Consider the following 72,089-nt stretch of genomic DNA (forward strand, 5'->3'; position numbering starts at 1 on the left):
CACCGGCGCGATGTGCTTCTGCGCAGGTTTTTTTTGCTTGTGGTTCCACTATAGGAATTCTACCGCTGTCGTCTGCTTCAGAAAGCAGGAAGGGTCACATGAACCAATCACGGTAGACCTCTTTGCTCCGTACGCTGGCGTACGAGAGAGCATTTACGAGCGTGCTGTAGAAATCGAAGCTTTCCCTCCAGAAAGACAGCAAGGAATATAGAGTCCTGTACGCCGAACCTGCTCGACGTCCGGCAGGGAAAGGCATTGAAAAGAGATGCTAGAACGAGTGTTGAGAGTGGAGAGTTGCAAGCGGATCGCGAAAAATAGCTATTATAATGCCATGAAGGTCAAACATATATGAAATTAGTCACGTTTTACTTTATAATCACAGCATTTAAGCATTTTTGAAATTTTAAATCTGGGAACGCCGGGCGTACGGGCGTACTATAACGCTACGCCACTGAAAAGTAGTCAACTTAATCAAGTCGCGTGCACTGAACTCCCGTATTTTCAAAACAATGTGCAAGGAGATGGGATCCGCACACACTCAACTGTTTATGCACACCGAGGTGCGGTGGTTATCGCGAGGATGCGTACTGACTTGCGTTTTTGAACTGAAAAATGAGGTTTCCTTTCAAAATTAAAATCCGATCTGGTGACGTATTTTGAGAATGAACAGTGGCTTTGCCAACTAGCTTACTTGATGGATATATTCAACAAATTTAACGATCTCAAAATTTAACTCCAAGGCTTCAAGAAAAAAGAAAAATAAAGCCCATGAGAAAGTGAAGGGATTTTATAAGAAGGTATTACTTTGGATTTACTGCGTTAATGAAGGAAATATTGCAGTTTTTCCAACTGTGTTGGAATATTGCGGACAAAATGATGTTAGTATTGCTGGTGAACGTCTGGAAATAATCAAATTCCACCTAGAAAATCTCAGGTTATAGTTTTTCAAATACTTTCCAGAAATTGAGAAAGACAATAACACACAAGATTGGATTACAAATCCGTTTTCCACCACCGCCATCAATTCCTCTGATCTTCCTGTAAAATTAAAAGTAAGTCTGCTGGAAATGTCCAGTGATAGATCACTGGAAATAAAATTCGAAAACTTGTCTATTTGCGAGTTCTGGTGTTATGCACGCAAAGAGTATATTGAACTTAGTGACACTGCCATCACATGCCTTCTTTCCTTCCCCTTTACTTATTTGTGTGAGCAGGGTTTTTCTGCATTGACAGCCATCAAAACGAAACACAGAAATTGCCTGAATCCAGAATCACGTCTGATACTCCCACTAACGATGATTCAACCACGAATCAAGGAGCTGGTGTGCAGAAAACAAGCTCAGCCCAGGGAGTCGTAACGTACCCAATTTGCGTTACACGGTACGTTCCATTTTGTAGGAGGAAGAGTATGGTTCAGCTCCTGGTACCCATGTGACGTAACGAAATGCAATATCTTATAGATTGACGTTACAAGGAACGTAACAAAATGTATTATGGTAGCTATTAACGTTATAAAGGAACGGAACGAAATGAGCACATTGGAACATAACGTAATATGCAATATGGTATATACTACCGTTACAAGGAACGTAGTAACGAAATGCAATATGGTATACCTATACTAGCGTTACAAAAACGTAACGAAATGCAACATGGTAGTAAATAACGGTACATAGGAACGTAATGAATGCAATCCTCCGTAACGGAATGAAGTGAAAGGCAATATGGTTAACTAACGTTACATAGGAATGTAGCAAAATGTAAACCACTGTAGCGGAACGGAACAAAATGCAGTTGGGTACATACCATCTGCATAAGGAACGTAAATAAATTCAGTATGGTAGATGTTAACGTTACAAGGAAAGAACAATTCACAAATGTTAGCTAGTAACGTTATAGGCGCGTGACGAATATAATCTATTTAACATCAAGGAAGAAAAAGGAATAGCCAAAATCTCTTACGCGTACCTTTCATTGGAACATTTCGAAAAATAACCTAGTATATCGTATGGGATTAATGTGAAATAGCCGTTAAAAATATGGTTGTTTGTAAAAAAATTAATTTCAACCAGGGTTGTTAAAGGGTCAGGAATTTTAAATCAATTCAATTCTGGTTCAGCAGGGAATATTAGCAAGCATAAATGGATCTGGACTGTAAAGAGCCTTCTTTCCGGATCAATTTTAAGACGGTCTAAGTTCCATATTGAAACGAAAGAATACGCAACTTGGACCGAATTTAAACTGTGCGATAAAAAAGGTTCCGGTCTTGTTTCGGAACCCAATAGAACCCATTAGAATTTATGGGTTCGTGGACGTTTAACAACCCTGATTTGATATTAAATTACATTTTTGGCTCGAAATTGAATAAAGTTTCCAACTAGTGTAGAAATGAGTAGCAATAGGCGTGCGCACGGGGTGCAAGTGGGGGGGGGGCAAGTGCCCCCCCTAATCATGGACATCTGTCTATATTTTAGACGCAGAGAAATATGGCATATGCATATTAACCCGATAATAGTGTTGCCCCCTCAAGAAACACCACTTGAATTCGAAATTATCGGGGTGTAAGGGGTGACCTTCCACGTAGTACACCCAAATGTCAACCTCACTTCCACGTTAGTGCACCCTGGACTGAGGACTAACGAGGCTCTGGTGACTGGCCCCATGGCCAGTATAATTTTGAGTGTCTTGTCCTGTTCTTTTGTCCTTATGTGTGCTGAGTGCCCCTTTACAGCCTCAGGTTTTAACGAAAGTCGGAACATTTTAAGCTTTTAAGATTTTACTTATGCAACGTTAGAGTTGTTCTTTGTAAAGATAAGGGGCTGGACCCCGTATAATGTGACGGGTGCAAAATGGCCTAAGTGCTGACGCACCCACAATTTTAACATCAAATCAAATCAAATTCGAAATTATCGCATTCCTGCATCCCCATTATAATAATTAATGTAAATTACTATGACAAATCAAATTATACGTGTGAAATATATACTTTTAGCTGACATTCGTTTTCTAAAGGGGAGAGGTGGCCATACTCGCCCCCTTCCAGATTTCCATGCCCCTATATTATTATACTTTAATCCAGAAATTTAGGGTAGAGGAATCATATCGCCGGTTATTAAACGATATTGTGCTCTTGAAGAAAATGAAGTATTTTGAAGCCGATGAAAGTTCACAAAGGAACAACGGCGGAAGAAGGTGCAGTGACACAACCATAGGGGGCAGGGGAGATTAGCCCTCAAACTTGTACAGAAATCAATTCTAGGAGGTAAGGAAGGCAAACATTGGACTATAGAAAGAAAGGTTGCAGAATCTAAGAGTAGCAAGACAAAAGGATACTCAAGATGGATTTAGTTTTCACGTCTTTCGTGCACTATTTCTTCCAGACGGCCAAGAGCACCTGCAAGGGGGCACAGAGGGGCAATTGCACCCTCTCGATTTCTATCTTTATACCAATTTAAATAAAGTTATATAAACTTGGACAGTTGCTGCTGATTACGGTGTAGGTTTTGCCCGTGTAAGGTAATAAATAGATTTATTATTAATTTTTGAAGCCGCACCGTTCATTTATAAACACACTGTATATGAGTCATTGTGAATTCGAGTCAATTTAAACATTTTGCGTTGTTGCGAGATTATCTATTAGGATAAAATTTGGACATAAATAATCTAAGTAGAAAAAATGCAACTTGTATATCAAAATTGCCATGTCCATCTGATCTCCGAAAGTAGTGTTTAGCACGTCACATTTCAAATATATGATTGATTGATTTGGTGTTTTGAGTCCACTTTATGCACAGTAAGGCTAATCGGGACTGGACCTACAGTTTGAAGTGGAATCCGAACCACTTGTGCCTCCACCGGGTATCGAACCCGGGATCCCTTGATTACTAGGCGACGACCCATCCACTGCGCCATCGGGGAGGCCATTTCAAGTATAGTCCATGATTGTATCTAGTATATGAACGAGATGTGTCCCTCCTCTCAAACAATACGTGGCTTGTCCCCAACGAACGAAGTGTGTCACTTATAAATTAAGTTTCCGAAAGCAGGCATTATGCATGAACAGAACAAAAAATACTCCTGAGAAATTACAAAAAGTATAAACCAGTTCGTGGTCGGGAGGTATTTACGGTCTTCCCCCCCCCCCAACCTATCCGCTTTAGGTTCCGGGTTCGAGTCCTGGTCTGCAAATATCTTTTTTAGGTGTCTCTTCATCAATTTCATCTATTTATCATCCATCTTCATAGTTTCGATTAATTATAAAAGTGACATAAAAGCAAAGCAAAATAAGAAGAAATAGAAATAATTGCAAAATGACTACAATGTCAGAACTACATTTGAAAAATAAAATGCGAGCAGAAGATTCATTTTCAAACAGGTATTTGGGTATAATTGTGTAGACAGACAGCATGCTCCCGAAAGTTGCCAATCCACGTGTAGCATGACCTTCGATACTGGAGTTGCACTTTTTCAGGAAAGTTTTCTCGACCCTCCTCAAGCGTCTTATCAAGAATGCCTCGGTGTTCGCAGCATTGCCAACTTATTTTCCGTCGGAAAAATCTTTTCCTCCTATTTAATCTGCGGTTGGCTCTACAATACATCATATTAAGCAAGATACAACAACTGAATTACGGCGAAGTAGGTTAGAAACCCTGCGTGCTCAAGAGCAGCTTCGATAAGGCACCTGAATTGTTTCGAGCTGAACCAGGAAATGGGCGATCTTTATTCCCGAAGGCCATTCCGTAAAACTAATGCCACAAGAAGTTTTCTGTGTGGATTTGAGAGCATGAAATTGTAGGTTGATGATAGTACTACAAGACGTCAAGTGGATTTGTTTTCTGTTTCGTTATTTTATATAGCTTTGCTACCTATATAGTTTGAATAACTAATCAATCATTTGATGAGCAGACAAACACGAAGAAGCCGATCCCGTGGCAAGTTAGTTAGCGTAATACACTGCGAAGTCTAATGTCGGATTAGAAAATATGGATGGGTCATTTGTCTTTATATCACTTCCATCACCTATCACATCCTTTATCATCGCGATTAACCGAAAGTGGTAGACGCGAAATAAAAATAGAACCTTTGCATGAATGTCCGAAAGAAAGGCAAGGGCACGACCCACCTGGAAAAGGAAAGTCAACCAAAAATTATATATATCGTGCAATTGCATTTTAGCTATAATAATATATGTTAATTATTGCATGAACATGATAACTTCAAATTAAAGCAATGGTTTTTGAGGAGACAACACTGTTATGTGGAAACATGCACCTTGTTTGTTCCCCCCCTGGAAAAAAAAACTACCTTGCTTGCCCCTCCCTGGAAAAAAAATCCTGCAGACGTCCATGAACCTTCGATATCGACTTCGGAGTATAAAGCTGCAACGTGCCACCACTCGTAACTCCAGGGTATGGAGATCCGAATTGGCAACACACCGCTCCTTGCTCCGGTTGGTCAGTTGGGAGCACCAGTTCTCACCCAGGGATCGGGATTAAGACGATCCACCCTTCCTCCAGGAAGGAAACCACCGAATTGCGACATGTGACAGTAAATAAAATTCCAAATACTTTATAATTAAAATGTCCAAAATCTTTAATCACGAATCGCGCGCGTACATACTGATTCGCACAAGTTAAAAGTTATAATTTCTTGGGTCATGTACGCTCGCAGGCAGTCATGAGCAATTTATTTAACACGAGAGTCCGCGCAACCGCCTTCACATTTAATAGCAAGACCTCAACTGCTACCTCAGTAAGTAAGTTTTTCTTGTGTTATATTATTTCGTGAGTATAAAACGTAGCATAGAAATTATAGAAGGGTCCGGTATTGTAAATTCTTGCCTTAATGAATAATAGGGGTGTGCGGGACAGAATTTTTTGAGCCGGGACGGGAATTTTTTTAAATCCCGACATTCGGGACGAAAAATTTGCAATTTGCCATGTTCGAAATTTCCCGAAGCTCTGTAAATCTTGAATTCTACACGTTATTTTCACTTTAAGTGATTATTTTTGCATTTCTAGAACAAAAACTTACAATTTCCGATAAGTTCCAGAAACTTACAATGCAGAAAACGTCGAGAATTAACGACTTTTTAAAGTGACCATTAGGTATTTCCCGACTGCTTGGGATCCCGAAAAGTAGGGAAGTCATATCCCGAAGTCGGGATCGGGACGGGAATTTTTTTTCCCGATCCTGGTCCTGACTTTTCGGGATCCCGCACATCAATAATGAATAACGTTGAGTCGTTTACTGTTGATTATGTTATTTGAAGTCATACATGCCGCTGCTGTGAAGAGATAGATGTTGGTTGGTGATGCTGTATTTCCTGTCGTCTTGAACAATTCTGGTCCCGAGCACGAAGAAAGTTCAAGTGACTGGCGCGTAAGCTTTGCACCTTTGCACAATAAAATGTTATTTTCCAAGATTGAAAAAAGTCCCTACGTTTTCCCTTATTTGGTAAAATTTGTCCGTACGCGGGTGAAATATAGTGAAAAGTCCCTATGCGTGCCGACAGGTATCGGGTTCGTTCTGTATGAAGCGCCCTCTCGCGGCTGACAACTCCCCCGACCACCGATAAGCTGCAGGAGCTCTCGTGACAACTGAGGATAAAGTAGCGATGTCTAATCTAAGATTAGATGTCAGAAATAAGGTGCCAGAAATATTTGTATTTGGGAGGACACCTTTTCCAGCATCCTTACAACAAGGTACGTGCTTATTTCAATTGTAATTGTAACTGTAATTGTGAAAAGTGGAAACATTACAAAGCAAGCGGTTTCTGTTACGGACTTCCATTAAGTCAATTTGCCGGGACCTGTTGCATGAAGGGGCCCCTCGGCGGCCGACGGTCTCACGGAAAACGACTGAAATAACCTCCCTGTATATTTTATGGGGACATCTTGTAGATTGAACATAAATTAAGGGTATGGGGAAATAACAGATATGTCAATTTTCTGACGAAAGCGAGATAGCGGTGTCATTTCTTGCCATGTTGATGCTGTGCTGGACTTTACAATATGTTTTCTTTCGTTTCTTACACAAGAAACTTCCACTAATCAAAGCGTATGATATTTGTACCTTTTCATTTAGATGTTCAGTAACGTTTTGCAATTAAAATTTCATTTTTCTGTGTTGGACGAGATTGACTTACCTGGTTTTTTACCCTGATTCTTCAAATATATGATTTGATTAATTATAAATCTTATGCTTACGTTACTAACAAATAAATTTCATATATGTAGTACCAGGATCCGAAAGTAGGCAATAAAATAAAAATTGCTCTTACTGTTACGAAGGCATTGAAATAATTTGATAAAATCTTAGTAAAAGAATTGCGTTACTTCGTTACTTCGAAACATTGTGCTGTGTGTCTCTATTGATACATGCTTAAATCAAATACTGTATATAGCTACTATGAAAGGAGTATTAATTCATATTCGAATAAGCATTAATGCTCAACGTTTAATTCAACACTGTTTACACGATGAATAACATATAATGATTTTTTCTGTCTTACAGTATACAGTTCGTTGAATTCTTCAGGAATTCAAACCACTCTTCGTGCCTGCCCTTTGCTTACCTTTAGAATATAAATCGAAGAAAATTGTTCTTAGGCATCACAACATTGGTTCAATTAAACATGTCTTTCTTTGAAACACGCCTTGTCTGAGTTATTTCTTTTTCATGTTTAGGAAATGCTAGTTGCATTATTTATATGTAGAAATCAGTCGTCAGACTTCTACATTGATCTATAGGCTTGTGTCAATCCATCGTAATTGGAATTCTCTATGTTATTTTTATCATTATTATTAGTTCGATACATCTCCCAATTATGTTTAATTATGTGAAGGAATAAACGAAGCACTGCAAGAAAGCTTACTAAGAGAGATATATATATAGGGCTATATATTTTGGACGGCCTATGTATATGGGCATATTGACATGTGATACTGCCAGTTTTGCAATGATACAGGGCTGAGGACGAGACTAGTTCAGTGACAACCTCCTTAAAGACACGAGACTATGCAATCTCCCTTGTAGTCCAAAGCAAAGAAACCACAGTGTTGCTCTAATCTTGTCGTATTAAACAATATTTACGTTAAATGACATGTAGAAAGAAAAAAAAACATTCCTCCTGGATATTCAGTGTTGAAATAATTGTTTTAATACCCTACAACTATATCACGGTGATTCCTCCCTTGTTCAACTTGTGGCGAGGCATCTGTGTCCACAATAAACTAAGAACATATTTCTGCTTCATTTTCATGAGCACAATATCAGCCACGAATACCAATAAGGAAATGAAATGACCTACAATGTGTAAGCTGTAACCTCCTACAAGATCACCCATCAAAAGAGGACGTAATGCATTTTCCCTTTTCTTCTGGCCATTTCTGCACAGGAAGCAAACTCCTGGATGAAGAAGAACAACCTCCTCCTCCCACTGCTTTCTTAGTCCTGAATCTCTTAGTTGACCTACAAATTGGTCCAAAAGTCCACCAAGAGATGACGCTTTAGGTAGCATAAATCCCCAGTAATATTCAGTAACGCTCTCTCTCATTACATGAAACTTACAAGCTGTTTTCTCAGAAAGAAATTCTACGATGCCCAGTGAACCTGAAGGTAACTGGTCAGCAAGAAGTGCTATTCTTTCATGCTCCACTTGAGCCGCCAGTCTCTTCTTGTCACTTAGGAAGTGCCTTTTGATTATTTTCTTAGTAAATGCATCAACAATTTCGTCTAATATAAGAACCCACTCGGGATCGAACACGCCCCATTTCAGTTCAGAATCTGCTAGGTGTTCCAGAGTGTCTACATGTGCCTCATAGAAAGGAACAGTGAGGAAAGACACAAGATTGCTATTTTAGGCTGTAATCATAGTAGCATTGGCACTAAGTGAACCCATATGATGAGACGCTTAATAGCAGGATCGTATGGTACACCAACACGCACTATGATATTGATAGATTTTTAGTAGAGAGTAAGTGTACTGGATATATGGGTTTCTTGCTTGGGATTTCTGAAGAACTTTATGTATAAAAGAAAATGTATACAAAAGAATAGAAGTGCTGGTTACATATCCTGCCGCAGAGTACCACACTTCTGCACTTAGAGGATCAAACACTGCACCTATGTAAGTGAGCTACACGTCTTGGTTCTGAGGTGAGGAAAACCAAGCTGGAGTAAGTAACGGCTGAATATATATGTCGAAATGCTTGGCGTTTAACTGGTCGATGTACGCAGAAGGTATTCCAAACTGGAATTCTCCGCTCTTGTACAATTTGTAGTAAGCAGTGGATGAATCATTCTCTGATATACCCATCCACTGGACACCCGCGGTTGTAAATTCGCAACTGAAGTTCTGCCTCTTGAAAAACTCAGCGAAAACTCTGTAATCTGATCCATCTTTATGACTTTCACCAACTATACTAGACGGACTGTACGGAAACATTATTATTTTTAGTGCTTTCCACTTACGGTAAAGGGCTCGTTGGTCAAACTATGTCATAAGTGAACTTACCGCCCTTCCAAATATTGATAATGTAGAACTTTTGTGGTTGTAAGATATCACTAGATCTCGGACTTTAGGTTTTTAACCTATTTTTTCCTCTGCAGGTACGAAAGAAATAATAAGTTATGTCAGCGTTACGTTAAAAAACGCAACAACTGATGAAATTTTATAGTACCTAAAAAAACTATTTTACTTGTTAGAACCTATTTTAGGTTTGTGCCCCTAAATCAAGTCTTTTCTTAGGTTTTTATATATTTTTAAAGGTTTTACAGGATTTTTATGTCACACAGAGGCATTTGCTTTGTTTGGTCACGAAAAAATTCAAAGACGAACGTGTTTGAAACGTATTCTGTCGATTTCACTTCCTCCAAGTCCATGGTGATCTTTGAAAGCTCTAAACAAAGCAAAATGTCTCGTGCCACTGTTACTTGTACAATCCAAAGTGGTCTGATCTTTGTGGTTTCACGCCTTGCAAACTAACGTTTCAGCATTGAAGTTTGCACCACTGACTATATTTTTGTTGAAATATTATATTCAGCATATAAGATGATCCTCACAGACAAAATTGCGGAGTTTGACTGTGGATAACATGAAAAAGATTTTTGAATATCTACGTATACGGCGAAGAGTGGATTTTAATAGCAAATTTGTAATGGTAAGTTCTGACATCGCCGAAGGGTTAGGCAACACACATAATGTTATACAAGATAGTGTGTATTTCAGGATATAGATGTCCCCTTTTCATTGCCGGTGACTATACCTAATCAGCATTTTTCAGGAATTTTGAACTATTTTAAGTTTCTTTAACCTTCTTCAATATTTTTCAAGCCTAACTTAAGAGTTTTAGGACCTATTTTAAAATTTTTAGAACCTAATTTAGGATTTTTAGGACCTATTTTAAGATTCTTAGAATCTATTTTAGGATTTTAGAGCCTATTTTAATAACCTAAAAACACACATTTTAGAACCTAAAAATCCGAGGTCTAGTTATCACCAAAAAATAAAGCCATCAAGTGATACTCCTAATACATGAAAAAGTACGTTGTCTTTTGTATTTGCACGGTGCGTATTGTAGCTTTATAAATAGAATGAAATGTTTCAGAAACATTTGCCGGTGATAGAAAGAATACACGACATCCGTCATCCATAGCCTGTAGAAACTGATCATACTGTTATGAATTGGTTTGAAGTTCTTGTTTGAAACGAAATTGGAATGTATTGATCTTCATCTGCATTTCTGTTCCCCTGATATATTGTATATGCACTGTGATAAATGAAGAGGCAGGTTTCGACTGGCAGTTTCTGTGATAATAGTTTTCCATTCAGCTTTCCAAGGCTTATCTCGTCGTTGTTCAAGTTGTTGAAATGAAAGCCTGTTACTTGTGATAATTTACTGCCAGTTATTAAAACGATTCTCATTAATACTTCACGGAAAATCCTGTAAGATAGAAAAGTTATTGTAATTTATAGAAATCAGTTACAATGAATTTCTTTGTTCCGCATTAAATTATATTGCCTTTCCATAAACATTTATCACCTTCTTGATGAACAGTTCTTTGTATTTTTGCACTTTTTCAAGATGGACAGATAACAAACAGAGGACACTTAATTTGCTATCTTTAATGACACCCCTCATCTATGTTTTCAAGCAATTTCAACAATTTAATAATGTGAGGTTTTTCCTGATGTCTCGTGGTAGGTGATGATTTGATTCATCTTCCTTTCTCTTCCTGCTAATTGCGAGGATGAGGATGAGGATGAGTGATGATATGTGAAATTTATGGTGGAAGAACAGCGGGGTTCGATTTTGAGACCACTAGTGTCAGAGCGAGCTGTGATAACCACTCCGATGGCGCGGTGTAACTATTAACATATAAAGAAATGTAAAGTTCATATGAAAGTATGTAGACATAGGCTCTGCCTCAAATGTTTCGCATTTACCCATAACTTACATGGAAGTAAACACTGATTTTAAAAGCAGCAAACCTCTTCTCCCCTGTTCTATTTCGTTTAAACCCCATTTCATGCACTGCGGAGAAAATACAGGCAAACAAGACTAAACAAAACTCCGAGAATAAGCAATGTAACAGGTAACAAAGGTCAGCTGCGTATCGATACTGGAATCGTCTTTCTAAATCTATAATAATATTTGCATTAGCCATCAATAATCGTTATTTTCTAGGTAACAACACACGTGCACACAACAAAGCAATCAAGAAGGTAATGTTCAAATACAGATAATCAATTTTTAATATCAGTCTTAAAGTTCGAACCAATTTTATTTGCAAATAAAAACTTCTTGTTTGCACAACCATTCATGAAGAACATAGTTTCCCAACCTGGATGTTGGTGTAATTTACTGATTCTTTCAATGTTAAACCGATTCAATGAAAACGGAATTGTCGCCACTAACACCTAAATGTCTGCAATTGATGGAGCTCCAAATGTATGCTTTTCTTTCTTTGAGGGCCTCCTCGATGGCGTAGTGGCAACGTGGTTACCTTGTAATCAAGAGATCCCGGTTTCGATACCCGGTAGAGGCACATAGTGTTTCTAGGTCCAGTCTTGATTAGCCTATCTGTGTACACAAGTAGACTTAAATCAAGAAGTCAAACGCTTCTTAGGGCAGGCCAAAAGTACAGTCGGATAGGTGTGTATATGTATGTGTGTGTGTGTGTGTGTGTGTGTGTGATGGTGTGTGTGTGTGATGGTGTGTGTGTGTGTGTGTGTCTTCACAAAAATGTTTATATTCAGACACTGTTCTTCTTTAATTTTCTTTTATTGTGAAAAGATATTGCAATATAATTGAATTTCTAATAGATTAATATTATTATAAAATTAATAATGAAGCATGAACTACATACTGGACAAAGGGTGTTTGAAGATGTTCCATGCTCTAAAATTGGCGGGTAATAGTACATAAGGATATCAATATGAGGGTCTGGCTGTGAGGCAGATCCAGTATTCAAAAAATGCCAAAACTAAATGCTAACAATTCTCAACCTGGCCTTCCTAGCATAATAATTCCTAACTTACAATTCCGCTTAGGTCTAATAGTGCATATATTGTTACATTTGACAGAGCTAAATAAAAATACTTATAAAGATGTGAATATAAAATATCTAGGAAAATATGTAAACTATTTAAAATGGTGATCATTGCGAATGTAATACAAGGGTCATCCAGAAAGTAAGTTCCAATTAAGAAAACACAAAATGTAATGGAGCAATACACTTTATTGTACACTGAAGCACAGGCCTTGGACTATGTTTCAACATAATTGCCATCCCTGTTGAGGCACTTATCATAATGAGACACCATATTTTGTATCCCCATATCGAAGAACGATGCCACCTTTGTTGATAACCAAGTGTTAACACCAGCACCTGACGAGGCGAAGCCTGGGTTATACGGGGGATGAGGAAATGTTTCCCAGCCAATGTCTGTAACGATTCGTTGCGTTGCAGCTGCCATATGGGGATGAGCATTGTCGTGGATGAAAACAACACCACGGCTCAACATACGTCTGTCACCAGAGATGGTCGCCCACTGCGTTTATCATGAAAATGATTAACATTGTTCCATCCTTCGTTAAACTGTCGCACCCATTTCCATACCATTGAGGCACTCATGATCTGTTCACCATACACTTCATCAATTTGAGGGTGAATTTAAGCTGCTGACGCATTCCGTGCATTCAAAAACCATATGACTGAGCACACTTCAATTTTCTTGAACATTATCACAACCAACTACGAAGTGTCTGCACTTCTGTCTTCTCTAACACTAACGTCTCTGCCTTGCCAATGGGTCCAACTACTCGGCACACATGTACACTCTTGCGATTACAATGCAGCTGCGACATAAATTGCAAACGGAACTTACTTTCTTGACTTGCATTGTATATAGAAATATATATATTATACCATAATAGAATTAGGTACATAAGGTCCTGGGTTCGAATCCCGGCCTGGGCATGGATGTTTGTGAGTGTCCATTCATCAATTTCATCATATCATCACTCATTCCCATCTTTGCAAATTAGCCAAAAGTGGCACAAAAGGCAAAGTAAAATAAAGCAAATCAATCAATCAATTAGGTTAGGAGAAAGAGAGAGGCTCTAAGGCAATTCAAAGGTCATATCCTACTTTTTATAAAACTCCCAGGGCAACGAGGGTTTATCAGAATTTTTCATCTGGAGAACGAAAGGTCATTTTTAGTACTGTATAAGGTCCAATGTAATATCAAATTATTATGAATTTGACTTTTGCATACAAGTTGGGGGTAGGTGTTTAGAGGCTCTAACAGTCAGAGGAGAGGATATCTAAGTATGAGAGTATCAAGGTTTTGGAGCAGAATCTGAGTGGTACTAAAGGAGTGCCGCGGAGCAACTCTGTAGGTCAGTTCTACTTCGTTGCTCACTCCAAAGTGGAGAGTGGCACAACACTCCAATCCGAAGTGGAGTGATTAGGTAATTTTGGCATGAATGCTCTGATCCATAGTGGAACGACTATATATTTTTAATTTGAATTTGAATTTCAGTTTCGATTTTAAGTCCACTTTATGCACAGAAAGGCTAATCAGGACTGGACCTACAGTTTAAAGTGGGATCCGAACCAGTTGTGCCTCCACCAGGTATTGAACCAGGGACCTCTTGATTCTCATGTGAAATGATGGATTTTGAAGCAAAGTCTGGTAGATTGCTATGATATAGTTGCATTGTAAAATTGCAAGGCAATGACATTACCATATATATTTTCAGTACACACTCAGATGAATGATAGGAATGTACAGGAAACAGAATCAGGCTTATCCTGAAATAATAAAAGCAACACTAAAGGAGGTTCCACTAATGTTACCAGACGTCCGTTTTTCCTCAGACGTCTGGCATCATAGCGTGATGTGCTAAACGCTCTGCCATGGAGGCCGGTTTCAAAGATTTTGACTGCCAAGTCTCTCATAATTATATTTTGACTAAACCTGAAATTTTGAGAAGAATTGATTCCTCTGAGAAGTACTAATTAAAACATGTACTAAGGGGTGCATTGGTTAGTATGATTACAAGTTTGGAAATTTTGCATTAAGAATTCATTAAGGAACCTTTTCTTTCTAATTGAAAAGTGCCAATTTTAAATTACTTTCCAACATGTTCTAAAAATATGTATTATTAATTGTGAATGTTGTGTGTCCTACATTTTGACTTAAAGTCCTACATTTGGAGACATTATGTCCTACTTTTTCCTTATAGCAATTTGGTAACCCTAGGTTTCACACCAAAGCGATATGGGAAAGGTGACAATACTTGTTTGCATATTGCTCGGATTGGGCCATTTTCTCAATATAGTACATCATATCGCTTCAGTTTGTTGTTCATGTATGCACATTAAATGCTTCACTGAGCTATATTTGAACTCTAGAAGAGAGACCATATCTGTGGCCTTACAACATATTTGAACCTCTTAATTTGTTGACATAATAAAGTATTGATATGTACAATGTTTCAAGATTTAAACATAACATTCTTTTGGCTTTGTCAAGTTTGTTAGTGCAGTTATTGGCTGTAATTTGCCTTCAACATCATGTAAAGAGGCCGTGTTTTGGCCATTTAGGATATTACTGCTTTGTTTGAAACAGATGGAGTCGATTAGTCAACATGGTAGGATACTCTTGTGCAACACTGGTATCAATTATGCTTGACAATGAGGGGTTCTGCAGAAAGTGATTGACAAATATCATAATCCTAATTTCATATTTGAGTTGTGAGTTTTTGTTTATTAAGTCCACTTTATGCACAAATAAACAGTTTAAAGTGCGATCCTCACTATGTCCCTCAACTGAATATCGAACCCAGGATCAATTTATTACAATGGGATGACATTACTATTATGCCATCCTTATTTTTATATTTGTCAACAAGCCTAGATGTAATCGAATTATCACTCTTTATGATTATGCCAGAATTTATTTATCAATATTTAATTTCAAGGCCACGTGGTAATTCACATGTAAAATTTTAAATATTAGAAAGGCATTCATGAGGAAAATTCTTGGGATCCGGACATTGACTTTCAAGAAAATAATTTACTGGGCCACGGTCTCTCAAAGCTTGGGAACCACTGCTCTAGCGTTTAGGGCTTTGAGTTATGCAGGCTGGAAAGGAAAGGAAAAGGTTTAGTGTATACAGCTTGAAGTTTCTTCGTTTTCTCATGAACAACATGCTTCTGTTGAGCTTAAATAACTTGCACAAATTTTACATGATTTGCATGAAGCAATATCTCTCTTTTTGTATTTTCTTTGCTGACTAATGAACTGATTAATGCAATTATATCAGTATCATCACGCCACGGCATCATGCAAACTGAGCACAGAAACAAGTGTCACTTGCAGCTTGTTGCTTTGGTGTGAAACTCTCGTGTTGAATCTTGCCTTCAGTGTGAAATCTCCCTTAATATTATAGTGAGCTACACAGAAAATGACATCAAGGACATATTTTGTTTTTCAATTTTTCAATACATTTTCACCTTAAAACCTTTCTTTTGTGCTAGTCCTGTATAAAGTTTATGATTACTGGAATGGATTATATACTTTTTTTAAATTAATAAATCATCACTCATATTTCCAAAATCTTAGTTCGTGTGATACCCAACAACCTTCCTGTACATAAAAGCAAAGTGCTCCCTTGTGCTTTGCACAACACCATGAAGGCACATAGAGGTGTAGAGTTACATTTTCTTGATCTCGGCCGAAGGTGGAGGTGATGTGATCAACATCATGCCCCTGGCCACCTTTACCCCTTAGAGTTTCTTCCAGATACTCGCTTTATTCACTGCTGGGTGGGTGCTGGAGCCACTTGAACAGTTGAGAAAAATCCTGGTTCTCGCCCACTGGGGATCAAACCCGGACCTCTTTGCATGGTACTCAGATGCCCTAACAACTGATCTACCACAATAGTAGACATAATAGTATGTACAATTAAGAATAATAATTGTTCTTACATACTAATGACAATAGGAATTGTAGCTTTCCTGGCGATGTGATTCAAACAGATGTTCTCGGGTTACCAAACAGGTTAAATTGGAGTTGGCTTCCAACGTTTCGAAGGCATACGTTGCTCTCATCTTCAGGGAATGTAGAAATGGAGACCAGTGTAGGTTAATATACATGATTATAATGTGGCAGAGTTTGGATTCCGTCTTCCTATTGGCTCTTTCTGGATCCTGGTGTTCTCATTGGCTGGTGTCTTGTTTTTACGGAGAAGTGGGTTCCAGGCGTGACTGAGCTGGAGTCCCAGATCCCTGTTGAGATTGGTGCTTTCCCGTGATATGGCCATGACTTCCTCTACCCGTCGGCCCCAGTAACCGGCACATTTCGCTATTATTTTGGTGTTGGCAAATAAAATTCTGTGTCCCTTGGTGATGCTGTGTTCCGCAAGTCCTGACTTTTCCAGTTGGAATAATCGGATATTACGTTGATGTTCATTCTGGCGCTGCTCAATGGTGCATCCCGTTTGGCCTATGTACGCTGTCCCACACTCACAAGGTATTCCGTAAACCTCTGGAATACGGAGTTCCAGATCATCTTTGACAGAACGGAGCAGGTCCCTGGTTTTCAGTGACGGTCTGTAAATGGTCTTCACCCCGTTCCTGGCTAGAATTCTGCTTAACTTCCCAGAGGTGTGTCCTAGGAATGGTAAAACTGTTACAGTAGGGCGTTCCTGTCCTGTATTGCTACTGGTAGAGGGGCTGGACGGTGCAGTATCGGTTCTTGTAAGGGCCTCGTCCTCATGTTCGGATTCTCTTGGCTGTGAAGAATCGGCCCTTGTAAGGGCCACACTGTTGTCAGTGCTTGGTCTCTGCTGAAATGAAACTGCCTTGTTGATCGCCCTGTTGATATCTCCGATGTAGTATCCATTCTGCTGTAGACTGATTCTGAGGTGTGTGAATTCTGATTGTAGATTCTCCTGTTCAGAAACGGTTACTGCCCTGTGGGCTAGAGTGTTCAGAACGGCGAGGTGGTGTGCTTTGTGATGGAAGCTATTGGCATTTAGGTACAGGTCAGTGTGGGTGGATTTTCTGTACACACTATGTCCGAGGGTCCCATCTGGTTTGCAGCGAATTAGGATGTCCAGGAATGGGAAGCAGCCATCTTCTTCTATCTCCATGGTGAACTGGATATTTGAATGCCGTTTGTTAAGGAAGTCTATCTGTGACCAAATGACGAACGTGTCATCCACATATCTGTAGAAACAGGAAGGTTGGTTGGGAGCGTCTTTCAATACTTCATGTTCAAAATGTTCCATGTAGAAGTTCGCGATCGCCGGTGAGAGTGGTGAACCCATGGCCACTCCATCAGTTTGTTCGTAATATTTCTCGTTGTACAGGAAATACAGGGTGGCGCACGAGTAGTTGTATTGATGATAATATTGGCACAGCAAATGAAGAGCCATATGATTAAACAGCCCGATTTGGCTACACTTAAAACTATGCCAAGATGCCCATATGCCCCAATCGGCCAAGTGTGCACATATTTAAATCTAAAGAATTTTGAGCCCTAGTGTACAAATGAAGAATCATACAGTGTACAAATGAAGAGCTCATATGATTAAACAGCCCGATTTGGCTACACTTAAAACAATGTCAAGATGTCTATATGAATCAATCGGCCATGTGTGCACACAGTTAAATCTAAAGAATTTTGAGCCCTAGTGTACAAATGAAGAAGCCTCAACAGACAGATTTGGCCAAGTGTGCAAAGGCTAAATCTCTCAGTTTGTTGTCTGTAAACTTGTCAAAAATATGCCCCTCTTGATATTGTTTTTGCTACACCTAAAACTAAACCAAAAGTGCTCATAAAACCCACACCCACCCACATCTACACCCACATATATTTACTTCCGGTCCGGTAATATGCAGAGGCCTTCTAGAATTGCTCTGTGACTCTCTCATTTCTTATATCATAAACATTGCCACGTCTCATTCGTGGGTAAGATAATGTAAGGCAAGGCTCCACGTTATGAGCGCCACTAATGCTACGCCCCTTGTGGGTACGTACTTACATGTTATTTACCACGGCTACAGATATCTTAATCTCAGGGGGATAGGTTCTTTGTTTGAGAATTCCAAATAAGAAAGCGTTTTATAGCCAAGAGGATATAGTAAAATGCGGATCTATATTCTGAGAACTTGACAAAATACAGAGAAAATATATGTATATGTATAATCGAAAAGGCTTCTTCTTCTTTTAAAAGGCTTCTTCTTCTTTTAATATGGAAAAAGCTTCTTCTTTTATTATGGAAACGTCTTCTTCTTCTTCTAAAAGGCTTCTTCTTTTAATATGGAAAAAGCTTCTTCTTCTTTTAATATGGAAAAGGCTTCTTCTTCTTTTAAAAGGATTCTTCTTTTAATATGGAAAAAGCTTCTTCTTCTTTTTTTATGGAAACAGCTTCTTCTTCTTTCAATATGGAAAAGGCTTCTTCTTCTTTTATTATCAAAAGGCTTCTTCTTTGATAATCGAAAAGGCTTCTTCTTCTTTTCTTCGTTTAATTTATTATCTTCCTTTACAGCGTAATCTTATTTATGTGCTCGCTTTCCTCCCGCTTCTTTGTCAAACAATACAAGCTATACTTGTAGAAAGAGTAGGGTCGACTAAACTGACAATAGCGCCACCTCCTATTTGACGACCAAAGGGGAATAACCAGGATCGCTAATAACGAGCGCTGCCAATGGCCCAGTGCGACTAATAAAAAGCGCAACCGAAAAGTGCTTCGGGGCGTCTAATTTGACACAGCGCCACCGGGGAACGGACAAATGCAAAAGCTGACGATGTTCTCCTCGTCAGAGAATCAAAAAGAAATTGAGATACATTTCTGAATTCATTTGCTCACTTAATAACTTTCCTAAACGTTTCATATGCGGCTATATTCTTAATTCTTTCAAATTACTATATACATCATTCTATTTACTTCTGTTATAGTATTTGAACTCTTCTTTTATATATTTCTCAATTTACTATAATATATATAATCCCTCTTCTCCGCTCTAAGTTTTTTATAATTTCCTTCACTCCTCTATATATAACGTGCTGCCATCTCTTGTCGATTCCGAGAAACCATTCCTCCTTGCAACATTCATTGCGTCATCGAAACTGGCACGTGACACAATATCCCCCTCCTTGAGGATAAAAATTTATATATTGGAAAAAATCTTTTGGAAATAGATAAATTTTTCCACTTTCTCTACATCTCGTTTGACTTTTCTCATTGGTTCTCATTTCTACAGCTTACATTGCTTTTCACTTTCACTGTGAAATTATATCTTTTGGCAGGCAGCATTTTTCCTCATCTCTCGATTTATCTCTTCTTTCAATTTTCGTTTCTAGATATCTTATCACCGTTCCGGAAATATTCGTGACCTCTTAAGTTATTTTTAGATACAAAATATAATTCTTCAATAGTTCATCTCCTGCAAGTCTGCTCGTCTGTTTTCTCCAAGATAGTCTTTACCTGACGATGTCCTGCCAAAATAGTAATTTTCGTTTCGCCCTTTTCTTCTTTCAGCAATCCCTCTACAGATTTTCAGTTAGCTCAGATTTTTCCGTTTCAAAGAACTCTCTCTCTTCTCTAAGTTGATCATCTAAGTGTTTCCATCAGCTACAATAATTCTTCACATTAGCCTTAATTCCATATCAAAATGTATCTAGATATATTTATTTTCTGGGATTACAACCCTTTTCTCGGAAAACAACCGATTCTTCTTTAACTTTTGGGATTACAACCCGTTCTCGGAATACAACCGATTCTTCTTTAGCTTCTGGGATTACAACCCATTTCTTTTACACCTTTCTAAATACACGATGACCTTTAGTCGTTTAAGCTTACAAAGAATTTATTTTACTGATACTATTCGATCTTCTTTCATGTTATCTTCTCCTTTTTTCTGAGAGTTTTCTTCATGATTAATTTCCTTCTGTGCCTAACTGTTCTCTTCTTTCTCTTCTGTTCGTACAATTGAAAAGTTTACATCCATTTTCCATATTACTTTCTTTGGCATCTCTTCTTTTACAGGTTTGATCTTTCACTATTAGTCTCATTGTTCAATGGAGTGGTGACATAAATTAGCATTCATTATTCTTTTTTAAGATATCACTTGCAGAATAGATTTTCCTCCAACGATGACTATCATATATATACATATATCTTTTTACAGGAACTAAACATCAAAGAATTAAAATTTTCCTTCTTTCAAATAGATCATTATGATTTGCCCCAAACTAATAATTCCACGAATTTTTCTTCTGGAGAACTGGAACTTTTTCAGAGAACTTTATTAATTCTAGAAACGTCTGCTTGCCAGTCTAAATAAGTCATAACATCTCCTTCCTTTGCACTATTCAGTCATATTTGTTTCTTCCGATTCTTTCAGATACTCGTTGCTTGTTATTATCTTGTTTCTCTTTTCCTTCCTCTTCTTTTCTTCTCTTTTTTCTATTTTCTTTTCTATTCTTCTCAAGATTCTTCTTCCTCCTCTTCCAACTTTCTTCCAGTAAAGAAATTACTTTCATATCTCTCTTCTTCCAATCTGGTTTCTGCCAATACTTCTTATGTTCTACATCTTCATCAAATGCAAGCTCTCCTTGTCTTTTCCGTCTCGTCTTCTTCTTCCTTCTCTTTGGCGAAGTAGCATCAAAATCCATTTGATCTATATCGACCCTTTTTAGCATATTATTAACTTTCTTCAAGTTCTTTTCTATTTTTAATTTCTTTCTCTTCTTCTTCTTCCATGTCTTTACGTGAATATACCTAAATTTCATTTTAGTTTTCTTCCATCTTTGTTTACATCGATCTATGTCAACCCCTCTTGCTATATTCTTAACTTTCTTTAGGTTCTTTTCTATTTTTAATTTCTTTCTCTTCTTCTTTTTCCATGTCTTTACGTGAATATATCTAAATTTCATTTTACTTTTCTTTCTTCTTTGTTTACATCTTCTGCTCGGCTTATGCTTATTTTCTTCCTCTGTCAGAGACTCGTCACAGGAACTTTCTTCTTTCATCTTCATTTCGACATGGATTTCTTCATCATTACATTGACAACTAAATGTTTCATCTCTTTCTATTCCTCTTTCATCTTCTTCTATTTTCTCATCTTCCTCTTCTTTGACCTCTTTAAGTTCCTGAGTGTTTTCTTCCCGTAACTTTATAGCTACTTTTTCTACCTTGCTGTCATGCTCGTCATTGGAATTTTCCTCTTTTTTTCTTCTATTTTCTTCTCTGTCTCTTCTTTGTTTACTTCGCTTAATTTTATAACTTCTTCTTCTATCTTGCTGTCCTGCTCGTCATTGGAACTTTCCTCTTTCATCTTCCAACTTCTATCTTCTATAAGGACCTTCGCTTCTTCTATCTTGTCCTCGTTTTCTTCTATTCTGGAAACGGCTAATTCTATCTTGTTTTCGTTTTCTTCTATTCTGGAAACATCTACTTCTGTCTTGCTGTCATTTTCTTCTGTTCTTGAAACAGCCACTTCTATCTGAGAATCGCTTTCCCCGGTTTTCCTTTCCGGACTTTCACTTCTTCGTTCATTTTCTTCTGTAATCTCTGGAACCTCATCTTCTATTCTTCTTTTTCTTTTGCCAAACATCTCGTCTAACTTTCTACCATACTCTTCCGCTTGCATCAATAACTTCTGCAGCATTTCCATCACGGTCATTTTTTCTATTTTCTCTTGTTTTTCCTTCACTATATTTTCTCTGTTTTCATCCTCGAATTTATTTTCTTCCTCCATTTTGGCTTTCTCTCTCTTTGCTTTCTTTTTCACAATTCTGCTAGCCGCAACGTTGGGCGCCACTAATGCCACGTCTCATTCGTGGGTAAGATAATGTAAGGCAAGGCTCCACGTTATGGGCGCCACTAATGCTACGCCCCTTGTGGGTACGTACTTACATGTTATTTACCACGGCTACAGATATCTTAATCTCAGGGGGATAGGTTCTTTGTTTGAGAATTCCAAATAAGAAAGCGTTTTATAGCCAAGAGGATATAGTAAAATGCGGATCTATATTCTGAGAACTTGACAAAATACAGAGAAAATATATGTATATGTATAATCGAAAAGGCTTCTTCTTCTTTTAAAAGGCTTCTTCTTCTTTTAATATGGAAAAAGCTTCTTCTTTTATTATGGAAACGTCTTCTTCTTCTTCTAAAAGGCTTCTTCTTTTAATATGGAAAAAGCTTCTTCTTCTTTTAATATGGAAAAGGCTTCTTCTTCTTTTAAAAGGATTCTTCTTTTAATATGGAAAAAGCTTCTTCTTCTTTTTTTATGGAAACAGCTTCTTCTTCTTTCAATATGGAAAAGGCTTCTTCTTCTTTTATTATCAAAAGGCTTCTTCTTTGATAATCGAAAAGGCTTCTTCTTCTTTTCTTCGTTTAATTTATTATCTTCCTTTACAGCGTAATCTTATTTATGTGCTCGCTTTCCTCCCGCTTCTTTGTCAAACAATACAAGCTATACTTGTAGAAAGAGTAGGGTCGACTAAACTGACAATAGCGCCACCTCCTATTTGACGACCAAAGGGGAATAACCAGGATCGCTAATAACGAGCGCTGCCAATGGCCCAGTGCGACTAATAAAAAGCGCAACCGAAAAGTGCTTCGGGGCGTCTAATTTGACACAGCGCCACCGGGGAACGGACAAATGCAAAAGCTGACGATGTTCTCCTCGTCAGAGAATCAAAAAGAAATTGAGATACATTTCTGAATTCATTTGCTCACTTAATAACTTTCCTAAACGTTTCATATGCGGCTATATTCTTAATTCTTTCAAATTACTATATACATCATTCTATTTACTTCTGTTATAGTATTTGAACTCTTCTTTTATATATTTCTCAATTTACTATAATATATATAATCCCTCTTCTCCGCTCTAAGTTTTTTATAATTTCCTTCACTCCTCTATATATAACGTGCTGCCATCTCTTGTCGATTCCGAGAAACCATTCCTCCTTGCAACATTCATTGTGTCATCGAAACTGGCACGTGACAACATATGATATTTCACCTATAAGAATAACACTACATATAGTGTCATCAGGAAGTGTATCGTGGAATTCACAGATAATTTTAATGTTTGTCCTGTCATTAACCACAACTTGTTTCCTTTTTGAAGTGTTGATGACAAACATGGGTCTCTGTGCTTTGAATTCATCTGGTGTGTAATACATGTCAGTATTGCCAGTAGTGACCCTTTTGTATGCTGTAAATGCTTCATATAATTTAAGAAAATCATCCTTGGACATGTCTAAATTATAATTTTCTCTAGGAAATACCTCATTTCTGCCATTTTTAAGATAAATGTTCTTGATGTTGCAGTTATCAAATTTACTTGAATTTTTTTCCTGATTATTGTGTCTTCCAGTCTGAAACAGTACCACCACAAAATCTGGCATGTCATATTGTATACTGGAGAATGAGTTTGTAGCATCAAATTCATAATAGGCACCAGTGACAGGCTTCTGTACACATTGATATGTATAAAATTGTAAAGGAATCTGTGGATTTTTTAGGATATCAGCTTTGTATTTAAGAGCATAACTGGCTTCATATTCAACAACTGGGATTCTTAGCTCCATACTCTGAATAAGGCACTTGTCCTCATCAGGTAGGGTATTAGGCAGAGCTTCCCCTGTAGAGTTTAATGTACTGTACCTCATCAAAGCATTATTATCATTGGCAGCTCTTCTAAATGTAATTCTTAAACCACCCTTCCACATAATATCTTTGTAATCTGAGAAGAATCCTGGCAACAGGCGCATGGGGAACAGCACTGTGTGGCTCTTGGATAATATTTTATCACCAGCCTCAAATCCACCTATTTTGTAGTAAGAAGCCTCGGTTTTGGATAATTTTAGTGTGGCCAAAGCTGTAGAGGTAATGCCAGGGTAATCTACTCTGTTTATAACAACACCATATTTTCTGATCTCAATTTCAGAGAACAGATGTGCACAAAATTTTCTACCAATCTTATATTTGAATTTGCCGGATAATCTGTACCATCGAGCTTTACAACATCAAATTTGATGTATAGATCTGCTCTGTGAGGGTGTATAAAGCCATCCCCTACATCAAGATCAACCTCAATCTCTGTGTTGGGTTGATTTAAATTTGCAAAGTCCTCCTGTTTTGGGGGGAATGATTGTAACTCATAACTCTCAATATTTTCCATTTTTTTTGTATGTATTTTTATTTAAATATTAATTTCTATGATTGCAGTTGTTGTGGCTCCAGCAAAATCAACTAATTCTTCTTTTTCATTAGTGACCATCAACTCAATGTAATGTATTCTATTATGGCACACAGGAAAATATAATGTTGGTGATGGAGTGTAGATGATGGGCTCCATAAATTCAGAGTTAGGTGTGAATGTTGCAATGATGCCAGTTTGTTTGTGAGTGCCTATGCCATTTGATTTGGTGATCATACCCTCGGCCACATTACAGTGAATATTCAGAGTCTCTATGGCTAAGAATTTAGGTATTTTAATAGCAGTGTGTTTGATGGCTGGTTCAAGTTTTGTGTTGTTCTCAAAGCCCAACAGTTCTCCTATAGTAAACAGATCCACTGTTTCTGTAGCAGACACAATCTCTACTCTGTGAGTGACAGAATTTTGAGTTAACACTATACCTCTGGGTAATTGAGCATTTAGAGTGGACAGATTATACTGCCCTGGAGTGATGACAATTTTTTGATCACCAACTGCAATTGTGTTGTTGTGGTGTGTAATATTAGGGATCAAGTACATGCCATAAAATGCTCTGAGAGCTATTGTTTTGGGATATACTATATCATCATGTAATCTAAGTTTCAATATTGAATTTTGGCTGGTGAGATGGAATACCCCCATGATGTTTTAAATACCACAAGGCTTTTTGAAAATCTTCAATTGATGGTTTATTTATTTGAGACAGATATCTAAGAACAGATAAACACAGATGTCCACAATTAACATCTTTGAAATTTTGAACACGGTTTGTAAGCGGCTCTTGTTTTTTTAAAACTTATTCATGGCACTCTTAACACCTTTGCCTTGTTTCTCCATGGCCAGATTATGGCGCTTCATTTCATCTAATTCTGCCTTATTCTTCTTGGCATCTATTACTGTTTTTGCTATGGCAGCTGATCCCCCAGCCAAGCTCCCCACAGCCCCAAGTGCTGCTAAGATGGCCGGGATAGTAAATATAAATCCACCCACATGTGATTTTTTTCTAGATTGCTGTAATTTTTTTAATTGGGGGGTACTAAGCAACAATTTCATACCATGGCCCTTGGCAAGACAAGAATTTTTTTTCTTGCGCTGCTTTTTGGTTAAAAGACTATCGATAGTTTTAAGAGATTTAAGACCTGCATAAGGTATCTGATACATAACACCCTTGGCCTTCATCCTAGGTTTATTATATACATATTCACAGCCCCCAGAAGCATCTTTGCTTACAAATCTACCAAATGCAGCCTCTTCTAATTTCTTGCCTGCAACATGTCTCTTGTCAAGATCAGTATGTGTGTTGTATGCTATGTCATGGTCTCTGCAAGCAGCATCTAGGGGATTAACACCAGGGTCCCCTCTGTTTAATCTATGGTCCAATTTTGTACCGGGACCACAATACTGATAGCCTGGAATATGTAGTTCAAATGGCAGCTTGTTTATGATGTCATTAACCAGCCCCCGACCTCAGAGATATTCCAAAATTTAGGTGGTAGAGTATTAATAATTTTTATAAGATATCCAATCCCCTTAGTGTCATTCACTATAAAATTAGACAATTTGGTGCTTATCATGTCCATAATTCCAACCTTTTCATTGTAAAAATTGTGTTTGCCAGCATTTTCCTCCCCAGCTATCACCAGCAACCTATCTACAAGTTTCCTGACATCATCAACCCACACAAATTCTTTAGGCAGGGTGTTGTATTGTTTGATTCCACTACCTGTCTTGATCTGTGACCATATGGGCTTGATTAAGTTGTATTTTGCTCCACTGCTAGACTTGACTCTTTTTTGTGTGGGATCATTGTTCTGGTATAGAGCATCTGATTTTATTAATATTTCTTTGTAATGCTCATAATCTTGATCTGTATAGCTGCCAGGTCTCTTCCTAGTCATCTGTTCCCATAATCCAGGTGTTCCAGGATACTTAACAAAACCACCTTTTTCTCCAAGATGAGATTCTGAATATACAATCAGATCATCTCCCATAAATGTTACTCTGAAATTGCCAATTCTATGTATGATGCTACCATCACGCTCTGTGTCAGCATATAAGCCAAAGACCTCATCTTTGTTGTCTTTAGGTGTGCTTAAATATTTTTGAGCAAGAAGACCCAATTCGATAGGATCCTGAGTAGCTTCAATTCTTCGAGGACCAACAGGACTAGGTGTATGAATACTAGAAAGTGGGGTGATTGGATAATCTAATATGTTCCTAGCAGCTACAGGTACAAGCTCTGTGATCAAATTTAGATTTTGCTCTGTAACAGTTTTGATATTTTTACCTAATTCACTAATAGCATCGATAATAGGCTGTTCTGTTTGCTTGTGTTGTTCATAGATTCCTCGGTTCTCTGATTTCCATCCCTTAAACCTTTTTACAAGATAATCTCTTAATTTAAGATCATCAATGATTGGCCTTTTCATGGTTATTTATATATGTTTCAATGTCTAGAAAATTGTTGATTTTATTTCTGTATTTGCCACTATTGGGTTTCCCTGTCATATCAATTGTGACAAACCCATAACTGTCCTGGTTCCAGCACCTACTGCAAAACTTGGAAAAATGATTGTAGCTCAAGTCCCCACCTACATATTCATCATGTATGTGTTTGAGGTTGGTATGATCTTGATGAAACACACATATAAAATTGCTGTTGTCTCGGATCAGGTACTTCGGTATTTTAGAAAAAGTCTGTGCCAGGTAGAAGCAATCAATGTTTTTGTGTCGGCCCTGTGTAAAAAAATTTCTAACCTTGTTTTGATTATCCAGTATAATGTCATCAAACACAACAACAGAATTATCGAGACATTCATGAAGTGGCTTAACATCTGATTCAAAAGTGGCAATATCCAGTCCATCATATAGCTTCATCAGCTGCTGATATTTTCATTGTTCCAAGCTCTTAGAGAACACATACAAGTGCCTATTTTTCCAATCTAACCAGTTGGGTGCCAATAAAAAATTATCAATCATTAGTGTAGTTTTACCATAAGCCGATGGCCCAACAATAAGACATCTAATATTATCAGGCAGCAGCATCCCATTTCTCTTATTCTGCTGTTCAGGCTCTGGCAGCCTCTTTATAACATCCCAGGTGCTCATAGTATCACTTTGTTTGCCTCGATCCAGCTGTGTTCTGGGAGTCCTAGCCATTTCACCAGTATTTTATTGCCTTTTCTGCGGATGATTTTTTCTATGAGATATGTGTCAGGCTGCTTAGTTTTGCTGAGTTCTTCTTCATAAAACCTGCCTTTGAGAATTTCTCCTCGGTGATCTTTTATTATATATGTGTATCGGGTCCCAGGTTTAATTTGAACCACTGTAAATAATTCAGTGCTCCAGTTTCTGGTAAAGCCTCTTTTGAATAAGTGCTTATATTTGCTGATTCTTACTTGATCACCAACCTTGTATTTGGCTTTTCTTGTTGTTGGCTGGTATCTAGGATAATAAACAGTCCTGATCAATTTTTGCTCATCAGATGAAGTTACTTCAGAGGGTTTCATGTTGATTGTGGAATGGACCGAGTTGTTATATTTATGTAGAAGTTCTGGAAGAATATTAAGCCATTTATAATTACCTTGAAGTGTAAATTGTTTATACATAAGATTTTTTAGGGTTTTGTTGAATCTCTCTACAATTGAGGCTTTGAGATCACTGTAACTCGAATAATGTTGTATTGACTGGCTTTTAATAAATTGTTGGAACACAGAATTATAAAATTCTTTGCCATTATCTGTTTGCAAATAGCGCGGTGATCTTCCACTCTGATTGATGATTGTCCTGAAGGCTTCCGTAACACATTTTCCAGTCTTGGATTTGAGTGGCACAGCCCAGGCAAATTTTGAAAATGTATCTATGACAGTGAGTAGATACTTGTAGCCCTTGTTGATTTTGTCTAAGTTTTTCAGCTGTCCACTTGCCATCTCAACCAAGTCACACTGCCATAAATCATCTATGCCTTTTGTGACCACTGGCAGTCTCTTATAATTATGTCTGGCTTGTCTGTGTAATTCATCAACAATAATTTGTCTAGACATAATATGTAAACAAGAATATTGCAACTATAGGGTGTTCAGCAGCTGATACTACAGGATTTTCTAAATACAGTTTGTCTCCTATTTGTATATAAAATTCCAGAGAGCCATCATCTTCAGCATAAGATGTTTCTAATGTATTGGGGTCTGTAAAATCCTCTAACTCTACACTGGTGATTTTTGCTTTGTTCTCAGCATTTGTTATTGATAAGGTAGGGTAGTGGTGTGCCTGTGGTTGTAGCCAATATTTGATCTTGATTGGTCTAAGTGTGCCCCCAACAAAAAATTGGTAATAAAATTGTGCAGGGGACAGCATATATATTTTGCCACCTGGTGTAAATGGTGAATCATATTCTTTGTTGGGGATACTGTACAATTCAACAATTACAGTATGTTTAGGATTCTCGATTATGCCAGTTATTTCTTTTTCTGCTGTAAGCAATCTACTTGTTATAGATTCAAGGTGCTCATTGATAGTCCTAACAACATCATCATGGCCTGGCTTGATCTCTATGTCCACAACAAGTTTCTTGTATTGTTGCACAATTTCTTGAAGCTGGGTGGCAAAAACAGACAAAGCATTTGCTTGATTGGATTCCATGGTCCCTAGCTGTTGCTTGATATTAGCTACAATTTGCTGTAAATTTTCAACAACTGCCAATTTTGAATTTTGGGTTGTAAGATCATGGGCCTGTCTTCTGATATCCTCAAACGGGGCATGCAGTTCATTAATATGTTGATTAGTTGGTAGAGTGGCCACTGTCTGAGTAAGTTGTTTGACCTCTGTCTGGATATTCTTGATATCTTCTGATTTCAATATGCGATTCACAGCTCTCTTAATATTTTTAAGTTCCTGTGATGTAGGCAGATTTGATACAGTATTCTGCAAAGATTCAAGTGCCAATTCCACATCATTTAATTCAGAAGCATCAACCACACCACGCATAGCATCTTGGAGCAGGGCTATATCTGCCTGAGTAGGTGTTGATTGTTGTAAAATTTCAAGTTTTGTTTGGATATCATCGATCAAGTGATGAAAATGAGATAGCTCAGATTCAGTGTTGAGGTTTTCAAGTTTTGTGATCTGTTGCTGGACACTGACAAGGGTATCTGCAATACCAGGCAAGCGGGATTCTAGAGATTCTTGTACATTTGTCAGATCACTTTGCACTGCTGCTATTGTACCTTCAAGATGGGTTATGGTACTTTGAATTTTTCCAAAATCTTCATATGTTTCAAGTTGCAGCTTAATGTTGGCAACACTCCGAGTTATTGCACTCAAAGCATCAGAAGATGGCAAGTTGTTCATAAAATTTTCAAGTGTCTCAATTTTTTCTTTAACCTCGGCTATGGCATTGTTCAGTGGGTCCAGATTAGGTATCTGTAGTGATTGAATCCGTTCCTTTAGAGTGGAAATCACTAGATCAAAATCTTCTTGTGATTTTATGCTTTTGACAATTGTTTGGAGCTGTGTCTGGACATTATTTATCTGCTCTTCCAATTGTTGTTTCAATTGCTCAGAGTTGGTGGCCTGGGTCTTAAATTTGGCTTGAAGAGCTGTTACAGCCTCCTCTAAACTTTGAAAATTATCCAATGTGGCCAAATCAGTATATTTCTGAAGCAGCAATTTGATTTCAGAATCAATTTTAAAAAGAGGGTCCATGCATTGTGATTGTAAATTTGTAATTTCTAGTTGAAGACTGGCATTGAATGTGGTTTGTAAACCTTGTAAATCACTTCTTAATTTTTTCACTCTGACATCAAGCATAAGAATCTCATCACTGTGATCTTCATGTCTTGTATGGCCAAATATATAATTAGGCATTTTGTTTTAGTGGTTATTTATTATTGAATATCTAATTCTTAATTCTATAAAAAAAGGTATAAGCTTGTCATAGGATCCCGGGACCTCAATATATAAGCAGTCACCAGCAGAAACAGTATATACAGTGCCAGAAATCATGTTTGAGTGCTTTATTCTATAAATATTTCTGCCTATTGAAACCTTGACATTACCCTTGGGGGTTGTAATAAATTGTAATTGACCACCTACAGGTAATTGGTAATGATTTAAATTATTGTTAAATATGTACAATATTTTACCTGTTTCATCATCAACATCTGTAAGTATGCTGTTCAGATGAATAATTAACAAAGCACTTAGTTTAGATATTATATCAGAAGAGGGTTGTGGTGTTGGCAGGTCCATAATAGCCTGTTTTTTGAACCCAAATAAGTTCATAGGCATGTTTATTTATTTCAAATCATGCTCTGTAATTGGGCATTGATTACCATTTTTCAAATCACAATGACCCCATGGTAGAGTATGTATGCCACATGACAAAATACATCTCTTATCATCATGTGGGTCCAGAGCCACTTTTCTTACAACATTTGTAGTCAACAAGTGATCCACACTCTGAATTCTGCATTCTGATGTTCTGACTGAACTCTGTGATTTGAGACAATCTTCATAATCTTCAAATTGGAGCTCTTTGTCAACAGTTACTCTGCCGATGCCCTTGGCTTTTTTGAGAACAGCACCACTACATGTTTCAAAACTGTACATCTTGGTCCTTAACCCAGCAAATGCCACAATAACATCACTAAGTGTCTCATCTTTTAACTTGCCAGGCACCTTTTTGTTGTAGGGTTGAATCTTTGTATGTTCACTGGTATCAAAATATTCAAGCAATGCAGGCTGAGTCATATCTTGATAGACATCTTCTGTCTGAATATCAAGAATAAAACTATCTGTGTCCATGTACATCAATTTTACACAATCACCATAAATAGGCTTGAGCACATCATAATAGAGCTTTAACATGTGTAATTTGGCCAATTCCAATATCACAGCCCCTACATAAATAGGCTTATCAAACTTAATCTTTGTTTTTTTCATGTTGAAGAGTGCCATATTTTCATCATAAATTCTTCTATAATTGAAATTAGGCTTTGCAATCAATTTTTTGCTCAGGCTGGGGTCAGTAATTATTTTAACATCAGTATGTTTTCTGACATTTTCTATGGTTTTGCCATACACTGAATTTACCATCAATTTAAGCAAGGTCTTATCAAATTGGCTCATTGCAGATGTTCGAAGCTCTGTGTTTGTATCAATATATGGTTTCAACCATCTTGAGTGCCTGAACCTCAAAACTTTGCCACCTTTGGTCACTTGAACACCATGATTCTTTAGGAACTGGAGGTTTTTATAATATATGACATAATCCTGTTTTGGCTCTAGAGTCATCATTAGCTTCTTCTGTTTAGAGCCAGGTGAACACTCAACCTCTGGAATTGGGGGCAGATCAGAAAATGTGTTGTTTAAATCATCAGGAATTGTCAGATCAACCTCTAAGAACAGGCCATAGTCATTGTCATCAAAATCCTGAAGATCTTTAATATTGAAATCTTCAACCCACTCAAGCCCTGCATATGGCAGTTTATCCATCATGGCATAACCATACAAGCTGTTGGCATCTACATACAGTATATAATTTGATGGCAGTGCTGGATCATAATCAGGAATGTATTTGTTGTTAGCTCTGGCATATCTCTGAGAGCATTGCACCATGCCCCCTCTTATACATTGCTCCATAAACAGATACATATCTTGATCTTGGATCAGATCCAATTGCATTTTAGTGTTTAAAAACATTGCAGACCATGCTAGGCCCGGAGCACTGTAAAAATACATTGGATCCAGCTTATAATTTTCCATGGAAGATTTTCTAAATGCCTGCAGTATATCGGCTAAGAGAGCCACATCAAGTTTTAAATATGCCTTGTGATAATCACCAAATGTCTGGCATTTTAAATTGTTCCACATCAATTGGGCATGGTGATAATCTTCATCAGTGATTCCAGATCCTCTGAGTTTGCTGTAAAACTCTTGTTGTGGTGGCAGAGCACACTCATCAAATTTAGAAAAACCTGTAACATAGTCATATGGATATACACCCTTCCGCCTAATTAATTTCAGGTCCTGATTTGGAAACAAAGCACATGTGATTTTAAATTGATCATCAGATAATTGACTGGCCAGTGTAGCCAGGCTAGCAGACAGAATTCTGTAAGAATCAAGAAATCTTAAGTGAATGGGAACACCATTAACTTTAATTATCTTGCTAATAGCTATATATTTCTCATTATTTTCTGCTAAAATATTTAAATTCTGCTTGTCAAACCCCTCGTACCTGATCAGATGATGAAAATCATAATTGGATGCACCATGGCAAAATATAGGGACAAATTTTGGTCTCTGGATCTTAATATTACAGCTATTACACAGGGCCATTTTGAATTTACCATCTGTATGAGAATGGTGTTTCACCTTGATATTTATATCTGAAAATTCAGAATCACATACCGGGCATTTTTCTGCATTGTTGAAATCTTCAATCTGTTCCTCTGTTAAAGGCAACATGGGTTTTGATTTTAATAAGACATTAGATGCTATGTCATGGCACTCATTTTCTATTCTATGTGCAAATTCTTTCATGGCATCTGCTCCCATGTATAAATATTCTTTACTAACCACACCATCCTGTACAACAACATAATAAAAACTAGAAGGTTCATGTAACTGGTATGATGTAATTGAAGATTCATCAGGATCTGGATTGCAGAATGCAAGGGGTTTGAGGTTTGAGGTTGTTTTTTGACCATCAAATACAGTTAAACATCTTCGGCACAACTTAAATATTCTATTAAATTTGTCTAGTTGTTTTCTTACTAAAGCTTCAAGATTATGTATCAAAGTGTAATGGTATGTGCCATCTCCTTCAATTAAGAGCAGATCAATCGGAACAGCAGAATCATCATCAAGTGTACTGATTCTGAGAGGTGCTATCAAGCAATTGCCACGACCAGTGGAACAAATAAAAATATTAATAGATAATTGTTTACCATTGATATCCCTGGCCTTTTTTTTTCAAATTTATCAATATTCTGAACAGACATTGGATATTCTAAGCCCTCCATAGCATCATCAAAATCATGTTCATGCTGTTTACAATAAGTTATTCTCTGAGGATTCGTTAAAACTGGATACAAAGCAGCTAAAATACACCACAGAAAGCATTTCTCATCATTATTTTCTATGTTAACTACAGCTTTTTTTGTTTTTAATATTGGCAGGTAATGGCAGATATGTAGAACCTTGTAATGGGCTGAATTCAGAAATATTAATATATAACTTGTGTGGAGATCCGCATAGGCTCCATCCTGACTCTTTTGCTGCAAATTCAGAGTGTTTAATATTCAATTGCTCTATCAAACTGCTTATTATTTTGTCTAAATTTGCATTTGAATATATAGGTACAGTTTCTGTTATGTGGGGCTGTGTAAATTTTGTGCCATTTGGCTTCTTATATTGTGTAAACAATTTGAGGGACAGCTTATAAGAGCCATTTTGTGCATTTAGAATTGCCTGCACATCAGGATTTATACTGTTCAAAAAATTCTTAATGTCACATCTTGGCTCATAATTGGCCATTAAAACTGCTATGGGTAGGTGGTGCATAGCGTGGCTGCTTTGCTGCTCTAGCATTAACAGGTGCTTCATGCTTCCTTTTCAGACCAGATGTAGATGGCTGTGAGGGCAATATTGATGACTGTACATAACAAGTACACTTATGCCTATTGTAATATGCTTTGCTTAATATTTTATGGCATCTTGGACATATTTTTGTAGGCTTTCTGCATTTCTTAGGGTCACAAATATGCCGGTGCCTAGCCCAATTAGAACTAGATATATTTTTATTGAATTGATTGCAATATTTCAAGTTTGGCATTTTTATTGTTTATTTATATAAAATTTCTTGGTCCAAAAAACAGAAGTATGGATAATATGCCAAAACAATTATAACAGCAATTAGTGGCTGAACTGGTGCTTTTATACCCAAACAACAGCAATAACTAGGCTCTGGTGATCCCCAATATAAAATAATTTTGCTCTATTATGCTGTTGTATAACACACTTTACAAGGTTTCAAACCTCAGCTGTATATCAGCTAGCAGTGAATATTCTCAAAATCTCACGTGTGGGGATATTATTTTGCCACATGTATTTCAATCTCACACACTTTACCAGTCCTCAAACCCAGAAGCTTTTGATTACAAAGCAATAATACAAACACTTTGCCATCAGGGGAGGCCTACACATTTTACCAGGGCTCAAACCCAGAGCTCTTGTTTACAAGGCAGCAATATTAACACTTCTCCATGGGGGGGCCTCAAACCCAGAAGCTTTTGATTACAAAACAATAATACAAACACTTTGCCATCAGGGGAGGCCTACACATTTTACCAGGGCTCAAACCCAGAGCTCTTGTTTACAAGGCAGCAATATTAACACTTCTTCATGGGGGGGGCTCAAACCCAGAAGCTTTTGATTACAAAGCATATAAGCCATGGGACTATGTCCACATTCTATTGAGTATCAGAACCCAGGAGTTATGAGCTCTATATCAGCTAAATACAGTCAAAGTTGGACTTTGAACTGTGCAATGAATATTCTGTAAGTCTCACTTGTGTATATATTATCAGAACAAGGCAAAACCTGAATTGGGCTCAGGCATACATGACAACATGCAAAAGGGTAATGTTCTTTTACTAAGAATTTCCCTCTATTACACAGAAATATTAATTGAAGTTTTATGCTCTTTCAGTGAATTACACAGAAATATCATTAATGCCCCCTTTTAGCTGTGTAGATTATATCTCTTGCGTGCCAGCATATGAAAGCCCCCAGGAATGCATAATTTATTACCGGCCAAGCTATTTCTCAGAAATGTATTAGTCTATCAGACAATTTTGATCAGGAAAATTGATGCATTTCTGAACTAAATAATTGCCCCGAGCAATAAAACTGATTAAAGATTAAGAAGAAAATAGAATTTGCAGCCTGCTTTTGTCCAAGGTAATTCTGTATTGAATTAGATCTGTAAGTTGTTAAGAGTATGAGGATATGAGTACTTTTGGTTTAGTTTTAGGTGTAGCAAAAACAATATCAAGAGGGGCATATTTTTGACAAGTTTACAGACAACAAACTGAGAGATTCAGCCTTTGCACACTTGGTCAAATCTGTCTGTTGAGACTTCTTCATTTGTACACTAGGGCTCAAAATTATTTAGATTTAACTGTGTGCACACATGGCCGATTGATTCATATAGACATCTTGACATTGTTTTAAGTGTAGCCAAATCGGGCTGTTTAATCATATGAGCTCTTCATTTGTACACTGTATGATTCTTCATTTGTACACTAGGGCTCAAAATTCTTTAGATTTAAATATGTGCACACTTGGCCGATTGGGGCATATGGGCATCTTGGCATAGTTTTAAGTGTAGCCAAATCGGGCTGTTTAATCATATGGCTCTTCATTTGTTGTGCCAATATTATCATCAATACAACTACTCGCACGAAATGATCCACCATTTTGTTGTTGAATAAAAACTATATTATAAAGAATCTCTCAGTGAAACATAAATGCCACAAAGGTTACACTTTGGAAAAACGTACTACTGCATTACATGTTCTATCTGGCCACCGTTTTGACTTTTAACCTCAGTCAAGCGAACACTAATATTTCCAATTACCCTATGGAGATAGCGGCCCAGAACGTAAACTTCGGTGCATTGCTAACTTTTTCATGAAGCACTCGTGGATTCTCAGCTACCCATAAGCGCACATTTTGCTGTTAACCACACCATCCAAATGGAAGTGCGCCTCGTCAGAAAATCACACGTTGGACAGTGTTGCATTGTTACCCTCGGCCCAATTAGCGAAGGTTCTGTTTCTGTTCATTTGTGAATTTTTGCACCACGGTAATCTTGTACGGATACATGTGGAGATCACTTTTAAGAATCCTTTGAACAGAACGTTTTGATATCCCAAGTTGTGTTGCTGCTTTTCTGGTCGATTTGCCAGGACCTTTCTGCACAGCGACGCGGACGGCTTCAATATTCTCAGGCGAACGCACAGGTTTACGATGATCACGCTTTGATTCCAGTACTGTTTATTCCACTAGAAATTTTTCATGCAGTTTGCGTACCGTTTTACTCGAGGGGGACCACCGAGTTTAGAATTGTGCACGAAAGCGCCTCTGAGTCCCCACAATGCTCTTTGTTTCGGCGAAAAATAGCACAGTTGCTGATCGCTGTTCCGTCGTAAGTCTTCCTTTGTCCGCCATGTTGTATACTCTAGCCCCCTGGGGACAGGTGGATGCACTACACTTCAGTTTTCATCACACGATATTTCCAATGACTACTGCAATTACTGTTGGCACACTTGACGTCATTCCTCATCTAAGAACTGAAAGAAAAAAAAATGGTGGATGATATCGTGCGCCACCCTGTATGTGGAAGTTAGCGTGTGGCGGAAGAGATTAACTATGGCTGGTGGAAAGTGGCTTCCTATAAGTTCCAATGTGTCTTTCACTGGGACTCTGGTGAACAAGGAAACTACATCAAAACTGACCATAATGTCGGATGGAGAGACCTTGAGTTTCTTCAGTTTCTGGACGAAATCAGCAGAGTTCTTGACGTGATGTTCACATTGCCCGACTAGAGGTTGAGGCAGGGATGTGAGGTGTTTGGCGATTCCGTAGGTTGGACTGGCTATAGCACTGACAATGGGTCTGAGGGGGACACCCTCTTTGTGGATTTTTGGTAAGCCATACAACCTGGAGGCTGGCTGCTATGCGTTGCGCTGTTAGGTGTTTGCGAATCTCTTAAGCCCGATTTCTTTAGGAGGCGGTTGGTTGGTTCTCTGCTCCACTGCTGCTGTGGGGTTCCTCGGTAGTTCCCTGTGTGCCTGATTGCTCAGAAGTCCTGCAACCTTGTCCCGATAGGCTGGTGTTGGTAGTAACACAGTTGTGTTTCCTTTGTCTGACGGGAGAATCGTAATGTCAGGGTCTGAACGGAGTGATTTCAGGGCTGCTCGTTCCTCTCTGATGATGTTGGCGTTTTAGTGGGACGGCTCTCCTGAGGGTCCGGCTGACTTCATGACGAATTTCGTCTTTGGCATCTGGAGGGAGACAGATAACCGCTCGTTCAATACCGGAGATGATGTCCTCGATGGGTAACGCTGTAGGTGTTGGAGCAAAATTCCGTCCTTTCTTGAGTATGGAAGTTTCTGCGTCATCGAGTGGCTTGTTGGTGAGGTTAATGATGATTTTCTCGGCATCCAGTTCTGGTTTACTGGGTCTTGAGGTCTCTAGAGTTGTGAACTTCTTGACTTGCTTGGTGGTGAGCTTCTGCCGGAGTCTATCTGCTTGACTTGATGTCACGATTTCAACCCATTCCCAGTCAGAAGGTGAAATCTGCGAAGAGATTTCGAGGTGTAATGAGAGTAGGGCCAGATCTATGCGATCCAACTGCTGTTTGGTGTAGTGTATCCTTTCCTTCACCAAGGAGAGGCTGGTGCATTGAAGAATCTTACTTATAGCTGGAGAATAAAGATGGTAGCGAAGTTTTGTGAAGTTCGGTGTATATTAACTTACACTGATCACCATTTCTACAGGGTTGCTCAATAAGTCACTTAACACCCCCAGTACAAGGCAACTGCAGCATGGAACATGAAAATGGCGATGACCAATCGTTGCCTGGCCAAGGGGGAACCACATTGACGTCACCCGCATTGTTGGTAGCCATCTTGATGTCCGTCATCTTGAAATCAACTTCAGAAATTTAAATGGGAAGGGGGTTTGTCTGTGACATTTGTTTTCACCTAACTTTAATTGTTGCAGAGTTAACAATACCACAAAGTTATAACACATGCTCAATATGACGTCCATCTTGCGCAACACACACGTGTAATCTTCTCTCCCATGACCTTACCACATACTGAAGAACATCAGGAGTTATTGCAGTACCGGTAACCACAATGCGTGTGCGCAAATGGGCCAGATCCCTGATTTTCGTAGCATACACCATGGCTTTCAGGTGTCCCAAGAGGTTAGGTCAGGTGAGCGTGCAGGCCATTCCACAGTCCCTCGGCGACCAATCCAGTGGCGAGGGAATTGTTAATCCAGGTACTGACGGACTATCATCCCTTAGTGCGGTGGAGCACAATCTTGCTGGAACCATTCAGGATGGCTACAATCCCCGGACAGTAAGGATGGTAAGATCTGCTCCCGTAGCAGAAGCAAGTAGCCCTCAATGAAAAATGGACCAACAAGTCGGGAACCCCAAGTACCACACCACACCATTAGCTTCCTCCCGTCACCTTGCTGGGATCTGTCCAATGTGGATTTTCGGGTGACCAGTACCGCAGATTTTGCTTATTCACCTCCCACGACACATAAAAATTAGCCTCATCACTGAACAGAATCTTGCTACCGACGGCAGGGTCACGTTGCAGTTGTGCTATAGCCCACTCACAAAACTTCAAACGCCTGTCTGGATCGTCCTCACTAAGGTGCTGCTGCAGCTGTATCTTATGCGGATGCCAGTGGTGGTCACGTACAATCCTTTGAATTGAACCCCTGCTGACACCGCTTTCCAGCGCCAGTTTCCGTGTGCTACGGATTGGGGACTTTGCAAATTATGCCAATACCGCTACAGCAGTACCCTCATCCGTTTCTGTTTTCGGACGTCCATGTCGCGGCTTGTCGTCCACAGATCCAGTATCTTCAAACTTTGCCAGCAACTGGCTGACACTAGCAATTCACATCATCACTCTTTTAAACTTTTATGTAAAGACAAAACTCAATCGTAATTCCCATGTCAACCAATACTACAAGATATGTACATACCGGTAAGTCAATATCCCGACATTTTCAGTGATTGGTCTAAACAATAAATACCACATAATCACATACTAACGATAATTTGAACAATAAACGTTTAAGCAAAAAGGAAAGGACGTGTCACTCTCCTATGCGGGAATCGCCCTTAAATTATATGTGCGTACGCAGATGATGTGACCGTAATCGTGAAAGATCGGCTAGACTTGACTCATATGGAGGCAGTACTTGAAACGTTACGAAAGCAGACGGGACTTAGTTTGAACCAGAAGAAATCTAAAATCTTACCCCTAGGGTGTAGCCCCACTCTGTGGACTGAACCTGTAACTATACCCATTGTAGATAAAGTGACAATTTTGGGAATAAACTTCACTACGACCATCACAGAGACTGTCTCCAGAACTTTTACAACTATTCTCCCAAAAATCCAGGCAGTGTTGAACATGAACCGTTATAGACAATTATCCTTACGCTCTAGAATACAGTATGTGAACATGCTTGCATTATCGAAGTTGTGGTATGCTGCGCAAGTTTTGCCTGTTCCTGCGAAAGTCGCGGCGCAAGTACGAAAGATGATAACGCGCTTCATATGGCATGCACATTTGTTTCATGTCGCACATGAAACGTTATGCCTCACAGTAAGTAACGGAGGACTGAACTTGCGCCAAGTGGAGAGACAAGCCTCGGCCTTGTTTCTACAACGGAACATTGAGTTGCTTCTGCACTACCCTGATAGTTTAACAGCAAGATTACTACATACCCTGATAGATGAAGTGGAACTGCGAACACCCATTTATCCAGGGAAGATCCCTTCCCACTACAACTATTTGAGGACAACTCTTGTCGAGTTTTGCTATCTCCTAATCGGTTCACCTCACATGGATGTCGAAGGCATGACAGTGATTTTTTTTTATAACCAATTGACTTGTAGGTTACACCACCAGCCACGAATTGTGCTTCTCCGAACTAATGTAGTGTGGTCAAACGTATGGAGAAATATATCTGCCTCTCATCTTCCTAACCGCGTTCGATCTTTGTGGTACCTAGTGGTTCACGATGCCATTGCGACTGGTGCTCGAAAGTGGCGATACCAAATGACTGACAGTGCTGTATGTTCCAATTGTCATCAAGCTGAAGACACTTTACGACATCGCGTCGTAACATGTCCCGCAACGGTAGATCAATGGAAGTATTTGCGTAAATGCATTTGTACTATATGTAGAACATCGCCCGATACATTTACTGTAGATCATTTACTGTTACCAGATTTTGTGTTCTTCCCTCTTACTAAAGTAAGAGCGGTCCAGTTTTTAGTAGCTCAATATATTTATTATATTTTAGGACATAATTCAGTGTCAATACAAATTTCGCTGCAATATCACTTCAGTGAGAATTATTACCAGATGGACCAAGCCAACCGCAAAACACTCTATGCAAATTTTTTGCAGGCCCTTTTCTTGTAAGTACACCTAATTATGTAATATAGATCTGATATATGTGTAATGTTATCATAGGATCATGTAAGTAGTCACTACTGCATAAAATAAAGAATATTAAAAAAGAAAAAAAGTGGTTATCACACGCGCAAGGTCCCCGGTTCGATCCCGGGCGGAAACATTGGTACCTTTTTCTTTCTTTCTACATTGAGAATAGCTCGTCCCTGGGAACAATTTTCATATTTTATTTGTTTTGCTGTAGATCTCTTGCCTTCTCACGCTCATGTGTCCAAATCTTATCCGTAAATTCTCTGCGTTCCTAGATCAGAGTGTGAAATCAGTATTGCTTAATTTATTTATTCCATCCACTGATGGGGCCTTCCCCTACCCAGATGGCGCGGTGGTAGCGTCATCGCCTTGTAATAAAGGAGTCCCGTGTTCGATACCCGATGGAGGGGAGGCACATAGTGTTTCGGATCTTTCGTCATCCTTATCGTTGTTCGCCCTTGCCTCTCAACGCCTCCTATCTTTCGTCGGCCTCTAATCTTTCATCGCCTCTTATCTTTCGTCGGCCTCTAATCTTTTATCATCTCATATGTTTCATCGCCCCTTATATTTCGTCTCCTCCTATCTTCCATTGCCTATCTTTCGTGACCCCTATTTTAGTCACTCGTTGCACTGATCGTTAAGCTTCCTACTTCTCCATATCTGTAGTTCTTAGTAAAATGCCACAGTACAATATTTGCTGTATTGAATTTCAACCGTGCATATTATTGAAGAAATGAAATAAGTGTAGTGGGGCGCCCTCTCCGCCCCCCTTTATTCTTATTTTGTATGTTTCTTAATTGACACAATGTGTGTTACATTCCACTCCATAAATTATTTTTCAATATATGAAAAATAAAATAGATCCTGGGTGGAAGTCATCCACGACTCCCCTTGTTGAACTTCAGCGCAGATATTTCCGTAACTTGGAACAAGGATTAACAACACGTGCTAACAGTTAATTAACACTTTATTAGTGTCGAACGCGACCGACCGCGACGCGATGTACATTGCTACATTCTTGGTACAATACAACCTTCTTGGAGAGCATTCTCCACAGACTACTCACTACAGAGCAAAAACAAATGATAAGGCAATTTGACCATGTTGGGAAAGTGTCTTTTGTACAATGTTTAACACTTCCCCTCAAAAACAACTTTCACAAGCTTCACTTTATAAAAAAAAACATTGTTACACTTTAACATAACAATAAGTACACTGCTTTTCATTTCCCACTCCCATTAAGCCACATAATTTAGCAAACCTAACTTTTGCTAATGTTTTCGTTAGAATGTCTGCTACCTGACTTTCAGCATCAATGTGTTCCACATTTAACATTTTTTCCTGAAGCTTTTCTCTTACAAAATAATAACGCACCGCAATATGTTTTGAGCGTTTATGAAATTCAGGATTTTTTACTAACTTAATAGCACTAGCATTGTCCACCAGCAGTGTGGGCATTCCTGTCAGATGAGTGATCTCATCCAATAGTCTTGTTAGCCATATCACTTCCTTCGCTCCCTCGCTGGCTGCCACAAATTCAGCCTCTGTTGTTGATAGAGCAACCGACTTCTGCTTCCGGCTCATCCAGGATATCGCTCCACCTGCATACTTGCATAGAACTCCAGTTGTTGAGCGTCTTGTTGTTGGATCTCCACCATAATCTGCATCACTGAAGGCTTCCAGGATCCCAGGATTATGATTTGAATTGTAGCATATTCCATAAGCAGTGGTTCCTCGTAGATACTTGAAAATTCGTTTCACTGCTTGCCAATCAGATAGTCTTGGACTGTCCAATGCTTGCGACACTAATCCAACAGCATAGGAGATATCTGGCCTAGTGACTGTAGCCAGATACATCAAGCTGCCAACTGCTTCTCTGTAAGGCACACTAATGTCTACTAACTGCTGTGTGTTTTCTTCCCCTGCATTTACACTTCCCTTTTCAGCAGGTATTGACACAGCATTTGCTTCACTCATGCGAAATTTCTCAAGAATTTTCTTTGTATAGTTTTCTTGACATACAAAAATAGAACCATCTTCCTTTTGTGTTATTTGTATGCCCAAGAAACAATCTAATGACCCAACCACAATTTCAAATTCTTCTTTTAGAGTTCCGAGAAAACTGTTGATATCTTCAATATTATTGCCATCAACCAAACCATCATCCACATAGATCGCTACGATCATTTTCTTTCCATTTTTCTTACGAATGAACATACTGGGATCAGCTTTGCTGCATGTAAAACCATGCTTCGACATGAAATACACAAATCGTCTATTCCAGCAACGAGTTGCTTGCTTCAGTCCATAAAGACTCCTTTTTAGCTTACACACACGACCAGTCCCGTTATCAAACCCTTCAGGTTGACACATATAGATTTCCTCATCAAGTTCACCATAAAGAAAAGCTGTTTTCACATCAAATTGAGCTAACCTCAACCCTTCACAAGCTGCAACACTCAGCACAGTTCGTACAGTATCAAATCAAGCCACTGGACTAAAGGTTTCATCGTAATCAATTCCACTCTTCTGTAGATAACCCTTTGCTACCAGTCTTGCTTTAAATCTGTAGATACTGCCATCTGCTTTGGTCTTTACTTTTAGAACCCACCGATTATCAATAACTTTCTTATTGCTTGGAGGTTCAATTAGTATCTAAGTATCGTTCTTAGCCAAAGACTGCATTTCATCTTCTATTGCTAATTTCCACTCTGCAGCATTTCTTGATGACATGGCATCTTTATATGAGCTCGGTTCTAAGCAATCTATCTGTAACACATAACCATTTTGCCACACTGGTTTCTGCACACTTTGACGATCTCGCAATTCATAACGTGGTTCAGTTCCACGAGTTACATCTCCGGTGATGCATCTGTTTCCTGTATCATCATAGTATGTAGACTCACTACCAGGGCTATCAGGTTCTTCCACAGTAGATTCAAATATTACTGATTTTTCTGGTGAAACAATTTCAAAAGACTATTTTACTGGCAAAATTGTTTCTGTGCAAAAAATAACATCACGACTGAGCAACACTTTATCAGTTTTCTGATTACAGATGCGGTAACCATCTTTTTCATCACAGTAACCAATCAGAAGACCCTTATGCTCTTTTTAGTAGTATAAAAGTATATAGGATAAGGACAGAATTTTTCAGAAAGGAAGAGCCCCTCTCATGCAGATTTGGCCATACTTAAAACTTGCTCAACATGCCCATATGAGTTTTTTGCTCTAGTGTGGAACTCTGCCTAACCCAAGGATTTTGGAAAAATTCCCGAAGGGGATTTTTCAGAAAAGAAGAGCTCTTCTCATGCAGATTTGCTACACTTAAAACTTGCTCAACATGTTCATATGAGTTTTTTGCTCTAGTGTAGCACCCTGCCTAACCCAAGGATTTTGTAAAAATGCCCTCGGGAATTTTTCAGAAAAGAAGAGCTCCCCTCAGATTGATTTGATGCACTTACAAAAGTTGCATCAGCCAGATTTTTGTCCATAAACTTGTCAAAAATTGATATTTTTTTTTGGCTACACCTGAAATTAAGCAAAACACCCACATACACACATATATACCCACACATATCCCCCCTCACACACACACACATACACACACATATACACCCATACACACACACATGTAATGCAAGAGCTCTTGCATCATGCTGTGCAACAAATTATTATTCAGCAACAAATTATGATGCAAGAGCTATTGCATCATGCTGTGCAACAAATTATTATCCAATGCAACAAATTATTAGCCATGTATTGTTTTTTAATTGCTTAATTATGATATAATATGATGATGTGTTATATTTTGATTGGTTTATTTGTTTCAGAAGTTTTAATTTGTGCTTAGGGTATATAAAGAGATTTTGTATTGCATCAGCCAGTATTGTGAGAGTGGCTGAGGGGAGCAGATGTGTTGTTACAGTCCTTCTCATACTTACAGGCCTGTTTGTTTTAATTTATATTTCTGGTATATTGAACAATATTTTGCCTGACATCCAGCTTGTTTATTGTAATCCACTCATATTTAGGGTCAGGCTTATATCTCTCCCAGCCTGTTATACAAAAAATCAATACATAACAAGGCTATTCTAGACATGCATGTCCGTGCAGGTATTTGCGGAGGGTCAGTTTAGATCAATATTTCTACTTGTGGGCTATTGGCCTTACAACTTGTCATAAGATAGGCATAGAGTTTTGATTTAAAACCCAAAAAATTATATAATAAAACCGAGGATAAAAATTAATAATAATATTAATAATATTAATATTAAGTATATACACTAAATATACAAATCACACAGCTGAACCTAACTGATATTTTTATTAAGTATAAAGTTTTGAATTGAAGCCCAGAAAATCTTATATAATAAACAACAAGAAAAATGCCAAAACAAAAATATTGTGACCAATGCAATAAAAATATATTTAGCTCTAATTGGGCCAGACACCAAAAGATTTGTAACCCAGACAAATGCAGAACTCCCACAAAAATTTGCCCCAAATGCCATAGAAAATATAACATGCAATACTTCACATATACACATAAAGGTATTTGCTCTGCACAGTCATCAACATTGCCCCCACAACCATCTACATCTGGTCTGAAAAGGAAGCATGAAACACCTGTTAATGCTTCACCTGCAAAGCAGCCACGCTATGAACCTATCCATAGCAGTTTTAATGCCCAATTAAGAGATTATCGGTTTGTATCAGAGCCAAGATGTGGCATTGAGAATTTTTTGAACAGTATAAATTCTGATCTGCAGGCAATTCTAAATGCACAAAATGGCTCTTATAAGCTATCCCTCAAATTGTTTACACAATATAAGAAGCCAAATGGCACAAAATTTACACAGCCCCACATAACAGAAACTGTACCGGTATATTCAAATGCAAATTCGGACAGAATAATAAGCAGGTTGATGGAACAATTGAATATTAAACACTCTGAATTTGCAGCAAAAGAGTCTGGATGGAGCCTATGCGGATCTCCACACAAGTTATATGTTAATATTTCTGAATTCAGCCCATTACAAGGATCTACATATGTGCCATTACCTGCAAATATCAAAAACAAAAAAGTTGTGGTTAATATAAAAAATACCGACCAGAAATGCTTTTTGTGGTGTATTTTAGCTGCTTTGTATCCAGTTTCAAGCCATCCTGAGAGAATAACTTATTACAAACAACATGAACACAATTTTGATGAGGCAATGGAGGGTTTAGAATATCCAATGTCTGTTCAGAATATTGATAAATTTGAAAAATGGGCCAAGCATATCAATGGCAAACAATTATCTATTAATGTATTTATTTGTTCCACTGGCCGTGGCAATTGCTTGATAGAACCTCTCAGAATCAGTATAATTGATGATGAATCTGCTATTCCGATTGATTTGCTCTTAATTGAAGGGGATGGCACAAATCATTACACTCTGATACATAATCTTGATGCTTTGGTGAGAACACAACTAGACAAATCCAATACAATATTTAAGTTGTGCAGAAGATGTTTAAGTGTATTTGATGGTAAAAAAATAATAAAAGGGGTTTGTAAAGTGAATGCAGAAATTGCCAAAAACAAGTTAATTGAGCATCTAAAATACTGTAAAAACCATAAACCTGTTCATATGGTGATGCCAATGCCAAGTGAAAATTGCAAATTCAAAAAGTTTGAAGCCTTGTTGGAACACCCAGCATATATTGTCTGTGATTTTGAATCAAACCTCAAACCTCTTGCATTCTGCAATCCAGATCCTGAAGAATCTTCAATTACACCATACCAGCTACATGAACCTTCCAGTTTTTGTTATATAGTTATACGGGATGGTGTAGCTAGTGAGCCACACTTATACATGGGACCAAATGCCATCAAAGAATTTGCAGATAGAATAGAAAATGAGTGCCGTGACATAGCATCTAATATTTTATTAAAATCAAAGCCTATGTTGCCTTTAACAGAGAAACAGATTGAAGATTTCAACAATGCAGAAAAATGCCCGGTATGTGATTCTGAATTTTCAGATACAAATATCAAGGTGAAACACCATTCTCATACAGATGGTAAATTCAAAATGGCCCTGTGTAATAGCTGTAATATTAAGATCAAGAGACCAAGATTTGTCCCCATATTTTGCCATGGAGCATCCAATTATGATTTTCATCATCTGATCAGGTACGAGGGGTTTGACAAGCAGAATTTAAATATTTTAGCTGAAAATGATGAGAAATATATATCTATTAACTTTAATTATTTTGCTAATAGATATATATTTCTCATCATTTTCAGCTAAAATATTTAAATTCTGCTTGTCAAACCCCTCGTACCTGATCAGATGATGAAAATCATAATTGGATGCTCCATGGCAAAATATGGGGACAAATCTTGGTCTCTTGATCTTAATATTACAGCTATTACACAGGGCCATTTTGAATTTACCATCTGTATGAGAATGGTGTTTCACCTTGATATTTGTATCTGAAAATTCAGAATCACATACCGGGCATTTTTCTGCATTGTTGAAATCTTCAATCTGTTTCTCTGTTAAAGGCAACATAGGCTTTGATTTTAATAAAATATTAGATGCTATGTCACGGCACTCATTTTCTATTCTATCTGCAAATTCTTTGATGGCATTTGGTCCCATGTATAAGTGTGGCTCACTAGCTACACCATCCCGTATAACTATATAACAAAAACTGGAAGGTTCATGTAGCTGGTATGGTGTAATTGAAGATTCTTCAGGATCTGGATTGCAGAATGCAAGAGGTTTGAGGTTTGATTCAAAATCACAGACAATATATGCTGGGTGTTCCAACAAGGCTTCAAACTTTTTGAATTTGCAATTTTCACTTGGCATTGGCATCACCATATGAACAGGTTTATGGTTTTTACAGTATTTTAGATGCTCAATTAACTTGTTTTTGGCAATTTCTGCATTCACTTTACAAACCCCTTTTATTATTTTTTTACCATCAAATACACTTAAACATCTTCTGCACAACTTAAATATTGTATTGGATTTGTCTAGTTGTGTTCTCACCAAAGCTTCAAGATTATGTATCAGAGTGTAATGATTTGTGCCATCCCCTTCAATTAAGAGCAAATCAATCGGAATAGCAGATTCATCATCAATTATACTGATTCTGAGAGGTTCTATCAAGCAATTGCCACGGCCAGTGGAACAAATAAATACATTAATAGATAATTGTTTGCCATTGATATGCTTGGCCCATTTTTCAAATTTATCAATATTCTGAACAGACATTGGATATTCTAAACCCTCCATTGCCTCATCAAAATTGTGTTCATGTTGTTTGTAATAAGTTATTCTCTCAGGATGGCTTGAAACTGGATACAAAGCAGCTAAAATACACCACAAAAAGCATTTCTGGTCGGTATTTTTTATATTAACCACAACTTTTTTGTTTTTGATATTTGCAGGTAATGGCACATATGTAGATCCTTGTAATGGGCTGAATTCAGAAATATTAACATATAACTTGTGTGGAGATCCGCATAGGCTCCATCCAGACTCTTTTGCTGCAAATTCAGAGTGTTTAATATTCAATTGTTCCATCAACCTGCTTATTATTCTGTCCGAATTTGCATTTGAATATACCGGTACAGTTTCTGTTATGTGGGGCTGTGTAAATTTTGTGCCATTTGGCTTCTTATATTGTGTAAACAATTTGAGGGATAGCTTATAAGAGCCATTTTGTGCATTTAGAATTGCCTGCAGATCAGAATTTATACTGTTCAAAAAATTCTCAATGCCACATCTTGGCTCTGATACAAACCGATAATCTCTTAATTGGGCATTAAAACTGCTATGGATAGGTTCATAGCGTGGCTGCTTTGCAGGTGAAGCATTAACAGGTGTTTCATGCTTCCTTTTCAGACCAGATGTAGATGGTTGTGGGGGCAATGTTGATGACTGTGCAGAGCAAATACCTTTATGTGTATATGTGAAGTATTGCATGTTATATTTTCTATGGCATTTGGGGCAAATTTTTGTGGGAGTTCTGCATTTGTCTGGGTTACAAATCTTTTGGTGTCTGGCCCAATTAGAGCTAAATATATTTTTATTGCATTGGTCACAATATTTTTGTTTTGGCATTTTTCTTGTTGTTTATTATATAAGATTTTCTGGGCTTCAATTCAAAACTTTATACTTAATAAAAATATCAGTTAGGTTCAGCTGTGTGATTTGTATATTTAGTGTATATACTTAATATTAATATTATTAATATTATTATTAATTTTTATCCTCGGTTTTATTATATAATTTTTGGGTTTTAAATCAAAACTCTATGACTATCTTATGACAAGTTGTAAGGCCAATAGCCCACAAGTAGAAATATTGATCTAAACTGACCCTCCGCAAATACCTGCACGGACATGCATGTCTAGAATAGCCTTGTTATGTATTGATTTTTTGTATAACAGGCTGGGAGAGATATAAGCCTGACCCTAAATATGAGTGGATTACAATAAACAAGCTGGATGTCAGGCAAAATATTGTTCAATATACCAGAAATATAAATTAAAACAAACAGGCCTGTAAGTATGAGAAGGACTGTAACAACACATCTGCTCCCCTCAGCCACTCTCACAATACTGGCTGATGCAATACAAAATCTCTTTACATACCCTAAGCACAAATTAAAACTTCTGAAACAAATAAACCAATCAAAATATAACACATCATCATATTATATCATAATTAAGCAATTAAAAAACAATACATGGCTAATAATTTGTTGCATTGGATAATAATTTGTTGCACAGCATGATGCAATAGCTCTTGCATCATAATTTGTTGCTGAATAATAATTTGTTGCACAGCATGATGCAAGAGCTCTTGCATTACATGTGTGTGTGTATGGGTGTATATGTGTGTGTGTGTGTGTGTGTGTGTGTGAGGGGGGGATATGTGTGGGTATATATGTGTGTATGTGGGTGTTTTGCTTAATTTCAGGTGTAGCCAAAAAAAAATATCAATTTTTGACAAGTTTATGGACAAAAATCTGGCTGATGCAACTTTTGTAAGTGCATCAAATCAATCTGAGGGGAGCTCTTCTTTTCTGAAAAATTCCCGAGGGCATTTTTACAAAATCCTTGGGTTAGGCAGGGTGCTACACTAGAGCAAAAAACTCATATGAACATGTTGAGCAAGTTTTAAGTGTAGCAAATCTGCATGAGAAGAGCTCTTCTTTTCTGAAAAATCCTTGGGTTAGGCAGAGTTCCACACTAGAGCAAAAAACTCATATGGGCATGTTGAGCAAGTTTTAAGTATGGCCAAATCTGCATGAGAGGGGCTCTTCCTTTCTGAAAAATTCTGTCCTTATCCTATATACTTTTATACTACTCTTTTTGTCCCATTTCTGTCGCTTTTGCTTTGGTACACGAACAAAACACTCTGTTCCGAAAACTTTCAAATGATCTACACTTGGTAAGTCTTTTCATATGGTGTCTTCTTCTCTACAGTTGTTGGTCCAGTTCTGTTCAGAACATACGTTGCAGTATTCACTGCTTCAGCCCAAAGTTTCACTGGAAGACCTTTTGAATGCAAGATCGAGCGTCCAGATTCAACCAATGTTCTGTTCTCACGTTCTGCATCCCCATTCTGTTCAGGTGTATAAGGCATGGTGGTTCTGAAATTGATCCCCTTTTTTTTCAACAAAGCCTTCACTTCCGCATTATCAAATTCCTTCCCACAGTCAGTGAGCAATTCTTTTACTACATGACCTACAACATTGACTTCAGCTAAAAACTGTTTTAGTCTTGCACTAACCTCAGATTTTTTTTCAGAAAAAACACACGTCGGAATTTCGAAAAGTCATCCTTGATATACAAACAAAATACAGTGCAGCACCCAATGATTTTGTTTGCATTGGTCCACACACGTCAGCATGGATTATTTCACCTGGTTTTTTTGCACGAGTAACCCGCTGTCCAAAACTTTTACGATGTTGCTTGCCAACCACACAGCCTTCACAAAACTGATCATCAGTTTTTACATCAATTCCGTGCTGCACTAGAAACTTCCGAACATGTTACTTACCTTGGTGTACAAACCTTTCATGCCACAGCTGCAATGTATCGGAAGCTGACACTAAGCACCCTTCAGGGACCTGTAACGTAACCCAACTTGTAACGCTGTCAAGTTACGAACGGAACTATCGATATGCGTTACAATGGCATTGGCGTTCCACACAGTACCGGACAGATTGGACCTACCTACAACCTGGGTAAATTAGGCGTACCGTTACTCAACGACCCATTCGCTTCAGGTACTGAGTGGAACGGGTCTCTGATGGAACGGGTACGATCGTACCCGTACATACTGTACCTGAACGGTGGCTACCGGGTACGAAATGGAACCACAAGTTGGTAACCGGTACTGAAGCACAATGACCAGCGCCTGTTATTAAAATACCGGTACGTGGATAGAAATGGATGAAGCGGGTAACATTTGTAACAGGAACTTACAGTACGTATCATAACAGTTTACTGTCAATCAACATTCCACAGCAGCAAATGGAATACCGATAAATATACACTTCTTTGTTTAAAACTAATTATAATAACTTTAGAAAAAAGTAATTCGTGATCTTTCTGGATTTTATTTATCCGAAAAATATGTATAAATGCTATCTAGTTTATCTTTCATTAATTTGTTAATAATGGTATCAGCTAAGCAAAAATTTTGAAGACCGTCACTCTGCAAACTATTAACAATAGAAACAATTAGTTTCAACAAGCTCGTGTATATTATACTAATTACAACGACATGCGCAGAAGGTCGATATTCGTCATTCAGGCAACCTGTTACTAGGAGACATGTGCAGTAGGCCCCATTACTTTTAAAATAGGTAGAGAAGTGAAATTGAGTTTGAAGGTAGATTATGTTAATTAGAGCACGGCTAAATCAACATGATTGTGGAAAACCGGAAGTTGATGGACGCCATATTGAAAAATGTTACTTCTTAAGATAGAGGAGTGAAACTCGGTTCAACGATAGCTTATACTAATTAAAGAATTAAAGCATGGCAAATAAACATGATTGTGGAAAACCGGATGTTGATGGACGCCATATTGAAAAATGTTACTTTTAAGATAGAGAAGTGAAATTCGGCTTGAAGGTAGCTTATGGGAATTAGAGCATGGCAAATCAACGTGATTCCGGAAAACCGGAAGTTGGTGGACGCCATATTGCAAAATGTTACTTCTTAAGATAGAGAAGTGAAATTCGGCTTGAAGGTAGCTTATGGGAATTAGAGCATGGCAAATCAACATGATTGTGGAAAACCGGAAGTTGATGGACGCCATATTGAAAAATGTTACTTCTTAAGATAGAGAAGTGAAATTCGGCTTGAGGGTAGCTTATTGGAATTAGAGCATGGCAAATCAACGTGATTCCTGAAAACCGGAAGTTGGTGGACGCCATATTGCAAAATGTTACTTCTTAAGATAGAGAAGTGAAATTCGGCTTGAAGGTAGCTTATGGGAATTAGAGCATGGCAAATCAACGTGATTCCGGAAAACCGGAAGTTGGTGGACGCCATATTGCAAAATGTTACTTCTTAAGATAGAGAAGTGAAATTCGGCTTGAAGGTAGCTTATGGGAATTAGAGCATGGCAAATCAACATGATTGTGGAAAACCGGAAGTTGATGGACGCCATATTGAAAAATGTTTCTTCTTAAGATAGAGAAGTGATATTTGGCTTGAGGGTAGCTTATGGGAATTAGAGCATGGCAAATCAACGTGATTCCAGAAAACCGGAAGATGGTGGACGCCATATTGAAAAATGTTACTTCTTAAGATAGAGAAGTGAAATTCGGCTTGAAGGTAGCTTATGGGAATTAGAGCATGGCAAATCAACGTGATTCCGGAAAACCGGAAGTTGGTGGACGCCATATTGAAATACGTTAATTCTTAAGATAGAGGAGTGAAATTCGGTTTTATGATATTATGGATATTATTGCATTGGAAATCAACATGATTAGGGAAAACCGGACGTTAACGGAAAAATTTACTTTAATATTCCTCTTTCCTTTGGTGATTGCTTATGTTAATTAGAACATGGTCAATTTATATGATATTATAAAACCGAAAGTCGATGGACGGAATAATGAAAAATGCAATTTATTAAGATGAAGAAGTGAAATTCAGTTAGATTATTGCGCTTACTAATTCGAACATGGACAATGCATATGCTGTCTGTAAAACTGGAAGTTGATAGACGCCATGTTGAAAAAGAAATACATTTGAGTGTCGATTTAGTTTTTATTTATTAAATATTAAATATGAATTCCATCAAACTCAGGTTTTCCAGAATCATGTTCATTTGTCATGCTCTAATTCCCATAAGCTACCATCAAACCAAATTTCACTCCTCTTAAGAAGTAACGTTTTTCAATATGGCGTCCACCAAATTCCGGTTTTCCACAATCATGTTGATTTTCCATGCTGTAATTTCCATAATCTACCATCAAACCAAATTTCACATTTTTCAATATGGCGTCCACCAACTTCCGGTTTTCCACAATCATGTTTATTTGCCATACACTAATTACCATAAGTTACCATTAAACCGAATTTCACTCGTATATCTTAAGGAATAGCATTTTTCAATATGGCGTCCATCAACTTCCGGTTTTCCACAATCATGTTGATTTAACATGCACTAATCAGCAAGATCTACCACCAAATCGAATTTCACTTCTCTATCTTAAGAAGTAACGTTTTTCAATATGGCGTCCATGAACTTCCGGTTGTCCACAATCATGTCAATTTGCCATGCTCTAATTCACATAAGCTACCGTCAAACCGAATTTCACTTCTCTATCTTAAGAAGTAACATTTTTCAATATGGCGTGCATCAACTTCCGGTTTTCCACAATCATGTTGATTTAACATGCACTAATTAGCAAGATTTACCACCAAACCCAAACCGAATTTCACTTCTCTATCATAAGAAGTAACATTTTTCAATATGGCGTCCATGAACTTCCGGTTTTCCACAATCATGTTGATTTGCCATACACGAATTAGCATATGCTACCACCAAATCGAATTTCTCTTCTCTATCTTAAGAAGTAACGTTTTTCAATATGGCGTCCATCAACTTCCGGTTTTCCACAATCATGTTGATTTAACATGCACTAATTAGCAAGATTTACCACCAAACCGAATTTCACTTCTCTATCATAAGAAGTAACATTTTTCAATATGGCGTCCACCAACTTCCGGTTTTCCACAATCATGTTGATTTGCCATACACGAATTAGCATATGCTACCGTCAAACCGAATTTCACGTCTCTTTCTTAAGAAGTAACATATTTCAATATGGCGTCCATCAACTTCCGGTTTTCCACAATCATGTTGATTTAACATGCACTAATTAGCAAGATCTACCACCAAACCGAATTTCACTTCTCTATCTTAAGAAGTGACATTTTTCAATATGGCGTCTAATTTCCAGTTTTACCAAAATAATTTTGATTGGCAATGCCAGGTCAACCCGAATTTCAGATCTGTAACATAGATGGTAATTACATAAACTATCATCATGTCGAACTTTCAATATCTTGCTAGAAAATATTTTTTTTAAATATGTTCACCTTGCACCCAATATTACGTGTATTGGTTATATATAAGTAACATTATTAATAACAAATCTCACGATTCCATATTTTATATATATACAATTTATATTTTATTGCCTACAACCTCAATTAATATTAGTTCTTATCGATTTTTCAAGAATTCAACAATGAAAGTTTTAAAATGAAAAGTTACGTGACATATATTTTCTGACCCATTCAATACCCATTTGATTTGTTGAAAATAGGTTTTGTTACAATTGTACCCGATCCTAAAGTTCAGATATACCCATCATGAATTTGTACCGGTATGATTCTAAGGAGAGGTACGTACCGTAACGGAACCGGCATTCAGATAAGGAACAAGTTCCATGCTTTCTGGTACGGGTATTTTAACGTTTCACTCTGTGTACCCAAAGCTGTCGTCCCCGAAGCACTCTCGGGTACGAACGGAACGGTATAGCAGAAGCGTTACTGTTCGCCTTACCAAGAGGTTCTGGTATTTTCCTTGGAACGGTCCACAGCACTTGGGCCGGTACGCGGTACCCGGTACGGAAATAACGCGGAACGGTGACAAATACCAATGAATTGCGTTACGTTACAGGTCCCTGCCCTTCACCAGGATTTTTGGGGGGTAATGCACGCATGTGCATTTGGTACAAACCACTTAAAGTAATACTTCCCCATGCATGTACATTACCATTCTTTTTTAGCAAACATTTCATGGAGTCTGCACAGAATAGAAAACCTCTTTTTGTAGTAGAGTTCACAGAAAATAAATTCTTACTGATATTTGGCACATACCCCACATCACGAAGATGATTTTTCAGCCACCTACCATTGACCAACATTTCCACATTCACTATACCACTGCCATGTGCTAATATGATGGCTTTATTTCCCACCTGTAATTCCTTTGGTGCTGGGAATTTTTGGTACTGTAGAAAGTAGTCCTTCCGGTTAGTCATATGTGCTGTGCTTCCACTATCTGCAATCCAAACTTCCGAAACAGGACAGTTCGATTCAAAGCTCACAAAGGCTCCTCCTTCTGGAACACGCTCACTTCCACTGGTTGAAGATCTATTTAACACCAACTTGCATTGTTTGGCAAAATGGCCTACCTTGTGACATTTAAAACACTTTTTCGCTTTTTCTGGACGTTTCTTGTGTTTCTTCGGATCATCACTTTTCACCACAAAAGCTGTTGTGTCACTACTCTTGTTGGGAAGTCTCATTTCAATTAGCCTAAGTCGTTCAGTTAGCCTGTCTACAGTACGCTCTTCCACTGGAACTGATTCCCATACACTTTTGAATTCAAAATATTCACTAGGTAAGGTAGACATGATTCGACTCATTAGAAGCAGTTCTGGAACCTTGGACTTCTTGAGACGTTCCATTTCGTCATTCATTTCACGAAAATTTCTCTGTAATTTGGACATGTATGTTGCAATGTCTTCCGCTGCATCTTTGGATTGATTGAAGAACTGCTCTGACAATCTGACCATCTCGGCCAGTTCTTTGCACCTTCGAGCTTGTCTACTGTTGTCTTGAACTCCATCTTCAGCAGCAAACGAAACACGCTTCTTCCGAAAGTGCAAAACTCTCACCAGTCCGGTAAAAAAAAAAAAAAGAAGGTAAAGTGCTCCCCTGTGCTTAGCACAACGCCATGACACTTCATGTTGTACTCCAAAGAACGACGACACTTACTGTTGCACTCCGACAAACTACCAAATTTCACGGGCGCAGTGGAAGCGTGCTGGGCCCATAACCTGTTGAACTTCAGCGCAGATATTTCCGTAACTTGGTACAAGGAGTAACAACACGTGCTAACAGTTAATTAACACTTTATTAGTGTCCAACGCGAACGACCGCGACGCGATGTACATTGCTACATTCTTGGTACAATACAACCTTCTTGGAGAGCATTCTCCACAGACTACTCACTACAGAGCAAAAACAAATGATAAGTCAATTTGACCATGTTGGGAAAGTGTGTCTTTTGTACAATGTTTAACAATTAGCAGTGGCGTCGATTCGGTTCCAAAACCAGGAGGGCAAGGTGTCAAAACTGGGGGGGCAAGGATAAGGTTTAGCATAGTGCGGGGACAAAAGTGGGGAAAATTGGGAGGCAACTAAATAACTGTTAAACTTGCGAAATCATAAAAATTAGTCATTACTTCTCTTCTCAGGTCCTAAGAGATTGACAGAAGTACCCTAAACTTGTAAATGTTAATAAACCTGAAAATTTTGGGGGGAATCCCATCATGTTACGCCTATGTTCCCAGTTACCAAAGTCTGAAAATACAAAGATTTTCATTCCAGAACCTCACATAGGACAAATTTGGGGAAGGGGACAGAATCGAAACGGACTAGTCTGCTAAATAATAAGTCAATTTTTTTTTAGAAATCATTACTCTTTATTTTATTGTTCCATATTTCCTCGGAGGTTAACAAAATACCTTCAACTTTAAATGTTAATAATCCGGTAATTTTTCGCGGCAAGCGCCCCCTTGCTCCCGCCAAGTCACACATGCGCTCGTTAGTCTGCAAAAATCAGCCATATTAATAGAGGGGATCAACTACTTATTGCCAGTTGTTTCCGTAGTGTAGTGGTTATCACGTGCGCCTCACACGCGCAAAGTCCCCGGTTCGATCCCGGGCGGAAACATTGGTACCTTTTTCTTTCTTTCTACATTGAGAATAGCTCGTCCCTGGGAACAGTTTTCATATTTTATTTGTTTTGCTGTGGATATCTTGCCTTCTCACGCTCATGTGTCCAAATCTTATCCGTAAATTCTCTGCGTTCCTAGATCAGAGTGTGAAATCAGTATTGCTTAATTTATTTATTCCATCCACTGATGGGGCCTTCCCCTACCCAGATGGCGCGGTGGTAGCGTCATCGCCTTGTAATAAAGGAGTCCCGTGTTCGATACCCGATGGAAGGGAGGCACATAGTGTTTCGGATCTTTCGTCATCCTTATCGTTGTTCGCCCTTGCCCCTCAACGCCTCCTATCTTTCGTCGGCCTCTAATCTTTCATCGCCTCTTATCTTTCGTCGGCCTCTAATCTTTTATCATCTCATATGTTTCATTGCCCCTTATATTTCGTCTCCTCCTATCTTCCATCGCCTATCTTTCGTGGCCCCTATTTTAGTCACTCGTTGCACTGATCGTTAAGCTTCTTACTTCTCCATATCTGTAGTTCTTAGTAAAATGCCACAGTACAATATTTGCTTTATTGAATTTCAACCGTGCATATTATTGAAGAAATGAAATAAGTGTAGTGGGGCGCCCTCTCCGCCCCCCTTTATTCTTATTTTGTATGTTTCTTAATTGACACAATGTGTGTTACATTCCACTCCATAAATTATTTTTCAATATATGAAAAATAAAATAGATCCTGGGTGGAAGTTACCCGCGACTCCCAGTCATGAGTCTCGGAGGGGGTCGCCCCCTTTAATTTGCCCTTGGCCTGCGCCTATATACTCTGTCCCAGGAATCTGTGGAGCAAGACCGCACATATCGGCCGTGAAGGGGGTTGGCGGAGTAAAGCAGTGTACGCTTCTGCAAACTCTCATGGGTTCATTGGCCGAGACCTCTAGAGTCGCTACTTGCGCAGACTTGTTTTCGTTCGCTCGCTCCAGAGATACCCGGGATAGAGTGTACTCTTCTAGCGACACTACTCTTTTCCACTGCTCTTGGGAGACCTTTGGATGGCCTGATCCATGCCAGATGTTCATCTATTATTATTATTTCTTCAATGTAAAATCCACAATGAAGCAATGTAATTTTTCGTCACTCATTTTCTAGAAGGTTTACTTGCTCCTCAGGTCTAAAGAGGTTAACAAAAGTTGGAAATTATAATAAACGTGAATTTGGGGGAGGGGGACAAGTCCTTCCCCCTTGACCCCCACTGAGTACTCCAAAGTTGGTGGCAAGATTGTGAGGTAGCCACTCAATGTGGACTTTGAGCTGGTTAAACCGCAGTGTTTAGAAAGCAGTTTTTTTTAAACTGTTTACACATATTTCAAAAGAAATGAGAAAATACACCTCATGCCCGTAGCGTGTACTGCTTCGCTCTGCCCACTCGATTTGCTCCCCTCTCTGTCGCTATGCGCGTCCTAGCTCCTCAGATTGCGGGGAAAGAGTTGTAGGTCTTATTCTCGGCATACGACACTGACGTGTGTGTGTGTGTGTGTGGTGTGTTGTGTGTGTGTGTGTGTGTGTGTGTGTGTGTGTGTGTGTGTGTGTGTGTGTGTGTGTGTGTGTGTGTGTGTGTGTGTGTGTGTGTGTCTAGATAGCGATATCGAAAGAAAGAAAAGATTGAGAGGAAACAGGCAGAGGAGAAAGAGGATGATGGAGAAGAAGAGGGGAACGATATTTTCTCCCCCAAGTTACCTATCGTCTCTCTCTCAATTTCTCTTGTTATATCTTTCTCTCTCTCTATTTCCGTATGATTGTTCCTCTTCCTGTGTACTGCTTCTTTTTGGGGAAACGATATGGCACTACAGAGTCTATTATTTCTGTTTCTTTTTCTCATTCTAATTCTCATATATATGTATGTATATACACACGCACACACAATCTCTTCTTGTTATATCTCTCCTATCTCTATATATTTTTATATAATCTAAATAAGTTCCTTCACCTCCTCTGTCGTTCATTTCTTCCCTTACAACCGCTGCGTAGAACTTCTTCTATTTCATTTGTTACTTTGATGAGACTGGCTTCATTTTCACTGGATCATCTGCAAATAAGAGAACTAGAAACTGGTACAGGTAGATGTTGGTGGAAAGCCCCACAACGCCGTCAACGTCTCTACCATCTGTGGGGGCCTCTTTTGTTTACAGTTGGAGAGGGACGCAAGGCCGCTCGTACCTTACGGCCTTGCGCCGGAGAACCAACTACCTACCCTACGTACAAGAACAACAAGCACATAGAACAACCTTATCTACTCGACTCTAGCGTTTCTTGGGTCGCAAGGCTCGAAACCACCCTATCTCGGCACACTTGCTGAGGAAGGCTACGACCCAAGAACAACTAAAAGTACCTAGCGTACCACACGCATTCGACAACTATATCCACTCGACTACAAAAGTGCTCTGTAACTCAACATGTTATGAGTGGAATAATCAGTGTGCGAATTAACGGGGAGCGGGGGGTACAAGGGATTTCCACTTATAAAAGACAATTATTCTTATCCCTGCCAGGGATGCTTTTATGCCCCTCAATGAAAGAGAGATTGAAACCATATAATACAACATTTCTTAACTATGGAACAATCACAATGGCAAAGTCATTCGTGTCCATTAATGGTCCAGCCATCAAAGATTTCGTTACCGAAAAGTATGCAGCCTTGTGGATTAATTAAGGACACTATTCTGCAACTGATCCACTGACCGGGACAACATCAGACTGTTTTCCACTAAAGTTTTTATGGCATAGTGCTGATATTTTACATGCATTGAAATCCTCACGAGAAACACGTACGTAGGTAAGTTAGATGGACGTTAAATTTGAACTTGGCAATATAAAGTTGGTCAAGTTTTCGATGTTACTAGTTGATTGGATTGTTGTTTAAATCCCAGTTTGTGAACAGATAGGTTAATCGGGACTGAACCAACAGTTTAAAGTGGGTACTGTTTCTAAATTACGTGTAAATATTATCATAGGATTTCATGACCTAGGTGAGAACCAATGTGAGAAAGTCCTTTGAACTGCAAGGGAATTGTTTAAGTTACTGACTGGTAATATATTATGCAAATTTACGTAACCAAAAAATGGAGGTACATTGCACATAAAGTGAACTTCAAACATAAATTCAAATTCAAGTACCCCAAAAGAAACAGTTTTAAAAATGAAAATACAAATATACCAAAGAGTGGGTATTCCCCCTCCCCCGCCCCCAAAAAAGCAGAATGCTTAATTCGCACAATGAGAATTTAATTTTACCAAGTTCTAAGGTCTTACAGGTACTCACGCAATCAGTAATTGATAAGTATCTGAACGCAGTTACTAAGATACTGCTTTATTTGTCAACACTGCCCAATGATTACTTCCGAATTGTTTTGCCCCGAAGTCATACGAAATAAAAATGAGACATCCAGATCTTAAAATAATCACTCCACTTCACGGGCGTCAGGGACGTTGTAACTCATCATCAAGGAGGGGGATATGGTATTTTTGCTCCCCCCCAAGTAGCTTCCTAAAATAATGAGACTATCTTTTTCGAACTTACAAACATGGATCAGGGCAGGCACGTATCCAGGAATTCCTTTCGGAAGGGGGGGGGGGCTGAACACAGTCTTCATTTTAAAGAGCATAAATAGAACCTCACAATTGTATGTTTAAGGCCAGTGGCGGCGATTAGGTTCCAAAACTGGGGGGGGGGGGGGGGGTTGCACGGAAAGTTTACTTTTTCTTGGCAGACAAGGCTTAGCATTAAAAGGCCACAGCGTGCAGGCAAACAATGGGGAGCAACTATCCCATGAATCGTCGCCCCTGTTTGAGGCTGCCATTTTAATCAGAACATAATATCGGAATTTTTTACCTCTCGACTCCTCTGTTTCCATGCATTAACATTGTGTGCCGGAACCATCTCAGTATGTGAATTTGTCCATTTCTTCTCATCAGGCAGCAAAACATCTATGGTGTCTTTGAGTGTTTTTGCGAAGCTGTTACACATGCACCGGACAATGCGATATTCAAAGTGTGGGCTGCGAACTGTTTGCACCTCAGCTCTTATAAAAGCCGAAACCCACCAAATTGTTCATATTTAGGCCTAAGCACTCGCAAGTATTCAAAATTATCTGTCACAGCTTCCTCAGTCTTGTCATATATCGGCAAGAGACAAAAGAAGTATTCCAGAATACAGCTGGATCGCAAAACAATTCATGCACATTGAAAACCCTTCCGATAGCAACACTTCTAATGTTTCGTCTCACAATATAATCAAATGCTTACTCAGTTATATCCAGTGATATGCCCAAGGAACAGTTGGTGGGGTCATAACCCCCATTTGACCAAGTACTCCTTAAAAAAAAGAACGTTAAACACAGGAAAAGATGACAAAATGAGGACTGACCACCAAAAATAGTATGTGTAACCCCTCTCCCTTTCGAAAATACTGGGCACACCACCCTTTATCTCGGACACATTTTTTAAAATCAATTCACCAAAAGTTTTTATCATTTCGTATTGGACTGAAGTAAGATGCGTTCTTCCTGCAGGTTTGGATATTATCCTTTAGGGTGCTTTCGCCTGCTTTCGCACCTAACCTTAACAAATCCCTAATTTTCCATCCTTGTGACTTGGATATTCAAGAATTAGGAAGATTTCAAGACAGAAGGTGGGCCTCCCAGATGGCGCAGTGGTAGCGTCATCGCCTTGTAATCAAGGGGTCCGATTTCGATACCCGGTGGAGGCACATACTGGTTCGGATCCCACTTTAAACCGTCCCAATTAGCCTTACTGTGCATAAAGTGGACTTAAAACACCCAATCAATCAAATCAAGACAAAAGGGGCACGCAATACAAGTCGTTTGGAACGAGTCAATCAACCTAACTTTATCTAGTGTAAACAGAAACATTTCCTGGGGTATCGAGCCCCTTAATCCCCACTTTGGGTACGTGCTATTTACAATAACAGGGTTATAGCGTATCGTTCCTCTGGACGCGGGGATCTTAAATAGGGATGTACTATTGGTACTAGTTGATGGTAGAGATAGCCCTGAACGGGCAGGTACAAATATCTAACTATTCATTAAAATAGACTCATGATTCGTTTCCAGACTGAAGTGAGCAATGCAAATGGCAGAATGGGTGTAGACTAGCTTACCCTGTTCGGTTTAGAAATAAGACCAGTAGCTCCTGCTTCTCCGATGTTTCCAGATTAAAAGACCTTGTGTCGCTCTCATGCGCACCTATTTAAACCCTCGCTTGGCCTCTCGTCACCTTCTGCCAAAGGCCAGTGTTCTTACCATTTCCTGTAGAAAGCTTATTCTACACATTTCTGAGCAGGAGCTGACAAGGTCTGCCAGGGTCAATATTTCTTAATCGAACAGGGCATGGTACGACACTCCCTCTTGCGAAACAATTTCCAAAATTGAAATTGTAATAATTAAAAGTTTAAATTGAACCTTCTGCCATTCACCAAAATTTAAAAGGTTTTGTTTATTACATGAACAAAAAGGATACATAAAATAAAATAATAATAAAAAAAAATGTCGGAGACCCTTCACCGAAAAGTAAATGGAACAGAATTAAGCTCAAGCTTGAATGCTGAAAGAAAGTATTTTGTTTTCATTAGCCACACGCTGGAAGAGTCTTTCGTAATCAACAATGCTGACGGTTGGTCAACATGCGATATAAAGTGTTGTTCGGAGGTCCGTGGAGTCAGCGGAAAGTTCAACACACTGCATCGTAACGCGATACATGCGAATGTCTTCAGAACAAGTGCTATCTACGCACCGAACTTAATCCGTGAGAAACCTTAAGGCCGCATGCTCGCAATCTTCCGCCTCATCAGGATGACAGTTCGAGGCGAGAGCAAAAAGACCATGGTAAACACCAAGCTCCACTGGACTGCGCACAACCACACGAAGATTAAAAAAAAATATTTGAAGATGATGTTTTCACTGACGTTCGTAGCACACTATGACCTGAGAAATCAAAAGGCAGGGCAATCCAAATACACTCAAACCCCGGAGTCCTGGGGTACGAAGCACTGTTCCGGGACATACACGGTCCTTGACCGATCACAATTTCACTGGGGGACCGGATTCGAATCCCGGTGTGGAAAGTTCCGGAATACTGTTCAGCAAAGGTCAGATGAAAAGACGTTGGCCGTGGGGCGGGCGAACACAGGGTAGTCCATGGAAAGCCACTCCAAGTAGCGTTTCCACGCCCCAAAATATGCGTTGTTCAATGGCGGACACTGGGGGGGGGGGAATGTTAGGACAGGCCCCCGAAAGTTTACAGCAGACGCCATTGCATATTTCCGGCACACATCGAATTTCGACACATTTCGTACGCTGGTTGCATGCGAAAACGGAAGGTGTACCGTGCTGCAATCACTCCAAGAAGGGGAACAGTAAATATGGCCACTGGTAGGATGAAACTGTTCACAGTTGACTGGCAGGTTGCTGATCCACAGGGGTGGGTCTCAACACATTTGGGTCGTTGACTGTACCCGGAAAGTTCCAATATGTGGTGAAATACACTGCCTGGCCTTACAGAGCAAAAAGGGACGATGTACATGAAAGATGTTCATGCTTCTTCTTAAGGGGGTTAGAGTCGTGGGGGGGGGGTTGCTCTGTAAGATGACATTTCTTCTGATGTTTCTGACGCTGTTCCGATCCTGGGATGTCACTTGGAATAGGATTTTCGGTGCTGCTACGTGACATACACCGCTGAAAACCAAAGGAGGCTGGTGAGCTCCAAAGCCTTCAGGAATGCGTTCTTCTTCTGGCCTCAAAAAATCGCTGGACTACTTTCGAAATTCCTTGAACTCGTGGAATTCCCGAACAGGGGAGGAAACAGGTTGGACATGGGAAAACTACATTGCTCTCAGTCATTCAATATTGAAAATATATAAAAAATGTGTAAAGTAATCGTCTTCTATAGGCAAGTGAAAATCATGAGTAAAGATAAGTAAACTAAAATAAAATAAACTCCCCAATAAGTGATATAAATTATAAAACAAAGTTTGAATGAAGGCTAAAGAAAATAAAAGGCGGAAAATGTCATTTGACGCCTTAACACTGGAACACCATTAAAATGAAAATCTGACTTCATCAAAAGTAATATATGTATATATTGACTAAATTATATATATATATAGCCCCTGGCTTCTCCCAAATATAAAATAATGTGCAATATAAAACTAAAGTTATGACATGGCACTATAAAATAAACGAAAATATGTAGGATTAAATATTGATAAATATATAAAAGTAATATGTAGATGGTATCAAATATATCCCCTGGTATCAGAAGGTTAACCCGACGAAGTCCATTAATATCATGTCAGAAGTGTCAAAGCATTGTAAAAAATGAGGAACTGACGAAAAAAATAATTGACCCAAAATTTTGTAACGTCACAACCGTTAAAACGGACCTAGCCACAAGTAAATTCGGGATCACTAAGATATAATAAAAGAGTAAATGACATGGCTCCAATGACGTTAAGATCATTAATTACGAAAGGTACATAATAAAATGGATGAATAAATCAAGGCGACATAGTGACGCACTGTTAACGCTCACTAGTCAAGGTTGGTTTGCGCTTGCATACGCCTGACGTATAGCATAAATAAACAGTTAAAATGAAGTTCCAAATTAGTAATAGGATAATAGTAAGGGGAAATGGGACAAAAATATTTCATGAAACTTGGGTTCGTTCGCGATTGACTGATTTAATTTCTCCATGGCCAGTCGAAAGTCAGTCCAATCAGGAAGAATTACATTTGAAAAATTTACAGAGGTATTAAAAAGTGGAGAAATTGCTCGAATAGCTATTTCTGTATCTAAAACTCTACGAGTGTGGATGATTTCATCATCAAAAATCAATTGATCAAAATTCTTATAATTACAGAAAAAGGATGTTCCTTCAGACACTGTTATTGTCTTGTGTGTATTTAAATTGCCGTTTAAAGTTTGTGATTGGAGGAATTTTCCTCTGCCGGAAACTATCACTCCTGTTCGAGTGCGAACTTTCGTGAGGTGGCCCCCGACGTTGGATTTTATTTCTGTGGAGCAGGAAATAGTGGAATTATGAAATAGAATATTTGTTAAACATTTTATATTATCGTGAATTGAAAGTTCCGTATGAATACAAACGTAAATAAAGGAATTAAATTTACAATGACTATCAAGAATTTCCACGATTTGGGTTTGACCATTATGTTCCATTTTATATGATAATTGGGGAACCTTAACCCGGAACCATTTATTATCAACAAAAGTGCCAACATTTATAGTCCGATAAACGGGAGAAATAGCGTTACGAAGTAAATTGGGAGTTTCTAACAAAATATGAAAAGAATGAGTGGATAAGTCATAATTGACAAGGTAGACATTGGTTAAAGCGTAAAAGAGACCAAGATCCGTCATATACAGGGTGTCCTTAAAGTCAGAATGAAGACTGAGAAAAACACGGAGCCAATCGGGAGAAATCATATGATAAGACAGTTTATTCATCGATAGATCGGTTACCATAAAATCAATACGGGTAAATAATTCTGAAGCGTGCAAAAGTGCCATTAGGTGCCTTTCTTCCGTATAGATGTCACAAAATTTCGAAACTAAATCCGCTTTAAGAGCAATAAGAGAACGTTTGAAGATTACCAAAATGTTATTAACAACTCGGAAAGTCTGGATTTCGTCTTTCTTCATTTCCTGTAATTCTGCCTGAATCTGATCTTGATTATGTTTTAGAGCTTGAACAGAAGAGCTAAGGTGATGAATTGAAAAGGAGTTATAAATTGAAAGACCCGCCGAAAATAAATTCATTAAATTAAAGAAAATCGATCTTTTCCCTCGAGTGCTCCCAGATACATTTTTCCACACCCCATGGCAATTCGGCCGGCTATCGCTGGTTTTAAAACGACAAGGGAGGTAAAGTGAAATTTCGCGTAAGTATTGCTGAATACGATCATGGGTATAATTTTGAATAGCTGACCACTTAACACAGCCTGAGTGGTTATCAGTCCGAATGTTAATATCAATATGAATATTGGCAGTTGTATATATGTAATTGGAACTGTGAACCATAAGACCTTGTTGTTCGTAAAATAAGCCCAACCCACTTACAAAAATATCCTCATTTTCATTTGCAACTGTATATTGAAAGGTGGGAAGGGTTGTCAGGAATAGAAAAAGACACCTCCAATAAAATTGCGCGATGTCAGCCATGCTTGGTATCTGGAAGGGAGAGAAAAAAAATGTTTGTGACGTGAACAAATTGATCTAAATAAACTGAAAAAATGAAAAAAACCGGTATAGAATACTAACAAAAAATCAAATTAAAATTGCTCAAAGCAAACCATAAACACCCCGGGTGTGACCCTAGGAGGTTGCCTTGACCGGGCTGAAACCGTCGCCAAATAAGGGGGGCGCATTTGTCTCTCTTAGGTAAAAATGTAAATTTAAAACTGAAACTAATCTGGGTTATTGATTTAGAAAACATTTCTTGGGTATCACGTTCCCTTCGTATGATATTGCTTCAACTAAAGTCTATGACGTGTGGGAAATTAAGATATAAGCACAATTACTCGCTATTACCTACTTTACGAAGATTAACATGAAATTAATCTGTAAGAAGTAATTAAATTTCATTCGGGAAACTTTTGAAAATTCTGAAGGAACGAGAAAAACGTCGCATAAATAAGCGCCCTTGAAGAGGCTATTATTCACACCTCGTTTGGAGACTAGGAATTTCATTGCCGAAGCCAGCTGAGTGTAAAGTTCATCCACAACAAAGAAAGGTGTCATCAAATTCTCTCTCTCCGAGACTGAAATAAGATATGTTTCTTCCGCTAACTCGAATGTGGAGTAGAAACTGCGCACCGAAGTGGCCTCGACGAAGATAAACTGCGAGGGAAATGCAATTCAGCATAAAGCAGGAACTCGAGGAGTCTAGCTAAAGACATCGTTCATCTCTGCTGGATGTGTGATCTGAGTCGGGGGGGGAAGGGGGAAAGGGGAAAAGTATATAGCGGCCGTTCTGGATGGGCGGAGCCCCTCGTGAGTGATGACCAATAACAGGAACGTGTTCTTTCTCTGCGAGGAACACGACGATAGAAACTTAGGACTGGTAACGAGGGAGGCGGTGCCAAGGAGCAAATAGGAAGAGGAAGAGAGTACCTTTCATGAACTTTGGTTCTTGATGTACCTGGATTTCATCGAGACAGAACCAGAGGAAAATGAAAAGAAGGGGGGAAGCTTGCTCGGCGCCCCAGGCTAGTACGAACTCGGTTGCATAACGGCTAGGGGAGTGCGTGGAAAAGCAGCTTGATTATATGTCGTCATAAAACATGTTTTGAATGAAAGGGACAATTGGTTCAGAGTGGGGCGGGGGGTCGTCGGTTCGAGACACATATACGTTTTGTGTTTTCACCGTAACTCCTTTAACTCTTTTTACTTTAACAGGATTAGTTTGAACAGAGCGAGATGAGGTGTTAACATCATCTAACTTTAATGGATTAAGAGTTTGCCATGCAACATTAAATGTATCTAGACGGACGGGAGGAATTTCAAGTGGGATAATTACGTTTGGAGTATCTGCTTGGTCATAAAAGGGGTCTTGAAAGGTAAAAACTGACTCAAGATTTCGACATGTAACGGGTTGGGTGGGACCACTGTGCCAGGAGTCGCTATCCGACTGGGATATATTTAAAAATTGTACACTTGAAGACATATTTACTCGTTCCATTTCCCTTGGGCAATTATTTTACAAAACTTTTAACTTTTTACATCTTCGCTGACAACAAATGAAGGCAAGAATTAACATACAAATAAAAACTAGTGTTAACGTAATTACTGAACAAATGATGTACGGGTATTGGAAAGATCTTATGACCACTTCCTTGAAGGATAGGGAATTGACATGAGAGATAAATGCAATTAAAATTAATAAATATAGGAAAAACTGCATCTTGTTGAAATATGTAGCAATTATTGAACCTAAACTTGCTAAAATGACCACAACTGTTATTTTTAGTTATTATTGAGAATAAATGAATTACTTTTCGGCCAATAAATATCAAATCAATAAATTTGATAAATCACATATTTTTACACAAAATAAATTTAACTTAAAATTTTCTCGGGTATTTTAGTTAGTTTTTAGAAACAATGCAATTAGTGCAATGTAAATAGGAATTATTCAAGGAGGGGTCAAGAAGATAAAGTCAAACTGTCGGCCAGGAATAATTTTAACTGAAAATAGATAAAAAAAATATCTCGTCAAACGTATGAAACTTCACACCTTGCTTATTATTAGCACAAATTACATGGTCTAAATGAGAACTTGGTTCTCTGCTTCATTTTAGTCGGCTTACGCAGACTTCTTTCTTTATTTAAGGCTAAATGTCACGGGGACATTAACATTTCTTACGTTATTAACTATAATAACGGATCTTTTCACATACTACCGGTAGGTTTAATGTACACAATAGAAAAGACAAATATACACTAGATAACGCTCGTGCCGCACTTTCGTTGCTTTAATTAACTAAGTGAGCTCACTGGCAACATATTCAATTCTTTTTATAACTCATGCATGGATGGAAAAAATGCACATATATTTCAGAGCGTGTTTATAAATAACTTCATATATAAAACATGCAATTGCCTAACAAAATAGTTTTACTTCTACAAGAAAACAACAATAATGCGTACATTAGGTTTTATACGTTTGGCGAGAAAACGAATTGACGTATTGATACTTTTAGGGAAATGGAACGAAAAATAAAATTAAAATAAAATATAAAAATTATAAAAATAAGGTCCAAACAGAAAGTAAACAATTACGACATGTGCTTTGGGCTACGTATGGGCGGTTACTGGTTCGAAATCTTCTTCTTGAAGAGATACGATATTCGTTTCTTCCTCACCCCCTGAAGGGCGGTGATAGCGTTTTAACCTTTGTACAGCCACTAAATCGGACACAATCTTGCCGCGCTTATTTTCATATTCCACTAAATAGGCATTGCTATTTTCCTTTCTTACTATTACCGCGGGCCCAAAATAAACACCTGAAAAGCACTTAGCCGTTTTTGCCTTCTGAGTGGGGTTATATAATAATACCAATTCACCAGGAGCGTAACTTGTTGCTTGATGACGTCTGTCATAATACTTCTTTTGGGACTCAAATCGTTTACGTAAATTTTCTTGAGCCGCGTCTCGTGCCTTGTTTAGCCTTTCAAGTTTGTCTGTGTTCGCACTATTTTCGCAGGGATCTGCGTGAAGCATACTTTCCCAGGGCAGACGGGCTTCGAACCCATGCATGACGTAAAACAGACTAAAACGACTGGAGTCGCCGCGTGTAACATTATACGTAAACACAGCTGGTTGTAGATAGGTAATCCAGTCATCATGTTTCGGGGTTACAAAATGCTTAATTATACTTTGCAAAATACCGATACCTCGTTCCTCTAAACCGGAAGTATTATGGTGATACGCAGTAACAAATTTTAACTGAATACCGAGTTTAGCACTAAGTTCTTTAAATACGGAGGAATTAAATGAACCCCCCTGTCAGAGTTGATAGTTTTTGGACAACCAAATCTTAATATTATGTGCTCGTAGAGAAAGTTAGCAGCCGTTTGAGCAGTGGTATCGACCACAGGAGCAGCAATCATATATCGGGTACCAAAGTCCATGCATGATAAAATATATTTACATTTATTTGGGCCACTGGGAGGGAAAGGTCCCGCGAAATCTATAGCTAGGCGTTCAAAAGGGCGACAGCTTGGAAAGGTCTGGAGTTCACCTTGTGGCAGCCCTGTAGGGCGCTTGTTTGTTTGACAAGATAGGCACTGGCGACATTTGTCCTGTATAAAACGTTTCATATAGGGAAAATATATGCGATTGAGCGCATTGTAATATGTTTTAGTAAACCCTAAATGACCACCACCACACGGATGAGAATGTAATTGTTCTACTACAGTATGACGTAAGGACTTAGGTATACAAGGTAATTTCTTACTTCCCCCACCCATCTTATGGTTCCTGTATAAAAGACCATTTTCCAGCACATAATAAAAAGCCTGTCTTTCGAAGGGGGGTTGGGCGTCATCTGCCCCCTCCAAAACTTTTATGATTTCTGAAAAAAATGAGTCGTCGCGCTGGTGTTTTCCCACATCTATTGATTCATCCTGGAGGAGAAATATACGAGGTTCGCCCAATTCTGGCGATTCGTCGTCCGGGGAATTGGTTGATTCCCTGCTAATAGCGTCGGAAATATTTTGTGTAGATTTACAATGAACGACCGTGAAGTCGTATGAATCAAGCTCTGCACTCCACCGCGAGAGCTTCGAACTCAAATTACGGGTGGTACGCAAATAACTGACTGCTTTATTATCTGTTACAATTTCGAAATGTTTCCCAATTAAATTAAACCTAAAGGTTTTGAGGGCATACAGAACCGCTGATAGTTCTAGTTCCATGATGGACAGTTTTTCTTCCCCTTTTTTGAGTGTTCGACTTGCATATGCTACAGGAAAGAAATCATTATTTGCATTTGGCTGTGTTAAAATAGCACCAAGGCCTTTCAGACTTGCATCACAGTAGACGCGTGTTTCTTTAGAAGGGTCATAGGGTAGCAAAACTGGGGCAGTTATTAAAGCGTGTTTTAAGTTTGTAAAAGCTGTTTCTTGGTCCTCCCCCATACAATTTTTTTGCCTTTGCCCAAAAGGGACTGGAGAGGTTGGGCCTTCTCTGAAAAGGATGGGACGTATCTACGGACATATGAACATAAACCTAAAAATCGTTTAACTTGTTTTGTGGTGGAGGGGGTGCGGTAAGTCTTAATGGAAGAAATAATACGGTCACTCAAGCGTAGGCCATAACGCCCCACCAAATGTCCAAGGGCGAGTATCTCAAAATAACCAAATTTACATTTGTGTGGAGAAATTTTCAAGCCAGCGTTTTGTAGACACTGAAACAATTTTTCCAGTGTTGTCAACATTTCATTAAAGGTATGGCCCCAGGTAAATAAATCATCCATATAGAAGGCGAAGTTATCACTTTGCATTCCGCTACAAGCCAATTGAAGTGTTCGATTCATCGCTGCTGGCGAAGTAATATGACCTTGACTTAAAACATTAAATTCAAAATGACCTAGGTTGGGAATAGAGAAGGCTGTGTACTGTTTACTGTCTTCGGTTAATGGTATCTGAAAGAATCCTGAACGTAAATCGGCACTAGAATAGTACTGCTTTCCCCCCATATCGTGCAAGATAGACTGAATGGAAGGCATGGCCATGGCATCGAACACAGAGCGTTTATTCAAAAAGCGACCGTCTTGAATAAAAAAATAGTAACTTCCGTCACGCTTTTTCACAAGAATAACTGGTGAGTTATAAGGACTTGTACTATCCCGGATTATTCCCTGTTTTTTCAAAGTCTCAATTTGTTTCTTTATCTCTGTTCGCAAATGTACCGGGATCGGATATTGCTGCTTATGGAACGGAGTAGGATCAGAAAGCATTATCCTGTGTTTGTAATTGGTGGCAAGGCCCATGTCATTCTCGGACCAACTGAAAACATTTTTGTTTTTTAACAAAAGCTCTAAAAGTTGATTTTTCTCATGTTCCTTCAATTGAGGATTAATGTCAAATTTGGATATATCCACTTGTGGGATATCGTCGTTTTCTGATTCTTCCTTTGTTAAATTAACTGTTACAGAACTATTTTACTGATCCACCGTTGC

The 72,089-nt window shown here is 38.5% G+C and overlaps 1 protein-coding gene and 1 non-coding gene across 2 annotated transcripts; one reads left to right on the forward strand and one right to left on the reverse strand.

The window, feature by feature from the left end:
• Positions 1-15,629: 15,629 nt before the first annotated feature.
• LOC145994080 (uncharacterized) lies at positions 15,630-17,954 on the reverse strand. The gene is made up of 2 exons (XM_083130165.1): positions 17,045-17,954; positions 15,630-15,658 (listed from the first exon to the last, which is right to left on the reverse strand). The coding sequence occupies exons 1-2, from the start codon at positions 17,952-17,954 to the stop codon at positions 15,630-15,632; spliced, it is 939 nt and encodes a 312-aa protein (XP_082986291.1).
• A 39,297-nt stretch (positions 17,955-57,251) lies between these two features.
• TRNAV-CAC (transfer RNA valine (anticodon CAC)) lies at positions 57,252-57,324 on the forward strand. Its single transcript has one exon. It is a non-coding gene; the product is annotated as a tRNA-Val (tRNA).
• The last annotated feature ends 14,765 nt before the right edge of the window (positions 57,325-72,089 follow it).

This window comes from Lepisma saccharinum, chromosome 10 (genome assembly GCF_977018435.1).
Source record: "Lepisma saccharinum chromosome 10, izLepSacc3.1, whole genome shotgun sequence".
In the NCBI taxonomy this organism is placed as follows: domain Eukaryota; kingdom Metazoa; phylum Arthropoda; class Insecta; order Zygentoma; family Lepismatidae; genus Lepisma; species Lepisma saccharinum.

Excerpts from the sequence above, each read along its gene's own strand:
- LOC145994080 (XM_083130165.1), bottom strand. The coding sequence starts at position 17,954 with ATGGCTCTTCATTTGCTGTGCCAATATTATCATCAATACAACTACTCG. Across the intron at positions 15,659-17,044 it reads AGAGGTTTACGGAATACCTT|CCTGCATAACTCAAAGCCCT; the intron begins GTGAGTGTGGGA and ends TTTCCTTTCCAG.